Here is a 65087-nt window from a genome sequence, read left to right on the forward strand (position 1 = left end):
GCACAGGCTGGCAAGGCCTCTATCTGGGCGGGTGAGGCCAGGGCTTCCCCAGCTCCCCGTCTACCTTGGGGGTTCCTCACTGGACCCCTGGGGCAGCCAGGGACAAGCCCAAGGAAGGCTGGATTGGTCACAGGTGGGAGACTGAGGCACAGATGGAGCCCTGCTCTGTGGCGCACCCACCGCCTGTGGGTTGGCGCACCGGGTGGGGCCTGCGCGGAGTCGAGGTCCAGCTACCGAGCCACTGCTGCCTTTATTGTCGCCAGCACAGCGGGACAGCTCCCAGACAGGTCCCAGACAGGTCCCTCAGCCCGCCCCGTCCCCCGCAGAAGTGGAGTGACCCAGGCCACAGTCCCCCAGTCTCTGAGGCCCGCGTGAGGCTTCCGGCGCCTCTGATTTGCACGCAGCATCCTGCACGGCGGCATCCGGGTGAAGGGTAGGGCCGAAGCGGTGCTCTGGGAGTCTGCAGCGAAGCCAGCAGGAGGATCAGCGGGGTGCCGCGCGCCCCCGGAGCCCGTTCCGCCTCTTGTCCTCTCCCTGGGGCTTCTGGAAAGGCCGCCTCCTGGACCGGAGCATCTGGGGGTGAAGGGGGGGTGAGACCCCGCGGTGCCTGGGGCTCCCCCTGCCAGTGACCAGCAGAGACCTCCGCTGTCCAGCGTCCCCCGGAGTCCGCCAGGCCCCCCTCCCCAGCCCGCGGGCCGCGGGGCCCCACCAGACCGCCGCCAGGCAGGGGGTTCCCGGATGGCACCAGCGCCGCCCCCGCGGGCCCGGCAGCTCAGAGCAGCGCCCTGCCCGCTGTCCCGGCCTCCCGGCCTCCGAGCCTGCGCCCTGTCCCGGAGGGCGGCTCGCGACTGCTCGGGCCGCTGCTGCCCCGAGCCTCCTCCCCGCCGGGGCACAGGGCCCGAGCCTGAGCCAGCCCCTCGGCGGCCCCACGACACTGTCCCCGACACTCATCCTGGCCTCCGGGTCGGCCGGGGCAGGCCTCGGGGCTGGCGGCCCCCTCCCCCCGACAAGCCCGGTTCCCGGGAGCCTGAAGCGAGGGCCGCGCTACCATCTCAGATTCCGGGTCTCGAAGACGATCTCCTCGTCGCTGTCCAGCGACGCCATGTCCGTGGGGTCGTCGGTGTTGGCCAGGAGGCCGTACCTCCTCCGCTGCGGCTTCTTCAACCTGCAGGCGGGCCGAGGCGAGCTCAGGGCCGGCGTCGGGGTCCGGCCAGCCCGCGGGCCGTCCCAGCCCGCCCGCGCCCTCCGCGCCCTCCGCGCCCTCCGCGCCCGCGACCCCGGCGCCGCTCCGGCCCCTCCCCGAGCGGCGGGACCCCGGGGCCCTGGCGGCCGGCGGGGAGTCCCGGGCCCCGCAGAACCGAGGCGGCGCGCGGCCAGGCGGGGTGACGCGGGGCCGCCGACCCGGAGGGAGGGGCCGCGCCCGGGTCCCCCCCCCCCCCCCCCGGCCACGGCGCTCCGGGGGCGGGGCCCGGCGCCGACACGTGAGGCGGGAGGCGCGCGAGGACTGGCCGCCGCCGGCCGCACCTGAACGCCCGGATGAGGAAGTAGAGCGCGGCCAGGCCGCTGAGGCCCGTGAGCACGTAGAAGAAGCGCAGCAGCGACGAGCCCGGCGAGGCCGGCGGCCGCGCGTGCGTGCTGTTGTGCGGCGAGCCCGGCTGGCTCCCGTTCGTCACGGCGGGCGATGGCGACAGCCTGGCCTGCACGGGGCGCGGCGACGGGGGCGCGGCCTCCTGGGCCCCGCACAGCAGCGCCGACAGCAGCAGCAGCAGCGGCAGCAGCGGCGGCGGCGGCAGCACGCGCGGCCCCATGGCCCGGCGGAAGCGGAGCCTGCGCCCCGCCCCCCGCGCCCGTCACTCAGCGGCGCGGGGGCGGCCCCGGCCAATGGCCCGCGGGGGCGGGGCCTAGCGCTCGCGGAGCCCCGCCCCCCTGCCGAGCGGATCCTCGGGCGCTTCCGGGCGGGGCCCACAGGCGCTGCGGCCGCCGACTGCGCGCGCACCCCGGGCTTCCCCCGCCCGCGGACCGGGGCCGCCGGGCGCCCTCCGCTCCTCCCTGTGGCTAGCACGGTGGGGTCCGAGGCCCGCGGCCTGGAGCCCCCACCCCGCGCGGAGTGCTCCCCGGCTCTCCTCCCCCTGGGAGAGGGGCTGTCCAGCTAGTGGGGGGCATCTGGCTCTCCGCAGGGGCCGCCCCCACCTGTGGGAGGACTCGGGGCTCCCTGCCGCCGCCGCCCTCCCAGTCCTACTGAGAGTGGAGGGGAGTGGCCCAGGACTAAGGCATCCCAACCAAGGGTCAGCCCCAATGCTCTGCACCCCAGAACCGGGCAGGAGGCAACCAACCCAGAACGCAAGCTCAGTCAACACAAGATGGGAGATTGGGGACCACTCTGCCAAGACCCTGGAAGACAGGTGCCCACCTGACATGAGGCGGCCTGGGGTCCACCACCATCTCTCGGCCTCACTGCCCGTCAAAACCTACAACCACTGCCCAAGGAGACAACAAAGTGACCGGGTCCTGGCTTGGGTCCAGCTTGTGCCCTGAACAGAGGCCAGAGAGAGACTTTCTCTAGCAGACAACTCCCCACCCCAAACACCCCACGGTCGCACCCCAAGCCAAACTCAGACTTCTGTGCGGACACACCAGCCCTTTATTCAAATCCAACTTCCAGGTCCTGCTACCGACGAGGGGGAGAATCGGGGGGAGAACCAGATACGTGTGGTGCCAACTGCCACACACCTGTCCTCACGGAGCATCATGAATCCGTGCACCTCAGCCTCCCCAGTGAAGTACCTGCTGGAAGACAAGAAGCAGGGGGGGCGTAAAGGAGAGCTGGTACCGGCAGGGGGCCCCAGAACGCAGCCTCCAGCTGGCGTCACAGTAGAGCAGGAGACCAGGAAAGGAGAACCCACCAGGTGGGCCAGGCATTGTCAGGGCCAAAGGGCCTCAAAGCACCCACCTCATGATAGCACTTACAGGTAACATGGTGAGGACAGATAGCCGTGCCTCTGGCTCTTGCTTCCAGGTGAAGTTCCTCCTGGGACAGGGACCCCAGGTCATCGCTGCACTCTGGCCACCCTTCCAAGTCACAATGGCTTCCCTTCAACCTGCCAAAGCAAAGAAGCGTTACGCCCAGTGTCCCAGCCACAGCTCGTGTCTGCCCCTCCCCACCTCCCCTGAAACCATCCACAGCTCCTAGGAGGGTCTCAAGCTAGTCATCGGGGCCATCCTGGCAGAGGCCCCGTCCCAGGCTGGCGTGCCCAGGGTGGGCCTGCGCCTTTCAGATGGGCCAGGCCACGTTCCACCCTTAAGCAGAGCCAGCTACCCAATTGGGATGGAGCTGCTTAGAGAAGAGTGTGGGCTCTGGGAAAAACTCATGGCGGCAACAGACATCAGAGAAAGCTAGTGAGGAGCCTGAGGTAAGGAGGTCTGGAAAAGACGGTCAATTGATGAACAAAAATTCCAAAAGGCAGGGCGTTCGGTGGTCTCCAATCCTGCTTATGGATCGAAACTACTCTTGAGGCGTGACTGCCCAGGCCGCTCGCCTGGCTGCAGGCGGGGAAAGGCCAACGGCCGAGGTCTGACTTTAGTGCTAGCTTGATTTAAAAAACAAAAAACAAAAAAACAAAAAAGGAAAAAGAAAAGAAAAATGGAAAAGGAAAAACAGTCAAAGGAACATTCCCCAGGTACATAACTTTACTTTCAAATGAGCTCTTGACAAGAGGAGGGATGCGGACACGAGCAAAAGGAGTTACCTCGAATTACAGGGCTATTTCCACATATGAGCTAGCCAAGGGAGCAGCTTGCGTCTCAGAGGTTTCTGTTGGGCGCACAACACTTCTGTCCTCCGAGGGGCTGCAGCTTCCATAGGCTAGCGGTGAAAGCTCAGAACTTGTAAAGCAACAGCAGAGCTAGCTAACGAGCCGGTCATCCTGTGGTCGCCCAGGGACACTGCCTGCTGTCCACTCTCTGGCTGACTCCTTAACTAAGGCGGTCCGGGTCAGCGTCACATGCCCGAGTGTCCACCGCCCCTGCTAAGCTGCCCACCCCGTCACCCACCTTCTCACCTGACCGGGACCAATGGCAGTCGGCTGTCACAAGGGGCCCGGCAAGCGTCCGTCTATCCTGCCTTCCCTGTCTAGCTCTCCAAGGGCCTCAGGCAGGACCGGCAGACCGCCTTCTCAAACTGCTCTCTGCTCAGTTCCAACTGCCTCGAACCCGTAGCAGGGAGTGTGTTGTGCAATGAAAGGGAAATTGTCAGAGCAAGGTTCATTTCAGACGGTCTTTTAATCGGCTTCGTAAAGCCAAAGAAAACTGCGTACAAGAATTCCTTAACCACTTCAAATACAACATCAATGGGATATGCATACGTCTTCCAGTAAAAAAGGACAATATAAATAAACATTTTCAAGAACCTCTTGAGGGGACGTCTGCAAGTCTACTGTGGGTCATACACAGCACAGAAGGGCCGCACAGGCCAGGCCCAGGGCAGCCAGGGCACCTCTGCTACTACTGCCCCAGGATGGGTCCTACCACGCTACACTCAGAAACGTTACACAGAGTTGGAAAAAAGCCACAGCTTGCTCAGCTTCCGACAAAAAGCGGATTCAGAGTCCGTTCAATCTTAAGAGAAGTGAATTGGGGCACCCAACTTCACGGGCCTGACCCCACTAAAAAGAGAAACAAAAAAGGCAACACAACCAAAACCAAAACCCACGCAACCCCCAATGATTTCCTAAAAAACTTATGGCTCATAGTAAAAACAAAAAAGGAAAATCTGAAGTGCTCTTCAAAACGTTTTTAAAACCCTTAAAAACAGCGCTTCTTTAAAAAGAAAAGTCTAGTAATGAGGCCATCTGGGGGTCAGAAGCAGTCAGGCTGTGTTTGACAAGATCAGAACCGATAAGACTACAAAAGTGGGGTACAAGGAGGTGTGTTCACTACACATTAACGATTCAGCGAAGCTCCCAAAATCTTTAAATATACAGCCATTGGAAGGACGATCTTGAGCAGGAAGGATTTTTACTCGTTGTGTGTAGCTGAGAACAAGAAGCAGGTACAGTGTAAAGGCACTGAAGCACGCGACAAGATGCAGCATTCCACGCCCGGGTCCAGACCTAGAGGGCTTGGCCCCGCAGCCTGGGGAGTAACCAACCCCCCCCAACAGCGGAGGGCAGGGCGGCGGGCCGGCGGCCGCACATGCACTGATGCTGGCTGCTCAGGGGGGCCCTCACTCTCCCTTTCCTTCTTTGTCAGTCTGCTTTTGCCTTTACGTTTGGTGGTAGAAACCGCTGCTGGCACAGAGACCGAGAGGGCAGTCTTGTCCCTTACGGGCCAGCACAATGACAAAGTCTGAGCGTCGCTCGCGGAGGGCGCCAAGGCTTACTGAGCTCCCACCGCAAGCCCCGGCAGCACGGTGCCCTTGGAGCGTGACTTACCGTAACTGTCGTAGCTGTCTCTGTAGGACCCGCCCGAGCTCCGGTCACCATAGCCACCGCCTTGACTCCGGCTGCAAGAAAGACACTTCAAGCTACTCACACCAGCTGCGACAACAGAGCCGCCTTGCCCTGCGCCGGCATCCAGCGAGAAGCCTCCCGCACACCCTGGGCAGGACCTTGGCCGTCACCTGCTGTAGTAGTCTCTGGAGCCTCCATAGCCCCCACTCCTGGACTCAAACCGGCTCCCCCCATAGCCTCGGTCCCCTCCTCCTGCAGAGAGGGACAAGGAGTGAGCACTGTGGCTACCAGCCATGTCCCCACCATGTCCCTAAGGGCCACAGGCCCTGAGCACAGCACTCACCTCTGGAGAATCCACGGCCCCGGCCCCGGCCCCCTCGGAAGAAGCCACGGCCCCCAGCAGAGCCGCCTCGATACCCACGGGATCGGTTGTCAGACGACTTCCCAGCCTGGTCTACCCGGATCTGTCGCCCGTCCACAGACTGGAAACCAGAGATTTGCACGGGTTGGGATTTGCACGCCCTCCCTCAGGGATGTGGGGTTCCCGCACTGCAAACCGGGACCTCCTGCACCTCACAGCAGCAGCCCCTCACCTTCCCGTTCATGGCCATCATGGCATCCTTGGCGTCGTCGATGTTCTCAAAGGTGACGAACCCGAAGCCCCGTGATCGCTGGGTCTCCCTGTCTTTCACGACCACCACTGTACAGGAGAGATCTGCAGTCTGCACTCGGTCCTCCCCACGGGCAGCCTGCGCCGCCCCCAGCCCAGCACCAGCCTCACCTTCAGAGATCTGTCCGTATTTTGAGAAAACCTGCTCCAACGACTGCTCATTGGTATCAAAACTGAGCCCTCCAACGAAGAGCTTGCCTTCATCTGATGCCATGGTGGCCTGCGGCAAACACTGTTGAAATCCTCACTGAGATCCTCCGGGGGCTTCACCGCCCGGTCCCCATCCCCGTCCCCGTCCCCGCAGCCCCTCACAGAAAGGACGCAGGCTTGCTGGGGGAAGGCTGGCACGACCTCTCTGCCCTCTCTGCCCCCCCCCACCTCTTGCCCCTACTCTGCACGGCCCCACACTGGGGGCTCCCCGAGGGCGGGGGCCGCAGCCCGGCTCTGCAGCGCTCCTCATGCTGCCCTGGCCGTGGGGCCCCGCAGCTTCAGCCGGGCCGACGGCCGCAGGGACGTGTACGGCAGGCGTCGGCCTCGGTCACCGGCTGGGCACACATCGGGTGTCCCCCTTCGTGAGCAGGGGCCTAGATCCCAACCTGACCACCGGGGCGGGGAGGGGCAAGTGCTTGGTCCACAGTGTAGGGCGCCTGTGAGGGCTGGGTGGCTGGGTGGCTGGGCACTGGGCGCGGGGCGGGGGGCAGCCCGGGGCCTCGACCTGGAGCCCGGCACGTGGGGCGGGTGCCAACTCGGGCCGACTCTTTGCGGGCTGGGGGAGGCCCCGCCGGAGAGCTCCGGAAACGGGCCAGAGCGCACTGCGGACTGCGCCACTCGGATCCTAGCTCGGGGGACTCGGAGGGCGCCGGAACTGCGCTGCCCTCGCGCGACTGCAGCGGGGAACCGGGAGCGGCGGCCCAGGCCACGCAATGTGGCCCCGCCCACCGCCGCGCGCATGCGCCCCGCGCACGCCCTGCGCCACTCCATCCGGGCACCCGGCACTCCCGCCATTTCGCTGGGCGCAGCCTCGCGCTCGCAGCCGCCATTTTGCGGTGGCGTCCCGCTCGCGGAGGGCCAGACCCGAGAGAAAGACGCCCTCCGGACACAGCTTGGCCCGGTGTCCCGCTGCCCATCCGCCGCCGGCGGGGCGGACTCCACCCCGGGCCCGCCCCGGCACCGCCCCCTCCCAGGGGCGTGCCGCCGCCGTCCCGCCTCCTCCGGCCGGCCGCAGGCCGCTCGCCGCCCCGGGCCCGCGGAACCGGCGCCGCCAGGGCCCTCACCACTGAGTCGGGAAGGTCCCTGACGCAGGCGGGAACAAGGCGCAGCACAACGAGCCAAGCCTCCTAACGCGCGAGTGAGGGGGGGCCGCCGAGCGCCCGGCCTTATGTACGCCGCCGCGGGTCCCCGCCCCCTGCCCCGCGCCAGCCAATCCGTGGGCTCGGCAGCCGCAGCCACACTTCATATTCATGAGTCGGGGGCTGGGCCTGTCCTGGCTCCGCCCCCCTCGCGCGCTCGCGGCCGCCGGGAGCGCTAATTGGCGGGCACGCGCCCTGCCCGCGAGTAGGGGGCGGGGCCGGCGCGCGGCGGGGCGGGGCTGACCCACTTCCGCACGCCCGCCCCCAGCTCCCCTCCAGGCCCGCGGCGGGGAACAAAGGGGCCTCTGGCTGCTGCGGGCCCAAACCTGATGGAGATTCCCCTGGTGCTGCTCCAACTCCGACCTGTGCTGTGCCCCGGCAGTCGCCGCCAACCCCCGCCGGAGCCCCGCTGTCAGTCCCCCGGACCCCAACAGCAATCTGATAGACTTGCGCACGTCACCGACCTTCAGGCTCCTGAACACACCACTTCGTGTCGTCGGCCTCGAGGCCCACGCAAACCCCATGATGAGACAACCCCACGTGCATGGACCCCAGTATTCGCCAACTCCGGGGCACCCCAATTTGATGCAGCCTGCTTTGCCTACAAGCCTCCACCAGCACCTACACCTCATTTCCACCCCGACCCTGACTTCTCCCGGCTTGGTGTGGTGCTCACACCCCACACTCACCTAGACACACACTTCTGTACATTCCAGCTCTAGACAGCAGGCGGGCCCCACTCTGGGCACCCAACCTCACCCCTGGGGCCAGCACTGCGCCCCAACATTCGTCTCACCCCTGGCCTCCCCTTCAGCAGGTGCTCCTGCCTGCTGCCCGCGCACAGCTGTGCTCGCTAACAGACTCAGTACCCACGGTGGGGCGAGCCATGCTCTCTCCTTCCCCTGTGGCTTTTTCCTGTTTGGGGTTTCCAAGATCTCTGGTATCAGGAGAACCAGCTTTGTGGGGACCCTGACTCCCACGATTGCTCCCGGGGAGTCCCAAGGCCACCATCTGCCCCCGCTGTGCAGGCTTTGGTTTACGTCGCCTCCCGTGGCCCTGGAACCCCTCTGTGGGGTGGAAAAAACGAGTGCAGAAGGGTTCTGCACGCCGGAGCCCTGCTCTAGAAAGTGTGCAGAGGGCAGACCCTATGCAGAAGACTTGGGGGTGTTTGGGAATAGAGACCTCCAGGCCCACCAGAGACCTCAGACTTACTCCCACCCCAGGGGGGTCTGGCTGACAAAGCAAGGGGCACAGGCACAGACACGGTCTCCAGTGACGGGATCAGTGGGATGGCCTGAGCTCAGGAGCCCCCTCCCCCAGAGCAGCTCATGACTCACGGCCACCCCCTCTGCACCTCACCACCCCGTGCCACCCCTCCCTTACGACTCCCTGTCACAGGCGGCCTGCTGCTGCGTCAGCCTCTCACGCAGGGTGGTTATTAAAAGGAGCCGAAAGAGACCTCAGCTCCCAGCTCCCTGTGCCTCCCGAAGCCGCGGGGGCGTGGGGGGTGGGCGGTGCTGCCGGAGGTGAGCTGGGGCCAGGTAAGCGCCCCGGAGCGCCTCCCCGCCACCCTCCCGTGTGCTCGGGCAGAGTCCGCCCGCCCGTGGCTCCGAGCTCCGGCCCGGCCCGCCCTCCCTGCAGCCGGTGGCCCAGCAGCAGCCCGCCCGCCGCCGCGGCTCGCACTTCCCAGGCGGCTTCCCCTGGTTTTGTGAAGCGCTCGCTCTGCTCCTTCATTCATTCCCTCATCCCGCCAGCACACGCTTATTAAACGTTTACTACGATCCCGGGGCCCGGTGCTGGGTACCGGCCTCCGAGCGTACCCACGGCTGTCCCGGGGTCCCCTCACAGAAAGGACCCCGACCTGGGGGCACCTGTCGCCAGGTGCGCCTGCTCTGGGCATTGTGTGCAAACCTGTGCTCGCCTGTCTGGCGCCTTGCCTGTCTCCCTACCTGCGGTCCCTGTGGTCCCCTGCACCTGTGGGTGCGCGTGGGGCGCTCTCAGGGGTCTGGGACCACCTCCCCTCCATCGCGGCCGCGACCGCGGCGCCCCGCTCTCCCCGCGGACACGAGGGGGCGCTGCGGCCTCGCTGTCACCAGCCGGGGGCTCCGGTCCCGCCGCGCGCTCCAGCGTGGGACCCGGTCCTGTCCCGCCCCCAGGCCCGACCCTGCGCCGCAGCCCAGCGCGCCGGGACGGGTGGGAGGCGGGGGTGCTTGGGGAGGATGGGCTCAAAATAGCCGCGGGCCCGGCAGAGGCTGCTATTCGCGGCCTGGACGCGCTGCGCTCGCCGCCTGCCCGGCGGGACGGGGATTAGGCCGGGACGTCCCGGCCGGCGCGCTCCGGGTCGAGCCACGTCTCGCAGGGCGGCCCCACCCCTCCCGCCCCTCCCGCCCGGCGCCCCCCGCGCCCTCCCGCCGGCCGGGCCCCTGGACGCCGGGTCCTCCCCCGACCCTGGCTAATGACCGGGCGGGAGGCGGTAATGAGCGTCTGGGCCCCGGACGGGCGTTGGCCGGGATGAAAGGCGCGTGTGTGGGGGGGAACCCTCAGGCCGCGTAATTATCGCCCCCTCCCGGTGGCGGGGCGGGGGCCGGGCCGGTGCACCTGGCGGCCTCCCGGCGGGGGCGCGCACTGGGGCCGTCCTGGCAGCGACGCCGGCCCGCCCGGTCCAAAGCCGGAGGGCCCAGAGCCAGGGTGGGGGAAGCGGAGCCCGGATGAGTGTGCGCGTTGCCAGGTGTGGTGCACATGTGTGCGGGCGAGCTGGGGAGTCGTGGGTAAACAGACACAAGGACTGCTGGGGACTGTGCTTGTGTGGACGCCAAAGTGGGGCCGTGTGCGCGCCGGGATATGGAAGTGTGTGCGTGGCAGGCACACGTACGCGTGCATGTGTGCGCCCTCGAAAGCATGTCTGCGTGGCGCTCCAAGTGCAAGGACGCAAGGGGCTTGTACACAGACCCCAAAGCGTGTGCACGAGGGATGTGGATGTGGGATCAGTCACAGACAGGCTGGGTGTGTGTGACCTGCGACAGAGCCTCTGTGCCTGTGGTTGGTGGCGTGACTCATGCCTCCTGGGGTGGGCACAAGTGCTACGTGTCGGCAGTGGCCGGGGTCTCCCAGGGCACAGGACAGCTGCAGGAGGCCAGAACCCCGCAGGAGAGTTACACCGCCCCCCACCCTATTCCTTCCTGCAGGAGGAGGTGGGGGCCTCCGAGGTCTTCAGGAGGCCCCAGGTGGCCACCAACTGTGAACCCAGGAAACTCAGCTGTTTGCCACCCCGTGAGCTAATGGGAGCTGCACCTGGTGCCAGCGGCCCTCCTGTTCCTAGGACAGGGGCTCCACAGCCCAGGACACTGTGCAGGACCGGGGGTGGGGGGCCCTGGTGGGGCCCCCGTGGGTGGAGGCCTGGGAATGTGGAGGCCGCCGCTCCTCTGCCCCTGCCCAGGCTCCCATCCCGGGACTGCCAAGGCCAGGCAGCGCCCAGTTGGTGCTGGTGACCGCATGTGGTGGGCTGGGAGTGGGGCCCGGGACACACACACAGACACGCACTGTGTGCTTGCGGCCCACCTGGGTTAGGTCAGATGCCTGTGGGAATCCGGGCCTGCGTCGGGTTGCACGTTTGCTTTGCGGTACTCGGGGTGCTCCAGGGACCCCCACGGTGACCCCTTCACTTCTACCAAGGGACACGGAGGCACGTGTGGCGGTAAGTGTGGGGGTAAGCACACACCCGGTGCATGGTACAACATAGAGCAGATGCCCGTGGACTGCCAGAGCGGGGCACAAAGCCTGTGTGCTGACAACCCCGCGGCTTGCCTTGGCTGGGGCTGGGGACACAACCCCTAGGGTTTTGAGACTGGGCAAGGGCTGAGGCTCACTGCCCCCCACCCCCAGGGGGAGGAGGAGCTGTCTCCCACAAGTGTCCTATCCGCTCACTTGACCTTGGCCCCACTCTTGAGATGTCACCGGTACAAAGGCTCCTTGCAGGCAGCAGGAGGGACAGAGGGACCCCTTCCTGGGGGTCGTGGTGTCTCCACGGCAACACTGGAGTGGCCCAAATGGAGACCACCCCCCTCCCCTCCGGCAGTTGCGGGGGCTGGGAGAGGACAGCCTGCTGGAGGCGGCTGCCGGCGGCCCGCACGGGCACCCACAGTACAAGCGTGGGTGCCCCCGGCTGCCGGGCTCGGAACATCTCTCCCCTGGGTCAGTGCCGGCCAAGCGCCCTGCTGCGCTGCCAGACCCCTCTCTGGGGTCAGGCGCTTATCTGAGAAGTGGGCGCACAGCAGCACTTCCTGGGGTCAAGACACCCTGACGCAGGGGTGTCAGCCAGGGACAGGGCACCCCGAAGAGGTACTTGGGGTTCTTTGCTCTTTCTTGTGAAAATGGTCTGATGCTCCCGTCCCTTTCTTCAGGGTCTCAGCGGGGATGGAGCAGTGGAGGCACAGCCCGCCTGTCCCCGCCCCAGACCAGCAGGTCTCTGCCCCTCGGGTGGGCCTGGGGCCCCCGAGGGTACGTGGGCAGCCTGTGGCCTGAGCAGTGGGCTGTGTTTGGGGGAGGGTGCTGCCTTGGGTGAGAAGTCTCTGAGGATCTGAGCGCCTGCCCCTGCCGGGTGCGACTTTCAATTTTGCGGTTTTCTTGAGGGAGGTCTCCATCCAGGGTGAGAATGGGGGTGCCATTGTTTTGAGAGTCACACTGTTGACTGAGGTTGTGGTGGCATCCAGGTGTGAGCTGGAGCCAGTGTGGGTGTCCGCGGGTGTTTGCATATGGGGGGCCGTGTATGGCAGAGCCAGGAACCTGGCCTTGCGGGGGGGGGAGCCGCATCTACCCCTTCACTGTTGAGGGGTGCACTTCTGAGCGTGGGCGGGAGGGCGGGCTGGTGGCTGCAAGGGGCCCGTGTGGGAGTCGGGCTTGCGCTCCTTCTCTCACAGGCCTGTGGGCAGTGTCTGGGGGGTGGGGCGTGTGCGGCTCGGCTGTAGCCAGCTGCCCAGAGCCGAGGCTCCCCAGGCCTGCGGGCGGCCCCGCCCACATTCCAGAGCAGTTAGGGGGTGCCCCCTACAGCCCCTGCCCGCTCGCCGACCTCTGACCCAGCCTGAGCCCACTCCCTGCATCCTGGGCACCCGACGCAGCAGCAGCTGGCTCCAGGGAGGGACGGCCAGGCGGGGGTGGAGGCTGGAATGTGTGCCGGGGGTGAGGGAGGGGGCCCCCAGAGAGGGGGCGGAGTCGGGGGGATAGAGACCCAGATAGAGAGAGCCCGAGAAAGTGAGTAAGCCCAGAGGAAAAGAGAACAGGCCAGAGGCAGGAGGCGCAGACACAGGGGAGAGAAGTCGAGGCAGCAAGCCAGGGTCAGAGACCCAGGAGGGCAGTCACTGGCACAGGGCCCCAGGTGACAGCAGCCCCACCCCCACACCGGGGCCGGGCTGCTCACCTGTCCCAGGTCACACCAGAGGCTGCCAGTCCCCTGCCCTCCCAGGGCTGGGCAGCCGTGGGTGGGGCTGGAGTCAAGACTCCTGGGCTGGGCCCCAGCACCCTTGGCTGTGGCTTGGTAACTCCCATTCCCAAGGTGCCCGGAGAGGGAGAGGTAGGCGGGTCCCATGGGGCCCGGTGGGGGCGGCTGTGCCTCAGGCACCCGCCGGGTGCTGGGGGTGCGGGAGCTGGCCCCGACGGCACCGCGCACGGCCGTGTCCCCAGCGCCCCTCGCCGGAGGCCCTGATCCTGGCCTTTGGCATCCCAAAACCGTGGGGCCAGCCCCAGTTACCCATTTGGCCGCCTCCGGGGACTCTGGCCTCAAGCAGAAAACAGTGACCCCGGTGACCTTGTCCTGCTGGCCCACGGCTGTGTCGTCCTCCAGGAGCACTGCCCACCTGGCCTCAGGCCTCCAGACCAGCCTCCCCGCCTTGGCAGCCAGCCCGACCCTGCACTGGGGGGGCGCCCTTCAGGCCTGCGCGCTCCCCACCCAGGAGCCTGCTCCTGTTCCCCCTGACAGCTGCCTGCCCTCAGTGGACTCCTGGTCACAGCAAAACTCGCTCCCCCCCTCCGAACCCCCAGCTTCTTGCAGCCTCCTTGACACCCCCCCTCCCCGCTAGGAACGGGAGGCCCCCCTCGGACAACGCCCCGGCTTCCCGTCCTCGGGCCTCGCGTCCACGCCCAGGCTGAAGGCCCAGCCGCCGGCCCCCTGGCTGTCGGGGCCTCCGCTGGCCCCTCCTGCCCCCCTCCTCGGGGGCCACTGTCCATCGCAGCCGCACCCTTGGGGCATCGTCCCTTTCGGGTCCTCGCCTCCGCCCTGCCCTCCCCCAGCTGAGCTCGCAGCCCCCATGCACCTGCTCGCCGTCTCCAGGCCGGCGTGCACGCTCCCCCCCTAGGGGCACCCCTTCCCTCTTGCAACGCTCGGCAGACTCCTATTCCTGGGGCCACGGCTCGGCCGAGCGCTGTCCCCCCGCCCGGGTGCAGGGCTCCCCCAGCCCGGAGGTCGCGTCACCGAGCCCAGGAGGCGGGGGCAGCAGACAATGCCTGGACGGGGAAGGAGGGGTGCGAACGGAGGCGCCGGGCGGGGGTCCACGTGCGGCGCCCCCCGCTACGCCCCCTCTTCCGTCCGGGCGCTGCCGAGCCGTCAGACCCTCGGCGCGCCTCCCGCCCCCAAATTTGCAGACGCGCGACCGCAGGGAGGGGGCCGCCCGCCTCCGCGCCGCGCCTGCGCACTCGGCCGCCCCGGCGCAGCCCCGCCCCCGGCGCCCAGGCCGCGCTGTGATTGGTGCGCGCGCAGGAGCGACGGGCGCGGCCACCAGTGAGGCGCCCCCCGCTGGGCGGGGCCTGGGCCCCCCGACGCGCGGCCGGGGGCGAGCGGGGCGCCCTCCCCACGGTGACGTCAGGCCCGTTTCGCGGCGCGTTGCCGTGGAAACCGCGATTCCATTCCTGCGGGTTTCCGGGGGCCACCCCCTCCCATTCAGCTTTTTCCTCAATGGGAGGAGGGGGCGGCGCAGGGCAGACACCGCCCCCTGCGATCTCCGCAGCCTCTGCCCTCGCCGGGCCTCAGTTTACCTTTATTTCTCGTGGCCTGGCCTGCGGGCCCTCCTGGCCGCGGCTCGCTCGGGCCGGGCACCCTGCCCTGGCTACGTGTGTGCGTTGCACACACTCCGTGGGGGAGGAGGCCGCGGACCGCAGCCCCCAGCGGGTGTCGTCCCCTCCTGGGACCCCAGGGCAGGGCCGCGACCCTTGGACTCCGGGCCGGGCGCCAGGCAGCGCCCAGAGGGTGGGTTCCCGGCAGCAGGGCACTTGCCCCCCGCCCTGCAGCGCGCACAGCCCCGATTGAGCCTGTGATTCAGCGGCTGCCTCAGTTGACACCTGCTGCCACATCCCCCACCCAGCCCTGTGGAATCACCTGGGCGCAGCCCTCCGCCCTGACCGACCCCAGGGGCAGCTGCGTGGGCGGAAGTTTCCACCTGAGCTGTCCCGCCCACACCTCCAACCTGTGGCCGTTGACTTTGAGGTCTGGAGGGATCGGCCTGATGGCGTGTGGGGGTGGGGGGGACATCCTACCTTCCCGTGGTGCGCCTGCGATGATTCCGGAGTGACTGGGCCTCCGGGAGACGCTCCCCGGACACTCCTGGGACAGGCCCCGTGTCCCTTACCCCTGGGGTCCAGCGGGGCTGGGCGGGCAAGGGCTTGGGCCATCAGTGGTCCGCCGGGAGGGGTGTTCACCGATTTAACAAACACCCCGATCCTCTAGGGCAAGTGAAGTTTCTCCCTGGGCTTGGGGTTTCCTCATCCATTACGTGAGACCTTAACTAGTTCTCTCAGGTGGCAGGACATGGGAAATGATGCTGTTATTGTCCTGTCCCTGCCCAGCCCTGACGTGGATGAGGGTGGGACCCCAGAGGATGTGCCTCCGGCCCGACCCTTGGGAAGATGCCGATTGAGGAAGTACCCAGACAGAGCAAGGGCAGCCAGGACACGGGTGTTCCTGCACAGGGCATGGCCCGGACAAAGGCCTGGAGGCTTGATGCATGACCGTCAGGGCTGGGCAGTGCTGGAATGCAAGGCCAGGGTGAGGCCAGAGAGGGGTGAGAGTTCACCCGAGGCTGGGACGGTGAGGCCAGAGAGGCCTTGAGCGCAAGCCCCAGGCCCTGGGGAATCACTGATTTCTGCTAGAGCTTCTGGAGGCCCAGCAGCCAGGAGGGGGCTCAGGTCAACAGGTCAGGGGCCCACCCAGGCCATACCATCTGCCTGGCCCAGCCTTTGGAGCAGCCTCCCTGTCAGTGGCTGGGGAAACTGAGTCCCGGAGTGTGCGGCCAGGTATCCCTGGTGACGGTTCCAGGGGCAGGTACCCAGCCCACTTCCCAGAGCCAGGAACGGAGGCCCCACCCAGGGCACATGTAAGCAGGCAGCCCTGTGCCCACACCCTGCAGGACTTCCGGCCTTGGGTACCGGGAAGTGGCTGGCCCCTCCCTCCCCTGCCGGGGCGACTTCCTGCCCACCCTCACCTCCAGCCGGGGAGGGGAAGGAACGTGGGAACAGTTCTGGGATGCAACCCTAGTCCACCTTCCAGCTCCCACCGCCTTAGGCAGCGGGAGGACCCAGCATCTCGCTTGGCCACTTGATCACCCCAGGCCCCCTTCTCAGGGAGACTCCCCCACCGTGCCACTCCCAGTTATGTAAGGCCACCCATGGCGCTCTGGAGGACCCCTCTGGGATGGCCCAGACCCCCCCACCCCCACAAGTGGGCAGCACATTCACTTGTTTCATTTTCTGTTTATTACTTGAAATCACGGTGTTGGTATAGGTTTATCTTTCCCAATTTTGTTTTCATACAGGAAACTCACGCAAGGTGCCGGGACACCCCACAGCCCGAACCCCGAGGGTGGGTAATGCTTTCTTGGGGGAGCCCTGGTGAGGGCAGAGGGGGGCGGGCTGGTTCCTGCCTGGGGCCTCCACCCTCAGACCCGCGGAGGCACAGGTGTTATTTAAAAATCGTTAAAAAAAAAACAAAACAGAACACATTTAAATAGGTATCCAAGACAGTTCTTCAAAAACAAACCCACTCCTTTTTTCTCCTTTTTCTTTTTTTTTTTGGAAAATGAAAACAAACAAAAAACAAATCCTTGACCCCTACCCTCTGATCCCTCCCTCCCCACCCCACCCCACAAAAAAGTTTACAGAGCTACAGTTAACACATGATGTTCACATCCGAAACCATTAACTTTAAACACATAATGGGGGGGGATTCACCTACAATAGGATGAAGGAACAGGTGGGGGGTGGGGGTGTCTGGAGGACAGAAAGTTGGGGCAAGGACAAGACTGGGGGTGGGGGCAGGGCCCGATCATCTCCATTATCAGTAAAAAATACGTGAATGAAAAAAAAAAACTCCACCCCCATTGAAATGGCCCCAGTAGGGGGCTTGTCCCTCTGCCCCAGGGGAATCTGGGGTTAAGGGCATGAGTGGGGAGGGTCCAATTTAAACCAGCAGCGACCCCCCCCAAGGGGGTTAATGCTACACAGCGTCACCCCTACCGGGGGCTTCACAGCTCAGCACCCCCTCCCCTCCTGGCTGCCAGAGGGCCTGCAGACACAGCCACAGGCCCAGATCCCTCAGGTTGGGCCAGGAAGGAGGGCTGGGGGTCATTTCCCCTGTGCCCCCAACCATTTCTCTCCCGAGTTTTCAAGAGACTCCCAACCACTATTGGCTCAGAAAATTAATAGTCTATAAATACCCCAAGCTCAGAACAAAAAGGGGGTGGGGCAGGAGGAAATGGCACAGTGCGTGGACGCGAAGGCTGGCGGCTGGTCTGTCCCCCTCCCTCTCTCTTCCCTACTAGGAGAGGGCCCCACGCCCCCACCTGAACCCCAAGGCAGGCTGGGGCCAGCCTACTGAAGCGCCTTTTCTTTTTTTTTTTCCTGGAAAAAGAGACCAAGAGAAAAAAGCACAGATGTGGAGGAGAAGCGGCCGAGCAGCGTGCAGGCCGGCTCCGTCGCCGGGCCGCGGGCCGCCAGCTGCAGCGGGACTTCCCTCCCAGGCCCTGCCCGTCTGTAAAGTGCATCATGAGGCATCTACGTTTTTGACTTCAACCTGAAGGGGTGGGGGCGGCTTCCTCGTCTCGTCCCACTCTCAACCATCTGGAGTGACTGCTACATATTGGAGCTTGGGAAGTGGGCGGGGAAGGACCCAGCTCAGGCCGAGGACGGGAGCCGCGACGACGGGAGGAAGAGGCGGGGAACAGGGAGGCAGGAGCCAAGTCCACGGAGAGTTTGGAAAACCATGGTAAGAATGGAAATTAAAAAAAATACAAACAAAAAACAAAACAAAAAAACCAACAAAACGAGAAAACAAAAAAACCAGAAGGAAGCTGGCGGGGAGGGAGGGGCCTCCCGCTGCCCGGCCGCCTGCCCTCCGCGCGCAGGCCTCGCCGGGGACCGTGGGCCCAGGCTGCTGGGGCGAGGGACGCGGTTCCTAGGCCACCACAAACTCGGACTTCATGTCGGGGTTCACTTCCGGCTTCCAGACGGACTCCTCGAAGTCGAGGCCCAGGCCGGAGGCCTCGCTGGGGCCGCCGCCTCCCCCGCCGCCGCTGGTGTCGCTGCGGCCGGCCTTGCGGCTGGGCGGCCAGTGGTAGGGACCCCGGGCGTCGCGCCGGGCCTTCCTGCGGAGCCGCTTCTGCTGGAGCAGCAGCTGCAGGCGCTCCACCTTGCAGCGCGTGGCGCGGTTCTCCGTCTGCCGCAGCCGGTCCCCTGAAAGGAGGCAGGGACGTGACCCCTGAGCCCCTCGGGATGCGGAGACCACGCCCCGCCCCCCCAAACAGGAGGCCCAAGCCCGCCTTCCCGAGCCACGGTGGGGGGCCCCTGCACGATCTCCACGCAGGCCAGGCCAGGCCAGGCCAGCGCCCGGAGGGGGTGGAGCGCGAGCCCTCGGGCTACTTGTCCCTGAAGGGAGGCACCCGGCCTGCTGCCTTGGTTTCCCCTCCGTGACTTGGGCCCGGGGCCCACCAGGCGGACACTGTTCCGCAGGACTCGGGATTTATTGGGGATAAGCGGGTCTCTGGGGGACACAGGCTACCCCCGGAGCGGCTCTGATCCCCTCCTTCATCAGACTCGACCATTCACAGAGGCTCCACCTGCCATCTGGACAAGGTGGGGGGGGGAGGAAGTACCCCCTCCAGGCAGGACAAGGACACTTTGTGCCCCCAACACACATGCTCCCTTCTCTCCAGTCTCGTGCAGCGCATGGTGAGCAGCAGCTGCTGCCCCCCCGCCCCCCCGGCGGGTCAGCTGCTCTGAGCGGCGCACAGAGAGGCCTTGAGCAGCCCAAGGACGGGTGGGGCGCGCTGGACACTTACCCAGGGGCTTGCACATGCGGGCCTGGCTCAGGGAGGCCGGGGCTGTGGCCGCCAGCTTGTCACAGGAGGTAGTTTTGGGGGTGAGGTCCGGGGCAGGCGAGGCGGGTGTGCACTGAGCATGGCAGCGCAGCTGGGTCAGGGACGGGGGCATGCCCTGGTAGTGCCGTGTGGCACTCAGAAGGTCATTGAGGATCTGTAGGATGGTGCCGATGTCACGCCGTGGCCGCCCGCTGCTGTCCTGGCAGTTGGGGTGCAGTGTGCCTGCAGGAGGCGTTGGGGGGGAGTGAGTGCTTGAGAGATTGACACATGGCCCCCAAAGTACAGGGGGCCCACATTCAAATATAGGTGGGACCCCAGGGTGGAAGGTGAGGCACACAGCGGGGAATGGTAGGGACGCTGCCCACCCCCAGCACGTGATCTCCGGTGGGGTCACACGTGGGCACCGAGACACCTACCAGAGAAGGTCCCTGAGAAGACCCCCGGGGCGTGGTTCACGAAGCTCTCAATGACAGCGCCGGGTTTGCGGGAGCGGGAGGTAGGGCTCCCCCCGGGGGTGGAAGTGGGGCTGGCACCAGAACTGGCAGGCGGGGAGCAGTCCATCTGCTGGTCAGGGGGAGGGAGGCCCGTAAGCTGCAGGGTGCAAGGACAGCCCCTGGAATCCAAAGTCTGGGGGGTGGGGGCAGCTTTCGTATACAAAGCATGTATCTGGGACTCGGAGCCCCCCGCCCGTCCCCCGAAGTCCAGGGACAGCCCTGCCTTCCCGGCTGCAAGAATAAGCCCTCCCCGGACTCACCTCGGGGCAGGTAGTAGAAGCTGAGTGGGATCGGAAAGAGCCAGCTGTGACAGGTGAGGGGGACGCAGGGGCAGGGCTGCTGGACATCGGGGGGACTCGGGCAGCACTGGACACGGGCCGGCAGGGAGAGGACACGGGGGCGGTCATGCTGGGGTCCCCCCGGGCCGCGGCGGCTGCGGCAGCGGCTGCGGCTAACACGTGGCGGTGTTGCAGTGGGGCGTGCTGGGCGGCAAGCTGCAGCTGGACGAACATCATGTGGTCACCCACGCGCAGCGCCAGGGTCAGCGGCGAGCGGCCGGACAAGAAGTCACTGACCTGTAGAGAGGGGCCCGTCAGCGCCAGGGCCCCAGCCTGCTGCGCCCCCAGCCCGGCCCAGCCCCGGCCCCCCGCGCTGCGTGACCTGGGGCCTCTCGCCGCCCCTCTCTGGGCTCTGGGGTCCCTGTCGGTGCCACGGATGCTTAAATAAAATGAATCGGTATTTCCGGAAGACGCCTCCGCCAGCCCGGCCCGGCCCGGGCGCCACTGGGGGCTGTGGGGGACAGAGGCGGGTCAGATGGGGGGGCCTGGCCCTCCCTGGCCAGCTTGGTTCTTTCAAGGGGAAACTGAGGCCAGAGGGGGCAAGGCCCAGTCAGCAGTCACTGCCCTCGAATAACCCCACCCTCCCGGCCCCCAATCCTCTGCCTGTGAATATGGGAGGGGAGCCAATCTCAGACCCCCTCCCAGTTAAGCCACCCAGGCAGCAAGTGGGCGGGAATTCCTGGACAAATTCTTCTTCCTAACCTTTGCTTTCTCAAGATAAATATTTATCTGTCCTGGGTGGGGCTGAGGCTGAGGGGGAGGCTTAGCTAGTGCAGGAGGGGCCCTGATGGTTCTGAGGCCTGCGTCCCCCGAGACCTCAACACAGCTAGCCCCAACACAAACCCTCAAATATGGCGGGGGTGGGGGTGCATCCGAGCCCAGTCTGCATCGGGCTCCTCCTCTGGAGCCTGGCCAGAGCTGAGCTTTCCCCAGGGGCCAGGATGGTGGTGGTGGTGGGGGGGGTGGAGGTTTCTGAGAAGTGACATAGGCCGGGATGACTCAGAACCACCGCCTCCCAGCCCTCCGCTGGCAGCGGCTGGCGTAACCTTCTCTGCTTGGGGGCCGTGGGGAGGAGGCGAGGGAGGCGGGCAGTGCGCAGCCCCCACCCTGAAGCCTGGTCTGCATGGCACCCCCCGCAGCCCCAGAGACTCCCCTTGCAGGAAGGGCCTGGGGTGGCTTCCCAAGAGCAGCTGGGGAGTCCCCCCCCACCCCTCCGCCCTGCAACTTCCTCCCTGGGGAGGGCGAACAGGAGGGCATGACTCGGTGCCAGGCGGGGAAACAGCCCTGGGAGCCCAGTCACTCCGCCCAGTGCCCCCCCCACTCTTGACGCAGGCACCCTGGGGCGGATGTGAACCAAAGACACCCCTGGCCCCCCTGCCAACCGCAGGCCCCCTGTGAGCAGAGAGCTCCGTTCACATCTTCACCAGGAAGTCAAGCGCAGCCCCCACCCGGGGCCCGGGACCCCGGCTCTGCCTCCATCCCAGCAGCCCTTCTGATGGCAGACCACCCAGCTCCAGTGCCCCTCTTCCTCCTCGCTAGTGAGCTGGTGAGGACAGGATGCTACATGTCGGGGAGGGGGCGAGGGCCTCAGGGCAGGAGGAAGGGAAGCCGCTGAGCAGGTTTCCTGCGGCCAGCCCAGCCCAGCCCACCCCCTAGCCGGGGCGGGCAGCAGCCTGCTTCCCCCACCCTGGCAGCAGGCGGATAGCTGAGGCCTGTGTCACCCTCCAGGGAGGAGGGCCCCGCCGCCAGAAAAATGAGGAAAGGAGGAGGTAAAAAAAAAAAAAAAGAAAAAAAAAAAAAAAGCCTGCAACAAAACCGGGAACCCGGCTGTGGGCCAGTCCCTGCCTTCCTCCTCAGCTCCTGGCCAGTTGCTAAATATTTTCCTAACATCCTGTCTAGGCTATGGCCCTGGGGCTGGGTGCCCCCCTCCCCCTTTTGGGGCAGAGAACAAAGGCCAAAGGGAGAAGGGGGAGGGGTGACTCCCCACTCCTTACAATGGGGTCAAACTAGGCGGAAGGAGTGTCACCCAGGCTGGCCCCTCCAGCCCCCTCCACCCGCAGAAACTAAAAAACAAACAAACAAAAAAGCAAAAACAAAAAAAACCAACAAAAGGTCGCCGTGGGGAAACCGCAGCGGCTGCGGAGGGGGTGCTCCTCACTATGGGGCTGGGGGCCTGGCCCCGGTGTGGGTGTGGGAGCGCGGGGCCAAGGTCACCCCCACAGGCCGGCTTGTGAAAGCCCAGCCCCCTCCCCCATGGCAGCCACCGTGGGAGAGAAGGCCCTCAAGGTCAGGTGGTGAGTGCGAGGGGGGAGGAGGAAGAGGAAGCTGGGTGACCAGGCCAAACTGGCAGGAAGGCTGGGCGGCGCGTCTCCTCCCTCCCCGCGGTCTCCCGGTAGCACGAACACCCCCGGGCCCTCCCCCTGGGCTGGGAGGGACCGGCGCGGGGCTTACCTGCGTCTCGGTCAGGCTCTCCAGGGCCTGCATCACCGACTGCTCCGGCCTCGAGGCTTGCGACTGAAACAGAGAAGCTGCTCTGAGCGTGCGCTCCGGTCGGAGGGCCCGGGCCCGGGGCAGGGGACCTGCGTGCTGGAGGGGCTGCCCTGGCAGGGAGGGTGCTAGGGACCGAGCTCTCGGGTGGGGGCTGCCCGCCTGCGCCAGAGCCTCCGGGGCACTCTGCCCCAGCCGTTTACCATGAGGCCCGCCTCCACGGTGGGCACCAGCGTCAGCTTGCTGCCATCCCCCACGCCGAACTCCTGCAGCTTCCCCGAACTGAGCCGGCTGGGGGGGAGGAAGGAAGAGGGTGAGGCCAAGGAGACAAGGCAGCGACGCGGAAGCCCAGGCACAGGGGGAGATACGGGCGACCCACCCCATCCCTTCCTGGCCTCCAGACCAGAGGGGTGGGGGTGTGTGTGTGTAGGGGGGGGGACGGGAAGTGTCAAACATCTGGCCCTGAGAGCCCCCCCGTGCCAGCAGCTCAAACCTCCTTCCCGTGGGCCCCAACTCTGTACTGGGGCACCACCTCTGCACCCCGACAAAGCACTTTCTCATCCCCCCCAGCGCTAGTACACCCGCGCCGCCCTCTGCCACCCTCCCCTCACCCCAGGGCCGCCCCGGCCTCTAATTCAGTAACTCCGGCCCGGGGCTCCTCTTTGTGGGCGCCACAGGGCTTAGCCTTTAGGGTCTTTTGCGGGGCCGGGCTCCCCCTCCTCCCTCCCTCCCCGGCGCAGGCCGCCGCGGCTCAGACAAAGGAGACCCTCCCCCACCCGCCCCTCCCCCACCGGGGCCCCTCCGCTGGGGATCGACACTGCATGTCCCTGGAGGCCCGCGGGGGGAGTGCTCCCCGGCCCGGAGGCGATTTAAATACCAGGGGGGAGGGGGAGACTGCGGGAGTGCTCGGTGGTTAGAACAAAGGGGGGTAGAAGGACGCAAGTAGGGGAAGAAAACAGCCAGACGTAGAGGGGGGCACCGAGCAGATGCGGAAGCCAGCGGGAACGCAGGCAGAGAAGGCGGCGGCCGCGCCCCCCCCCCCCCCCCCGCGGCCGGGACCCCCACGCTGACCCGGGACTCCTGCCTTCCCGGGAGGGGAGGGGGCCGCCCTCGCAGCCGCCTTTGTGCAGCGACCCTGGGCGGGGGAGGGGGCCGAGGCAGGCAAGGCCGAGCAGAGGGCGCCCGAGAGCGCGCGGCGCGCCCCCGCCCCCCGTCTGGCCGCCCCCTTCCTTCCCCGAGCGGCGCGCTCTTTGTTCCCGCCCGGGGGCCGAGGCCCGAGGGGGCGGCGGGGCTGGGGGCGGCGCGCGGTACCTACGTGTCTTTGTGGAGCAGCGCCAGGCGCTCCTTGGGCACTTTGAGCCGCTGGGACAGCCGCTTGCGCAGCCCCTCCACCGTCTCGTCCGGGGGCACGGACAGCTCGTAGCGGGTGCCCGTCGTGCTGTGGATGGCCAGGCTCATGGGCGCCGCCTCGGCCGCCGGGCCCACCTCGCAGGCGCCGCCGGGGGCCCCGCGCCGGCAGCTCCGAGCGCCGCCGGGCTGCGGCTCCATCCCCGGCCCGCGCAGGAGGGCTGGGGTCCGCGGGGCGCCGCCAATCCTCGCCGCGCCTCCGGGCCGTGCGGGGAGGGGGGCTCCCCTGGGGGGGCGGTCCGCGCGCGTCCCCTCCGACAAAGTCCTCGGGGCGGAGCGGAAGGAGGCCAGCAGTCACGGATCCGAGCAGCGCTCCGGGGTCGCGTGGGCTCGTCGGGGCGCCTTCCGGGGGCGGGGGCGGCACTCGCCGCTGCTCTCACGGGCGCCGGGCGTGGGGGAGGGTCCGCAGGAGGGGGCGCCGCTCAGGAGGCCGCGCTCGGTGCCGTCCGCCGCTCGGGCCGTGCTGCCCCGCGCGTCCCCTCCTTAGCAACAGCCGCGCCGCCGCCGCCGCCGCCGCCGCTTGGAAGATCTGGGGGTGAAAGTAACAAGAAAAAAAAGTTATAATGTATCAACGTTCCAAGGGGCGGGGCCGCCGCCCCCTCCCATTCACTACTTACTCCGCCGGCCCCGCGTCGGCCAATCGGCGCGCGCCGAACGCCCAGTCGGCCGCGCGGGCCGGCCAATGGGAGCCGCCGCCGAGCTGCCCCACGTGGCCGCGCGGGCCCGCCCCTCGCCCCGCCCCCAGCCCGCCGGCCAAGGGGAGCTCGGCGGGGGCGGGGCTGGCGCCGCTCCGGCCCGCCCCCGCGCTCCACCCGCCCGCGCCGGGGGCCATTCATACGGCCCGCAACAAAGGGCAGGCGGCCCGCGGCCCGCGGCGGGCGGGGGGCGGGGGCGCGGGGTCCCGGCCGGGGCGGCGCGGCGTGGGGGCGGGCACGGTCTCCGCGCCGGGAGGGGCAGGAAGCCGGGGACCTGCCCCCCCGCGTCTGTCCGGGAAGCCGCCGCGAGCGGAAGCGGGAGGCGATCCCCGCGCTTCGCGGCCGGGCCGCGCTCAGGAGCCTCGGCCGGCGGGCGTCCCCCACCCGTGGGGCGTGAGGGCCCGGCGAGGAGCGGCGTGGCGGGCGGTCCTGCGCCCCGGTGACGTGGGCCGGGGCCCGAGGGCCTCTCCCGCGCCTGCACCTCCCGCGTCCCACCCCTGTCCCGCGGGCCGGGCCCGCTTCCCGAGTCGCGCCCGCCCGAGCCGTGACGTGACGCGGCGTCCCCGGCTGCGCCCGCGCGCGCCGCTTGGGGCTGCGGTGAGTCAGCAGCGCCGGCGCGCCCCCTGCCGGCCCCGCCCGGGAGCGCTGCCGGAGCCGTGGGGAGGGGGCGAGGAGGCTGCCCCGGGGCGGGGGGCGGGGGGCGGGCTGCGGCACGGCTGGCGCGGGGGGACCTCCGCCAGGGGCCCGAGCCTCCGACGCAGGAGGCGGGGGCCGCACAACCGGGCACCCCGAGCCCCGACAGCAAGTTGCTCAAGGTCACTCGCGGGGTAGCAAGAGTGCCTGGGAGGCGGGGCGGGGGCTGAGGTCTCGCCGGGGCGGTGCTGGCCGCGCCGAGCCCCTCCCATCCCGCGACCCGAGGGGCTTGCCAGGCCCGGAGACACCCCGAGCCCCGCCTGCCTCCCCGAACAAAGAAAAGTGGGGCGCCCCTCCGAGCCCAGAGGGGGACACCGTGCTCGTCCCGCCGCGTCCCGCCCGCACTCACCGGACGCGGCTAGTCCGAGGTCTCAGCAGTCGCGAGTGGACCCACGTCCGGGCACGGCGCGCGGTGGCGGGGCAGGTCTGGGGCCGAGCGGGCGGCCCCCAAGCCTTTATCCGCACCGCCTTCCCTCGGGGTGGAGTTTGGGCGGGCAGGGGGCGGAGGGCCGGGCGGCCGGTGACGCAGGCGGGCCCCCGCCCCTGCCTGCAGGCCGGGCCCTGGGGCGCCCGGGGATCGGGCCACCCGCCCCTCGAGCCTCGCCGGGACACTGGGGGCCGCTCCATCGATGCCACGGAGGCCTGGGCCACGAACGCCGTGCCGAGGGGCCGGATCCCCAGGACGGGCTCGGGGTGCACAGGTTGGCTCCCACCCCGCCCCCTTTCCTGCCGCCCTAGGCCGGGTGCTTCCGCCTGGGGGCGCCCGCGCGGGGGAGCGCAGGGAGGGGGTGCCTGAGTCAGCGGCCGCGGTCCAAGAAAACAGGCCGGAGTCACCTGCCTGCCGTGGGGGTGTCCCAGCCAGCTGCCCCGGCGGCCTGGCCGCCTGCATCCCTTAACGGTGACCTCAGAAGGCGTTTATGGAGCGATTAACCTGCGCCAGGCCTGCCTAGTGCAGCGGGGGACCAGCCGCCCAGCCGTGACCTTTCCGGGCCTGTTCCTGCGGCTCTGGGCGCTCCCCGTGGCTGCAGAGACCGGGCCTCCCGCGCGCTCACCCTGGAGCGCCCAGGGGGGCTGGGGGTGGGCAGGATTGCCCTACCCATTCCACAGACCACCCACTGAGGCCTCGCAGCAGCAGGTGAAGACGGGACACGTGCGGTGTCTCCCACCACATTGCTGTCTGGGTAGAGAACGTTTTGAGGATGACCCTGATGGGCACGGGGCCTCTCAGTTCTCCTGCTCCCTCTGCCCAAAGGAAGGGGACCCCAGGACCTACTCCCCTACCCCAGGTCCGTTTATCTGGTTTCTCACTTTATCTGGCCTGGCCACCTCCCCGGGGCGGTGTTGCTTTCCAGGTCTCCCTCCAGCTCCCACCCAGTGCTCCTGCAGCGTCTGACAGGCCCCCCACCCAGTCACACCCACACCCTCCCAGCCCCACAGGGTCAGGGCTGGGCTGCAAGCAGAGGCTGAGACAACCGTCATCCCTTGCCGGGGACTGTGGCTGAGGCATGGAGGTGGCGGGACAGAGGACAGGGATCCAGAAAGTAAGACAGCAGGCGCAAAGCCAGGCTTGAGGGAGTGCCGGACACTGGAGAGGAGGCCGGGGCGCCGTGAGGGCCTCCCTTGGAGGCCGGGCGGGGGGACTGTGGGCTCGGAAGCCGGAGCATCTCCAGGCTGGGGGAGCTCCACATGCGGCAGGTGGTGTTGGCGAGGGCACACAGGGGTGTGTGGCCTCGGGAGGGTCTGAGACCTTGCCCTTCAGGCCACCAGGGGAGTGGGTGGTCCTCCTGGAATCGGGGCCCCAAGGGTTCCCGCACATTTAGGGGCGGGACGCTGCTCTCAGGAAGGGACCCAGCCAGGGCCAACTCCTCAGACGCACTAACTCCATCCACTTCCTGCTCCTTCCGTGTTCAGAGCATCCCTGTGCTCCAGCTGGTCCTGGGTGGGAGCACACACGCAGTCCGAGGGGAACCCCTTCCTCAACAAGGAACAAACCCTTCTGGGAGCCTGCCCTCGAGGAAAAGGTTGTGGTCGCCGGTTCCTGGTCATAGGACCTGCTCCAGCCTTGGGGCCTCCACCCCAGGACCAGGCTGAGGAATCCTGGCTGTATCCGGAGCCGTACCCCCACCTGGAGGCTGAGATCTCCCAGGAAACAGGCGTCTGGGAGAAGGACCGGGGCGTGGGTGGTGCTGGCCCAGCCAGCTGGATGGAAGTGCTGCTGTCCTGGCCACACTGCTGTGCCCCTCGACCACCCCTTGGGCCCCACACTGCGTCCCTGGTCTTACTGGTCCCAAGGCCTGAGCAGGAGCTCTAGGACCCAGCCTCCCAAAACGAGGGAACAGGGACAAGCGGGCCTGCACCTGGGATCCCGTGGCTCTCGTGGCATCCTCTGGCCTGGGGGCCCCTGGGGGAGTGGGCGCCAGCCGCCTGGGCCTACCAGCCTGAGTGGGGGGGCCCAGACAGAAAGGCCCCCTAGCTGTGAGCTGGCCCGCAGACCCCCACAAGCACAGCTCCCGCCACCTTTATCCTCTGATGAAGCCACGGGACAGTCACTCACACGGGACCGTGACACACAAGTACACAGCCCATCTCTGCTGACAACATGCCCAGGGGTGGCCTCCCTATCACCTCCAGGCTGCTGATGACACATAGGAAGACCCGGACTCCCCTGCACACTCACCCCCCTGGAATCTCCTGCCAGCCTGGCTCAAGCTCAGGGCTTAGAAAAGGGGGTGAGAGAACCCCTCCCCCGAAATCTGCTGCTGGCCACCCAGAGTCAGCTTCTGGGCCACCCCTGCGGTTGCAAAAGGGAAGAAATGGAGCAGCACAGAAGCTGCCCAGTGCCAGGGCTGCCCCCGCCCAGCTGCTCCACCCCATCTGGGGCCAGCCCAGGGGCCGGGACCGCACAGAGGTGCCAACACCACTGGTGAGGAGGCGCGCGGCCAGCCAGGGCCACCCACAGGCCGGGGGAGCAGAGGGCCGGGCCTCTGTGGGGCAGGCAGGATCCGCCTCTTCCCAGCGTGGCTGGGGCGGGCCCGGGAGCCACAGGGCAGACGGCACAGCCTGAAACCTGGCAGAGGCCCAGGTGGCTGTCCAGCAGCCCAGGCCTGGCCCGGGCCCAGCGCCCCGCCCCCGCCTGCTGTCTCCCCATGCCGCCCGGCAACCTGTGCCAATCCCCGCCCTCTTGGGATGATGGCAAACGCCCTGCCCACCACCGCCCCTGGCTTCGCTGGGTATGCTCCCCACACATCCCCACTCCCCGGTTTATTACAGACGCCCCAGGACCTCTTGGGCCGCGGCCTCCAGACTCTGGAGACCTGGAGACTGAAGCTGGTATCTAATGCCTCATCCCACCGCAGGGACGCACACGGCTGGAGAAAAGGCCAGGTGAGGTCGTGAAGACACCGTCCCAGGCAGGAGACAAAAGCAGCGTACACGAGTCAGGTCCCCGGTTTTTAATGGAAAGCTCGAGTTGGGGACAGGCTGTCCCATGAAAGTGGCTGGGAATGGGTCTCCACGCCAGGGTCTACGGGGCCAGAAGGATGGCAGGGGCGCATCAGGTGGGTAGCGACAGGCTGGAAGGTGGACAGTGAGCCCACGGTGGGGGTAACCCCCCCCCAAAAAAAAAAAGCAGAGCAAGGTCTCTGAGCTCAGCCCCAGTCAGCAGCCCCAACCCCCCCATGGAGCCTCAGCTTCCCGGGTTTGACGAGGCTGCTCCCGGCAGGAAGCTTAACGGGGCTGCCCCCTGGAGGCCAGCTTCGGCAAGACCGCGCCCTGCACGGGGCGCATCCCTCTAGAGGCTTTCTCACCTTCCGCCCATCCCGCCTCCCGCCATCACTCTGGACCCATGGGAGCTGGCCCAGCCTGCCAGGGACATGGGCCTCAGTTTCCCTGCTGGCAAGGGCCACGCACCGCCTACTCGAGAGCTTTCACCAGGGCCTCGTTGGCCTCGATGCGGATTTGGATCTCAGCCCTGGAAGCCTCATCCGCTGCCCCTGACAGCTCCGACTGCGCCTTCTCCAGATTCATCTTGGCTGCCTGCAGAAAGTGGGGAGTGGGTGAGGACCAAGCAGGGCCCCCCCAGCCTGCTGCCTGCCACCCCCACCCCAAACTCGGGATCCCTTCCCCGAAGCCAGTGACCTCCAGCACAACGCTGGCCTCCGCGGTACGTGATTCCTGTGAGACACTCACCCCCACGTCCAGCATGTCTAGTGTCACAGCCTCTTCAGCCAGCAACTGCACTGAGGAATCAGCGTTCACCGTGACTGAGCCACTGCTCACTACAGGAAGAAGATGATGTCAGGCCTCCACACCCACCTGCATGGACACGTTCAGCCCCCAAACTATAGAAGTGACTCCACAGACTGCCCCTAGGCTCTAGTGTGGAAAATAGACAGCTGCAGGGCAGGGAAAGTGCCCACGGGGCCCAGACGCACCTCCTGGGGCTAGACAGAGATAGCAGAGCCTGCACTTCACCCACCAGCCCAGCAGCTCAGCTAGGCTCAAGATGGCCAGGAGCTGGATGGGAATCCTGGCTGCACGTGGGAGTTGTGCTGGTGGAAGCACGTCTTGAGATCCAGTGTCCCACCCCTCCTAACCGGCTCCTGCTAGACAGATTTGGTTTCTGTCTCTGACACCTGTCTCCTCTCCGCTCCCACCCTGATCTGCCACCAGCTTTTTTTTTTTTTTTTTTAAATTTTGCTTATACATTCGTTAGAAACGCACAAAGAGAATCAAAGACACAGACAGAGGAGCAGGCTCCCTACGGGGAGCCCGATGCGGGGCTCGATCCCGGGACTCTGGGATCACGCCCAGAGCCAAAGGCAGGTTGAGCCCCCCAGGCGACCCTCCCTGGCAGCTTCTTAGCCGCAAGTTTGCTCTGTGAACCCAGCCCGGACCCACTGGACTCACCGAAGTATTTGGAGATGGTGCCGTCCTCGGCGTGGACAACCACCAGCCCGGGCCGCAGGACCTGCAAGGTGGGCACGTGCGCCGCCAGGATGCCAAAGGCTCCCGTCTGCGTGGGGACATCCACCTGCCGGACGTTCGCACCGTTGAAAAACACCTGGAAGACACACCGAGAGCAGGCGTGACTGCAGGCCGGCCTCCCAGCGCGGGCCAGGACCCGGAGCTGTAGCCCCGACAGGGGACAGGGCGCTCGCGCTGCCCTCCGGATGCCCCCCGCGCCGGCACCGAGCCCCCCAGCCCGTCCGCAGACACCTGCGGCGAGAGCCCCGGACCGCGCGGGACCGGGCGGGGGGCGGGGCGCCAGGGCCGGCGAGGGGGGGCGTGGGCCCGGGGTCCGCACCGCGCAGGGGAGGGGCACGGCGAGGGGCACGGGCAGGGCAACACCGGGTCTCCGCCGCGCCCGGGCCAGACCCGCCTCCGAACCTGCGTGGGTGACGCGAAAGTGAAGGACATCTGTCCCGGGGCCGCGGCCGGGGCCGGAGCCGCGGCGGCCTCGGCGTAGGCGCGGGCCTGGCGGACGAGGCAGCGCAGGCCGGGACGGCGGAGGACCGCGGCGGGCAGCATGGCGACGGCGGCGAGCGGACTCCGGCCGAACGCGGGCAGCCTGGAGGACGCGGAGGACGGCGCGCGGGGACCTCTGGGAAGAGAAGTCCGGGCAACGGCGCACGCGCGGACTACGACTCCCGGCGAGCCGCGCGCGACACTGGCAACGACGCAGTGCGCCCCGCGCGCGGCATGCTGGGGATCGTAGTTTTCTTCCAGCCCCAGCGGCCCTCCGGGTGGCAAGGTGGGATGGATGTCAATGGGAAGGACCAGAAACCTCCGCGGAGCAGCGGTCACTTGAATTCATGATTTTGGGGGCGCTCGCTGGACAACGGGCGCTCGAGCCATCAAGGTGAATACTAAGATTGCGGCTCCGGTGTGCGGACGTTTACCAAACATTTAGTGTACCGAGTAGTACCCCAATCGTATGGCACGTTAGAAGCCCCCAAAAATACTTGAGATAAAAGGAAAGCAGCGTCGGGGTCCGGGATGGGGTCGGCTGCGACTGTCGGAGACGCAGCCGTGTCGGGAGGGCAGCGCAGGCGGAGCGAGCAGCGAGGATGCGACTCCCGACGGCGCCGGCAGAGGGCGCTCCGCGACCGGAGATGCTCTCGCCGCGGCCCCGCCCGGCCCCCGCCCGGCCCCCGCCCCCGCGCGCCGCTGACGCACGGACGCGTGCGCGGGCGGCCCAGGGCTCCGCTGACGTCACCTCGGCTCGCGCAGCCTCGCTCGCAGCGTTGACGTCACCGCCTCGCCCCCGCGTCCACGCAGGTGGCGCCCGGGGCCAACCCCCGGGGGCCCACATGTAGGGTCTCCGGCAAAACGCGGAGTGTGGGTCGGACGGGCTTGGGGCCCACACGAGGGGAGGGGTGCAGGCCGCCGCGGAGGCAGGGTCGCGCCCGGGTCGGGGTCAGGGGCAGGTGTCGCCCCGTTCCCTGCCTCCCAGCAGGAAGGGCCGGGCCTGCCTGGACCCCGGCTCCTGGGCCGCGTGTGCAGCGGGAGCCCTGTGCGCATTTCTGGGGAAGCGTCCTGGGCGCAGCCCCGTCTTCCCAGGCCCGGGCCCCCATGGCGGGAAGCCCACGCCACCTCCCCGGTCCGCCTCTCGGTCCCAGCCGCTAGGCAGGCTCTCCCCACTTCCTACTGCAGGCGGGCCAGGGGGTAAACTGAGGCCGCAAGCCTCAGGCCGGCCTGGAAATCTCCAGGTGTGCTCAGTGGGGCCCCTACAGCCACTCCCGCCTTGGGATGCGCAGCCCCCGCCCCTGTCCTTGCTGCAGTCGGGTTCGCACTCGGCCAGGGCACCGTGTCACTGCTGCGGGGACCCAGCCGTCGGCTCTCCTCGCTCCCCGCCACGCAGCCCGCCCGTCTACAGACTTACTCTCACCTCAGACAAGGGCCTTTGCACATTCTGTTCTGCTCCCTCAAGCCCGCTTCTCCCGGGTCTTTACTCGCTTAAGCACAATTTTGTCTCCAACGTGCCAGCCTTGTGCGACGCCCTGGGCCAACTCACCTGACTGCGGGAGAGGAAGGGGTGAGGAGGGACACAGCCCACCGGAGCGAGTAACGGGCGACAGGGCCCTGGGAAGGAGCAGGGGACCGGAGCGTGGGATGGGAATTGTCGTTGCCCAAGACGGCTGAGGGGACGCGCTCTGGGACTTGGCCACTTAGGAAAGGGTCAAAGGAGGCCGGGGGGTGAATGCTGGAGAGAGTGGGGAACGGGCCAGCCGGGCCCAGCGAGTGCAAAGGCCCTGGGGTTGCAGCGGCAGCGAGTTTTCACTGGAGGAGCAGGGGTGACCCGTAGGGCGGTGAGCGGGGGCCAGGCTGGGGCAGGGGGTCCAAAGCGTCCAGGAGGACGAGGCACGACGCCCTGAGGGCGGAGGAGCGGGCTGGGCGCGGGTCGGAGCCCCTGAGCTTCGCGGCCGCTGGTCCCCACCAGGCCGACAGCACCCCTGCCCCCGGCTGCGGACAGGGGGGAGGCCAGCGGGCGCTCCCGGCTCCTCGCCGCCTCCCGCGTCCCCCGGGACCCCGCGCAGGGTCGGCGGCGGCGGCGCGGGGGGCGGGGACTCGGGCCCGGCGTGGGGAGGGGGCGTCCGGCGGCGCAGGCTCCGCCCCCCGCTCCCGCCGGAAGGGAAGGGGCGGCGGCGAGCAGACGCGGCGGCGAGCGCGGCGGGGGCGGCGGGCCGGGCTCGGTGGCACCGGCGGTCGGGGCGGGCGGGCCGCCAGCGCGGTCACGTGCGCCGCGCCTCCTCCCGCGCCGCCGCCCCCGCGCGCCGCGCTCCCCATTCATAAATTCTCCGCCTGCTCCGCGGCCACCGGGCACCGGAGCCGCCGGGAGCGCCGCGCAGCCGCCCGCCCGCCCGCCCGCCCCGCGTGGGCCGCGCGCCCCGGCGCTCAGGTAGGCGCGGCGGGCCCGGAGACGGCGGGGCGGGCGGGCGGGGGCGGCGCGGGCCCTGCATCCCCGGGAGCGGCCTGGGCGCGGGCCCGGCCTCAGTTTCCCCCGTGCGGCCCGGCGCGGGCGATGGCGTCTCCGAGTCGGGGGGCCGGCGGGCGCGGGGCCGGCGGCGGCTCAGGGGCGGGCCCGCGGGGAGCATCCGCCTGCGGGTCGGTCCCCGCCTACCTCGGAGTCCGCCTGTCGCCGCGCTGGCCCCGGCCCCGTCCCCGTCCCCGTCCCCGTTCCGATCCCCGTCCCCGTCCGCGTCTCCATCCCCGTTCCCGTTTCCATCCCCGTCCCCATCCCCGTCCCGATCCCCGTCCCCGTCCCCGCGGCCCTGCCCCTCCGCGGCCCGCGCTCGCCGACCTACATACGCGCCCCCTCCCCGAGGATGCGGAGGACGCGCGGCTCCGCCCGGGGCCTGCTCCCCCCGCCGCGTCCTCTCCCGGCCTCAGTGTCCCCGAGGGGCCGCGGCCGCCGCAGCCATCTTGCCGCCCGGCCCCGCGCGCCCCGCCGGCGGCCGCCCTCCCCCGCGCCCCCTCCCCCCGCGCGGCCGCCCGCCGTCGCCATGGGAACCGGGTGCTTCGGGGCCGGGAGCAGATGCGCCTTCTTTGGCCTCTCGGCCCCCCCGGCCCTGGAGGAGGACGAGGACGCCCCGCAGTCGTGACTCGCGGCCGCCGAGCTCCCCACTGGCCCCCGCGCGCGGCCCCCTCGTCCCTCCGCGCGGGGCTCCCCGCGCCCCCGGGTCGGCGGGGCGGGGCGGGGCGGCGCGGAGCGGGAGGCCGCCGCTGAGCAGCCCTGCCCCCCCAGGCCCGTCCCGCGCCCAGATGCAGCCCACGCCCTCCATGGCCACCGCCGCCAGCGCCGCGGCCACGGCCGCGCTGACCTCGAGGTGGGACAACGCCACCGGCAGCCCCACCGTGAGTGCGGGGTGCGGCGGGGGGGAGGGGCCGGCCCGGCCCGGCCGCCGCGGTCCTGACCCCCGCTGGCCCACAGGCGGAGCCCGACCCGGTGGGGGACAACTACGTGCTGCTGGTGGTGGTCCTGTCGCTGTTCGTGGGCGGCACGCTGGTGGTGCTGTCGGGGGTGCTGCTCCTGTGCAAGCGCTGCTGGGAGGTCCACCGGCGCTTCGACAGGTGGGCAGCCCGCCGCCTTCCTGGGCGCGTGAGCCGGCGGGAGGGACACGTGCGCACGTGCGTGTGCTCGCAGCATGCGGGGGCGAGCCCGCGCGGGGCGGCCGGGCGCGGTGTGTGCGCGACGGTCCTGCGGCCTGGCCGCCGTCCCACCTCGCTGCCCTGCGGTCCCTCCCCAGGGCCACCGAGGAAGCCGAGAAGACCACCACCACCTACCTGGACAACGGCGCCCACCCAGCCCAAGGTGCGGCGCCCCGCCAGGCCCGCCCCCACCCACCTGCCCGCCCCCCGCCCGCCCCCTCGGGCCGCCTGACCGGCTGTGTCTGTCTGTCTCCCCCACCAGACTGGGCGCAGCTCGATTCCGACTCATCTCTGTTTCCTTAGAGCCCACGCGTAGGTGCTCACAGGCGCGTGCTGAGCGAGTGAGTGTGTGAGCGGGAGTGTGAGTGCCCACCCGGCCCCCGCCCCGCCCCAGCCCTCAGTCGCCCCGGCCCCCGCCCGCCCGCCCAGCAGCAGGCACGGCCCGCCCGGGGCCCACCCTCTGGCTCTCCTCGCAGACCCCGACTTCAGGGGGGAGGACCCGGAGGGCCAGGACGCGGAGACGGAGCGCTTCCTGTCCACGAGCTCCACGGGCCGCCGGGTGTCCTTCAACGAGGCGGCCCTGTTCGAGCAGAGCCGGAAGTCGCAGGACAAGGGCCGCCGGTAAGGGGCGGTGCAGCAGGGGGGCCCGGCCCCGGGGGCAGGGAGTGGGTGCTGGCCTGGCCCTCCCCGAGCGGGGGCGGGGGCCCTGGCGGTCAGGCTGAGCGGGGCCGGCTGGCGTGGTGACAGGCAGCCGTGCGGGCGCAGGTACACCCTGACGGAGGGGGACTTCCACCACCTGAAGAACGCCCGCCTCACCCACCTGCACCTGCCACCCCTCAAGATCATCACGATCCACGAGTGCGACTTGGGTGAAGCCAGCGCAACGCCCCCCCCCCACGCCGTCGCGGCCCCCAAGGCCAACCTCGCCATATTCCAGGTGACTACGAGGGCGGCCCCCCCTTCCCCACTCTCTGGGCTGGGCCCCTCTCGGGACAGGGGCAGGGGGCCTGGCCGGGGTGCGCCGTGGGCTACGGGTGCAGCGCCCCCCTCACCCGCCCGTGCTCTTTGACCTGTTGCTGCTTCCTCCCCAGCCCCCGGGGAAGGCCCTCACCGGCCGCTCCGTGGGCCCCAGCTCCGCCCTGCCAGGTGACCCCTACAGCTCAGCCGTGGGCCCTGCCGACTTCGAGATCAGCCCCTTGGCATCCAGCGACTGCGGGGAAGGCACCCGGGTGAGGGCCCCCGAGCGGCCCCCGCCCTCCCTGCCCCCTTCCAGGACAGAGGTCAGCCCGTGGCCTCCCCCACCGAGCTCCCCTTGCTCCTCCTGGTTCCCCTGCACGGGCAGAGGGGGGTTAGGCGGCCCGCGGGGTACAGTCATGACCCCCCGCCCCCACACTCAGAGCATTGCGGCAGCGGGACAGCGTGCGGTGAGGACCCGGCCCAAACCAGGCACGAGTGCTCTTGGACGCTCACCCTTGGGAGCTGCTCGGCCTGGGGCTGGGGGAACAGCGCGGCCGCGGCTCATGTAGCTTCCACCCCCCCAGAGCTGTCTGCCCCCTGCACCCTGGGTGGGGCGCGTTGGGACAGTGCAGGGCTACAGCCGCCACGGGCGTGCAGAGCCGGGGCCCAGGCTGCGGCCAGCTCGGGGGGCAGCGAGGGGAGGGGCTGCGCCTGAGAGCGCTCCGCTTTCCTTCTAGTCCGACGCAGGTACGAGGAGCGCCATGGCCGTGGGGCCGGGGGCCACGAGCGGGCCCGGGGAGGCCGGCCCAGGCTCCGGGGCAGGACCTGTCCTGCAGTTCTTCACTCGCCTGCGGCGCCACGCCAGCCTGGACGGGGCGAGCCCCTACTTCAAGGTCAAGAAATGGAAGCTGGACCCCAGCCAGCGGGCATCCAGCCTGGATACCAGAGGTGAGCGGTGATCCTTGGGAGAAACCAGAGCCCCGGCCGTCAGGCAGGTGCCGCCCCACGCAGCCTCAGGGAAGGAGGTTCTGCACCCATGCAGGGGTCCGTGCCGCTGAGGGGCACCTCGCCCACGGGCTCCCCGCCGGCTGGCCGCATACCGTGGCCCCAGGAAAGCCGGGGGGTTGTCACAGCGTAGCTGAGGTTGGTGGACTTCTATAGGGCACGAGACGGGGGTGCGCTCGGAGGGGCCGTCAGCCTGTCTGGCCCGGTGCTGCGAATCAGCCGGGGTCTGCGTGTGAGCGTAGGCGTGCGCCCATAAAACTAGCTACCCCAGGTTGCAGGCCCATTTGGCGCGTGGGCCACAGCGTCCCCACCAGTCCTGCAGACCCCTGGTCACGTGGGTCACGTGGGCCCTGTGCTCGGGGCTTCCTTATCCTCAGCCCAAAGCTGTAGTGAGTGTCGGGGCAAGGAGGCGGCCGTCCTGGGCGGTGGCCCCCCCGGGCGTCTAACTCTCCGTGCCCAGGGATCTGCGCCAGGACGGGACAGGCCGTGGGGCACCTGCTGCCCGGGGAGGTGGGGGGCCCAGCGCCAGGGGAGGGGAGGGGAGGGGGCACTGGCTGCTGCGAGCCCTCCTGCTGGAGCCTGGCTCCAGGCCGGGAGGGGAGGGCCCGTGCCTTTGGGAGCCGAGATGGCGCTCGTGATTCCTGCGGGTAATTAGGGTCGAGTGCAGGTGCGCAGGTGCCCAGAACCTGTTTGCTGGGTGACTATCCTGCCTACCCCTGAGGCTTTCCCACCAGAGCTTCTCCCAGGCCCTTCAGGGGCCCACGGGGGAGGCGGAGCTGGCACAGGAAGCCCCCCCACTGGCCCCCCGCCAGCCTGTCCCTGGTTCTCCCACGCGGTCGGGCTCCTGCACTGAGCTCAGCAGGGCCCGCCATCAGGTGTCCGGTACGAGTCTGCCGCGGCCAGGGCCGCTCCGGGGTACCGCTACCACCTTGACAGCCCAGCTCACACCTGCTCTGGCTCTTCCCTGCGCCTGCATGCCGGGTGTACGCTCACCTGGCCCAGGCTGGTGCCTGCTGGTCTAGGGTGGGAGTGGGGCCCCGGGCAGCTGGGACTTAAGCCGGCTGACGGCTGACGTGTGTTCCCTGTACAGGCTCCCCCAAGCGGCACCACTTCCAGCGGCAGCGGGCAGCCAGTGAGAGCACGGAGCAGGAGGAGGGCGACGCCCCCCACATGGACTTCATCCAATACATCGCCAGCGCAGGCGACACTGTGGCCTTCCCGCCCCCCCACCCCTTTCTGGCCAGCCCCACCAGCCCATCCCCCACTCTCGGCAGGTATTTTTCAGTAGATAGAAGTGCTAGGGGTGGACCTGTGGGCCCCAGCCGCACCCAGTGCCCCCCACATTACCCTGGGGGGGGCTCTCCCCACCTTGCAGACATGTCACGTTCCCCCCTTCCACTATCCCCCCTGGAAGCTGCCTTGCTGGGGCCACCTCTCCAGCATGCGTCAGAAGAGGGGAACAGGGGGGGACAGGGTAAGGATAGAGGGGCAGGTGGGGCCCAGGATGATGGCCACAGGGTCCCCAGGACGGGATGCCCGCCCAGTTAGGGCTGCCGGGGGCGTGCACCTGCTTGGATGTTACTGCTTCTTGGTGGAATCCACGGCCCAATGCGCTCTGCGGTGGCCCTGCGCTCCTTCCCGCCTGCCTGTGCGCCCGAGGCATTGAAACGCCCCTTCTCAGAACCTGTGACCCCTTCTACCAGCAGCACCCCCCTACTCCCAGTGGCTGGGGGTAGCAGGGTGCTGGAGCCCAGGAGTAGAGGCTGAGCAGGACTACACCTGGTCCGGTCTGCCCGCGGCCAATCCCTTCTACGCTGAGATGTTAGGGAGAGAGCTTCACGGGAGAATGTTCGGTGTGTCTAGGGCAGGAGCTGCCGTCTGCAAGGCCAGCAGGTGCTCTGGTCAGACGCTGTCAAAACGACCTGGTCAAAAAGCAGGTGCCAGGAAGGCTCAGGTTTACCCAGAACGCATACCCCGCAGCAGGGACTGGCAGCGTTTATTTTAAAAGAACTCCTTTTCCGCAGAGCCTGGCCAAACCTAGGGGGTCCCCACCCGTGCCCCCCCTTCCAGACCCAGAGTCAGGGCGGCTGGGGAGAAAACGCAGGGGCGCGCACAGCCTTGACTGCTGCGGCCTGGCTTGCAGGCTAGAGGCAGCCGAGGAGGCGGGCGCCGCGGGAGGAGCGAGCCCCGAGTCCCCCCAAGAGCGCAGCGGCGCGGGCGAGCAGCAGGAATCTGATGGTGAGCGGGACTCGGGCCCAGAGCAGGCCCAGACCATCTACCGGGACATCTGGAGCCTGCGCGCCTCGCTCGAGCTGCACGCGGCTGCCGCCTCGGACCACAGCAGCAGCGGCAACGACCGCGACTCGGTGCGCAGCGGCGACAGCTCGGGCTCGGGCTCGGGCTCCGGGACCGCCGCGCCCACGTTCCCGCCGCCGTCGCCGTCGCCGCCGCCCCCGCCACGGCCCGCGGACAGCGAGGCGGGAGGGCCGCGGAAGCTGCTGCAGATGGACAGCGGCTACGCCAGCATCGAGGGCCGCGGCGCGGGCGAGGACGGGCTCCCCAGCGCGTCCGAGAAGCGCTCGTCCTTCACCAGCGCCGGCCGCACGACCACCCTGGGCAGCAGCTTCGAGGCGGCGCCGGCGTCCACCGAGGCGCCCGCCCGGCCCCGCAGCCCGCGCGCCTGGCCCCGCCGCGCCCCGCGCCGCGACTACAGCATCGACGAGAAGACGGACGCGCTCTTCCACGAGTTCCTGCGCCACGACCCGCACTTCGACGACGCGCTGCCCTGCGCCGCCCGCCACCGCGCCCGCGCGCACCCGCACCCGCACCCGCACGCGCGCAAGCAGTGGCAGCGCGGCCGGCAGCACAGCGACCCCGGGGCGCGCGCCGTCCCCGCCGCGCCCGCGGCCCCCTTCGGCCCCGACCCGCGCCCCCCACGCGCGCCCCTGCGCCGCGGCGACAGCGTCGACTGCCCGCCCGAGGGCCGCGCGGGCGAGGACCCCGCCGTGCCCGCCATCCCGGTCATCGAGGAGGAGCCCGGCGGCGGCGGGCCCCCGGGGACGCTGCTGGACAAGCTGGCGGCCGGCCTCGAGGACAGACTGTTCCCGCCGCGCGGCGCCCAGCCCCTCGCCGCGGCCCCCGCGCTGGCCGTCGCCGCCGCGCCCACGTCTCCCGACCACGGCCCGGCCTAAGCCGCGGGCCCGCCCCGCTCGCGCTCGCCTCGGGCCCCAGGCGCTCGGCCGCGGCCTCTCCTGGGGGGCGGACCGGAGGGGGCGGGCAGGCCGCGCGGGGGCACCGGACAGCCCCGGCCCGGCCCACGGAGCCCGCGGGCGGGGGCGCCGACCCCCGAAGCTGTTTACCTCACCGCGGCATGTGCTCGCGGCAGTCCGCGCCCCCCGCGCCCCCTCCGAGCAATAAGCCGCCCCCGCCCGCGCCCGCGCCGCCCCGAGCATGAGTGGGCCGCCCGCCCGCCGCGGTCGCACCGTCCAAAGAGCTGCCAGGACTCGTTAGCGTCTGGAGACACACAACACCCCAACGGCCAAGGTTTCAAGTTTCCCAAGCTTTATTTATTGCCAAAAGATGGGGCAGCCCGCGCCCACGGCCGAGCCGCCCCGCCCGCCGCCCCCGGAGCTTCGTGCCGTCTGTGTACCATCCAGTGATGGAGTTTCTCGTGTTTTCTGGTGGATTATAAATATTGACTGCACACTCCTGCTTAGTCCGGGTTTTCTCTGGGGACCCAGGCGCATAGAGACCTTAGCAAGAGGGTCGGGGCCCGCAGTCAGGTCCTAGCGGCTGCGCTGCGGCCTGGGGGGCCCTGGGGCTGCGAGAGGGACACTGGCCGCCACCGAGGGGACTGATGTCCAGCACGGCCCGGGTCCCGCCACCCGCCAGACCTGCAGACCCCAGTCTGCTCCTGAGCTGGGAGGGCCAAACAAGGGGCCCAGGCTTGAACTCAGATCCCCAGCCCGCAGGACATCTTGCCACCCAACAACTCCCAAACACCCTTCACAACCACAGCTCAAATCCACCTGCTTTATTTTTTTCTTAAAAAAAGAAAAAACCAACCAAACAACAAAAACAAGGCAGCCGCCTGGCTCCCCTGGGCTCTGGGCATGCATCTTGGCTGGCAGGCCTGTTCTCCATACCGGCTCCTGCTGTGGCTGTGGTTTGAACACATCACTAGGTGTGGGAGGCGCTAACGTGGAGCAGAGTAAAAAGAAGTCAGGGGTGGGGCGAGAACCAGTAGTCTGAACATAAAGTGCATGGCAAGGGCTTCCCACAGGGCCCACTCGCCGGCTCTCTCCCTCCTCCCCGGGCCCGGGGAAGGGGCTCGGCCCAGGGCTGCAAAGTCAACAGGAGGTCGTGTCCACTGGCCATGAGGAGGCGGCCAGACCTCAGTCCCTGCTGTCCCCCAGCCACGGCCCTCCAGGGCCCCCGGCTTCCCGAGGGGCGGTCGGCAAGGAGGGTGCGGTGGTGGCCTTCTTGGGCAGCAGGCCTGGGCCAGCGGTCGGCGGGAAGGCTGAGAACCTGGGCCGTGGCACCTGGCTGGGGGTCCATGAGACGGGCTGCAGACGGAACAGACCGGTCACTCCCGCACCAGCACGCATGCTCTGCATCCCAGGAGGCACACCCCACCCTGGGGCCCGCTGTAGGCTAGGGAAACTGAGGCCTGCTCATATGGGGCTGTGAGATGTCCAGAGAGGCCAGGCGCCTGCCACCCCATAGTTCCCTCCCTGCCGGGTCGAGTCAAGCACCACCCTCCACAGAGGAAGCCGGGCCTGGGGGCCTCCCAAACCACCTGGCTGGTTGTGATGCTGGCAGGTAAGCACTGCAGGGCTGGAAGGGGGGGGGGGGGCAGCTCCCTGGGAGAAGGTACCCCGCCTGCACCCTGAGCAGATGATGGGTCTCCAGCACCCATGGGCCTGATGCCCCACCACACACGCCTTCTTGGACTGGGGCAGGCAGGGGCAACCCAGGGGGGGCAGTCACCGGGGTGACAGCCTGGGCCAAACCGAAGACCCACGCATCCATGCGGTGCCTCCTATGCCTCTGGGCTGAGTCCAGCATCGCCTACGGCTGGCTGGACAGGCCGAGTGGGGGGGCCCCCGCCTGCATGTGGGAGCTGCTGCCCAACCCCCACCCGAATGGCCAGTGTCCTGGGGAAAGTGACCTCTTCTCCCTCCGACCCAGATCCCAGGTGCCCCCCTCAACGGGTGCCCACAGCAGCCTACCTGTGGGCAGCCACCCTCACTGCTGCTTGCAGGCCGACAGCCGGCGGATCTTGCTGCTGGCTGAGCAGGCCTTGCGGGCGGGGTTGGAGGCGGCGCTGGCCCGGCGCTCCACCTTCGATTTGGTGCTCAGCTGGGCTGACTCTGTGCCGTTCATGCACACCACCTTGGGGGGGCCCCGGCTCTGCCCGTTCTGACCAGCCTCCTCCTCTGGGACCTGTCCTAGGAGGGAAAGGGCGAGTGTGGGCTGGTAGGGGCCCAACACCAACACCCTGCCCCCACCCCCACCCCGCCCGGCCCCTCCACCGCCCGCCCTGCCCGCCCCGCCCAGGGCCTGCCTGCAGGGCCCCTCATCCAGCTGGAGGGAGCAAGGGCCTCAGAGCTGGCCAGCCAAGGCGGGGGCGCAGCCCATGCTCACCTGCCTGCTCACGTGTGAGCCGTGTTTCTGCACTCAGGTGGGCGTGGGCTGCCCCACTCACCCTCCACCCCAGCACATGGTGAGGGACCAGGGTCCTGGGGCACAGGGCTCTGGGCTGGGCCCGCTCACCTGTGTGGAGGCCAGGCCTCAGTGGGCCCCCGTGGGGCTTGGGAGGGGCTGGGCTCCGGCCAGGTGCGCAATACTCAGCTTTCCCCTTTAGGCCAGCCTCACCTCCCCGTACTGGGCACAGGATGCAGAGATCAGAGCCCAGGGCCTGCCGTGCCCCTACCTGCTACCAGGCAGCAGCAGCCCCTGCTGGCATCCGGGGGCCACGGGCCTGGCTGCGTTCCTATGCTCCGAGGTACGGAGGCAGGAAGGCGTGCAGGGGTCAGCCAACCGCCCAGGCCCATGGGGCTCATTCAGTTCACAAAGAAAATCGGCCTGCTGCCCAGAGCCCGCCCTCCCGGGACACGAGTGGGAAGCTGCCCCCAGCCGCCTGCAGTCCACCTCTTCTCCAGCAGAGCCCCCTCTAGGCCATCGGTCCCCGGTATCTGACTCAGCAGCCTCTAGGCTCTTGCCCTAAGCCACCCCAATGCACACAGGCAGCATCCTAGGTCAGAGCGCCTCACTGATGACAGGTTCCTGCCAGGGAGAGCTCTTGGAGCCCAGCCACTGGCACAGCAACTATGGCTGGTGGGGGGCTGGGCTGGGGATCTGGCCTCTTTATCCTCAAAGGGCCGGGGCATCGTCCACAACCACCCACCAAGGTCCAATGCCCAGCACCCAGCTTTCAGGGTGGGTGGCAGCTCTGCACAGTGGGGATAGTCCCAGGAGTCCAAGGCTAAGCAGTGAGAGCCTCTGAGGGTGACCACACCACCGGGACTGGAGCGAAGAGGGGACGTGGGCCCAGCACAGCTCACGGAGGACCCACGAGAGGTCAGAGTAGGTGGCCCCGGTCCCGGAGCACAACTGTGTCGGGCCAGGCATCTGCCTCCAGCCTGGAGAGCTGTCCGCAGCCACGGAAGGCCGCCCTGGCCTCTCACACCGGCTGAGCCAGTATCTGCAGTCAGCAGTCTGGCGAGGCTCTGGGGATCTGTCCGGGTCCTCACTCCACCTTGCTGGGACAGCGGACGGCCCGCCGGCAGGGGTCACTCCCGAGGACCTGACGCAACACCTCATTCCTGTTCTAGATGGGGGACAGGCCTCTAAAAGGCCAGGGCTTCCAGGGCCAGGACTCGGGGCCCCAGGACCCTGTAGGGAAACGGCTGAGCCAAAGCTGCAGCACCCTGGGGTCCAGCAGGTGCCAGCTTCACCATGGCCCTGCAGCTGGCTGGGACGGGCACCACGGACCCCCCAGCATATCCCCTGCAGGCGTGGATGCATGAACCCTGCCTGGCACTGCCAGGAAAAGAGCCCTGGGCGCCCAGCACTACTGCCGAGTGGGGTGTTCCCAGGGGCCCCACCCACCACAGGCCACCCTCACACCCGTTTTCCTACAATAAAAACCTAACGCTTGGCAAACAAGCCAGGGAAAGGGAAGCAAGTATCACCCACACACACGCAGTGGGGCAAAAATTTATGATGGGAACCTGCCAAACGGGCCCCAGAACAGAACAGCGAACACTGGGAGTGGGGGGTATGCTCGGGCAGCAGGGGCAGTGGCCCTGGCCTCCCTCAGATACCTGGCAGGGTCAGTGAGGGTCGGTGGGGGGGTGCTGAGGCCTGGCCTCTGAGGCACCGGGCAGCACTGGGGGGTCAAGGGGCAGGGCAGCACTACACTAAGGCCTTGAGCTCCTCTGCGTCCCCGGCCTCAGCTTCCTCTCCAGAAAGTTCTGAGCACTGGCTCTTCTGCGTGCCTCTCTCCTCTCTAAGCCCTGCCTCAGACGCCTCCTCGCCACCTGGGGAAGCAAGGCGACATGCGTCAGGGTGGGCAGCCAGGCACCAGGAGGGCCACTGGACCCTCTCAGGGCCATCAGAGGGCTTCCCCCATCTCTCGCCACCTGGCAGGACATGGTGTGCACCCCCCAGGGCATAGGAGGGCGCCCCGGTGGCCTCTGCCCTCCAGGATCCCCACCTGCCTCTGAGGTGGAGGGGAGAGCCGGCCACAACCCCCAGGGCTATGCATGCCGGCGGCAGGCCCTCCGGGGCTGAGGTCAGGTCAGGGCCGGCGGGGACGTGACCTCTGCCATGGGGCAGGTGGACGCCGAGGCCAAGCTACAAGGCACCTGCGGCTGCCGGACTCACCGGGCACCGTGAAGTCCTGAGTGTAGATGATGTCGTCCTCGATATCGAACAGGTCCTCCTCCCCGTTGTCGTCGGCACAGCCGTGCAGGTCCTCCAGGTAGGGCACCACCGTCATGCCGCGCCAGCGGTCCTTGCAGTCTGTGCTAGGCGGGATGGGCACCAGCTCCTCAGCCGGCGGGTGCTTCTTCCGGAACCAGCTGTGGAAGTCGGCCAGTCAGGTGGCCTGTGGGCCCGCCCAGCCCCCTGCACAGCTCTTGTCCTCAGGACGCAGGAGACCGAGTGCCAGAAAGGGCCCCCATCCCCGTCCCCCCAGGAGGACCCCACGGGGACGCTCACCTGTGTTGTCTGATCTGCTGGATAGAGAACCTCCTGGCTGGCTCGTACTCCAGCATCCCTGACGGAAGAGCAGCGGGCCGCGGGGAGTGAGCGCTGGGCACGCAGCCCCTGCCCCACCCTGCCCCAGCCCGTGTGCAGAGGGCACCCCCAGGAGGCGGCGCCGCTGCCAAGTGTGAGTGGAGCCCCTCCAGCCCCACCCCTCCACGACCCTGCCCAGTCCTGGCCTCCACCAACAGGCTGACCCGGCGTGGGGCACACGGGTGGAGTCCAGCCCCAGGCCCTGCCACACCACGAGGGGCTGTCTGGGCCCTGCGCCCCACGGGCCCGCCCAGCAGAAAGCAGCAAAGCCGCAGGCCGTGGGGATGGCGGGAAGATGGCCAAAGGACGGGGAATGCTGTTCACGCAGCACAGTCCCATCCCAGGATGCACAACCTGCCCACGGGCCGGAGGCCGACGAAGCACGCGGGCAGGCCTGCTGTCTGCTGGCACGGGCCAGCAGGCCGGTGATGCTGGTGACCAACATTCCTAGCCAGGACCCCACGGGCCCTGAGACAGCAGGAGAGAACGGGAGGCCATGAGGCAACACGCGGCGGATGTTCATGCAAGCGCGGCGCCAGGGGCAGGTCCTACCCTGGAGCCCGCAGCTTCTGCTTCCCCCTTCCACGGGGGAGGGTGGAGCTTCCCAAGCATGATGGGGGGGTGAGGGGTACAGCTCCGAGAGCTCTGCACCTCACCCACATGGAGGGCAGCTTTGATCTCAGGACATGCGTGGCGATTTGGAGAGCCAGGGGCTCAAAAACCTGAAGGTCTGAGTGGGGCAGAAGAGGAGGTAAGATCGTGGGTCGTGGCCTCAGTGCTCAGCGCGCAGGCAGGAGGACCGACATCAGGCCTGAGGGCCAGGGTGGTGCTCTAGGAGCCACAGGGAGCCAGCCCGCCCAGCCCGGGCTCTGGGAAGAGCCTCGGGAGCGAGCACCCCAACACTAAGGCCCTGGCGCAGGCTTGGCAGCAGCACAGGCACAGGTGCAGACCGCGGGCCGGCGCCCTCAGCCTCAGGGCAAAGGCCTCTGTGCAGGAAAGGATGGAGCTGCGCTGCCTGCCCTGGGGACTGGGACGCGGACTGGGGGTGTGTCATCAGCCCGACGGGGGTTTCTAGCCCCGACAAGACTTAGTGCAGTAACGAACCGAGCAAACGAAGCTTCATTTAGAGAAAACCCCAGTCAGCTGGCGCCCACTGAGAAAGAGCCCGACTGCCCCGGGCCGGTCTCCACGGTCCCCCCCCCCCCCCCCCCCCCCCCGCCCACAGAGCGGGCCTCAGGGCCGAGGGCTGTGCTGGGGGTGCACTCGAGGACGGACGCGACAACAGCTGGGGGACAGAAGGGAGGCCAGGGCCGAGCTGCAGGCAGGCTGGGGCACGGCCCGGGGGACGGGGGCAGGGCCGCACCTGCCGGGCCAGCTCCCGGGGCCCAGCCGACCAGCTCCTGCTCTGCTTCACTCTCACCAAAACGTAACCAGCACCTTGACTCCGTTATCAGAAACTCTCAAGGACTTGTGGGGTCACAGGATCTACGGTTTCTGCTACACACGGTCTGGGGGAGGACTGAGGGCTCCCCGTGAGCTCCTCCCTACATGCCCGAGCGGAACCCGAGGCAGCCTGTCAGGTACCAGGGACACTTGGGGGTTAGGGGCGTGCACGTGTGCCATCACCACACACCGGCTCAGCGGAACAGGTTCGAGCCCCACGTCAGGAGGCCAGCTGTGCCCCGCCATCTGGTGGGCCCAACTGGACGGCCTCGCCGCTGTGGACGGACGGCGCCCCCTGCTGCACAGCGAGGGATATGCAGCAGGAAGAGGCCCAGGGCCTCCGGAGGAGGGGGCTGGGGTACTGCGGCTACTTCCCTCCTGGGGGTGGGAGTGTCAGCAGAGGGTGGAACAAAGGCCTAAAGCTGCCAGCAAGCCCCTCCCAGCCTCAGAGGCAAGGGTCAGCCCGCCCGGCCGCTCTCCACTAACTGGGGCCCGTAGCCAGGGCGGGGCCGGGCTGCAAGAGGAGGTGCAGCTCTCCAGAGGCCAGCGGTCTGCAGAACACCCCCAAGGCCCCCATCAGCCCCTTCCCGACACCTCCGGCCCCACAGGGGCCGTCTCAAGGGCCTCACCTCTCAGCAAGTCCGAGAGCGGGGGCCCGCAGTCACCCGGGATCGTGTAGTCTCCCTTCCCGATGTTCTCAAACAACTTGTAGATGTTGTCCCCCTCGAACGGGTACAGGCCTGTCGTGATGTTATAGCTTCGCCCCCGAGGGCAAGGAGAGAGGCCCGGTCAGTTGGGGCTTCTCCCGCGGCCCTGGCCTGGAACCAGCCTGGCACAGGAGCCTTAAACCCCCCGCACCTGTGGGGCCTCATACTGGGTGACTGGAATGTTCTGGAATAGATGGTGGAGGTAGCTGCACCGCTCTGAAAATACCAAAACCCACTGCATTGTAGCTCTTAAAAAGGTGGCTCTTGTACTACGTGAATTATCCCTCAGTAAAATAACACGGGGGTGCCTGGGTAGCTCAGTCGAGTAAGTGTCTGACTTGTTCTTACCCTCAGCTCTCAATCTCAGGGTTGTGAGTTCAAGCCCTGCACTGGGCTACTCAATGCCCTGTGTGGAAGCTACAACCAATCAATCAAATAACAATAACACATAACATAAAATGCCTTTCAAAAAATTAAAAAAGTAGAATGGATCACCACACCGGCCAGCAGCTGCCCTGCAGCAGGGGCGGAGGAGAGGGGAGGGGAGGGCCCACTGGGGCCTGCCCGACACGGCGAGCATTTGTCGGCGCTTGGGCGAGGCCCGTGCATCTCTGCAGTGGAGAGGGTCCCACAGAACCCTGGTGCCCACTCAGCGCTGCTCAGGAGGGGCCCCTGAGAGGGGGGAGGGCGGGGGGACTGAGGCCCATTAGCACTTACAGAGTGACCCCAGCCGACCAGATGTCCACCTTAAAGCCAGAGAAGGTGTCCAGGCCATTGGCAATCTCAGGGGGCTGGAATGCTGGGGAGCCCTGGCTCGTCCGGCACGTGTCGTCCTCGGCAAAGGGGTGCAGGGCCTGCAGCGATGCCAGGCAGCCCTTGAGGAGCGGCCCTCAGAGAGCGGCCCTTGGGGAGCAGCCCCCGGGTCCCCCCCAACCCCAGGTCTTAAAGAACGGGCACCCACCTCAGCCACACCCAGGTCGGAGATCTTGAGCGTGCCGCTAGTGGTGAGCAGCAGGTTGCCCGGCTTAATGTCCTTGTGCACGATGCCCTGGCTGTGCAGGTACTCCAGGCCATCTACCAGCTGGCAGAAGTACCTGCAGGGACACGACCTCCATAACGTGCCCCCACCGATGCTGCGGTCTCGTTCATCGGGTCTCCCTCAGTGCAACAGCCACCCGGGATAACCCAGCAGGAGCAAAGACAGAAGACCACGGCGTGGGGGTCCTTGGGGCCGGGCAAACAGGAATGACAGGACGGGTGGCCCAACAGGGAACCAGAGGGATGCTGGCCAAGCCAAGCAATTCCTGCCCCACAAGGGCAATGGACAACCACTCCAACCCGAGCCTCCTGGGGAAGGCAGAGAGGGGCTCCCTGGACCCCAGCTGCTTCCCCCACCAGGCGGCCCTTCCTTATGCCCCCCGTCAGCCCAAGGCCTGGCCTGTGTCCTCCGATCAGTCAGGCACATGACCATGCAGCCTCCCCGGAAGCGCACCCTGGGGCCAGGGACCCAGGCTCACCCTACCAGCTCCCCATTTCTTCGTACCACAGGCCAGCAACAGGGGGCAGGGTGGCAGGACTCCCCATGAGGCCCAGCTGCCCGGTGGCAGTTCAGGGCACTCTCAGGGAGCTCTCAAGGACCAAGAGGTCTCTACACCTGAGCAGTGAGCACAGCAGGGCAGGGAGGTATGCAGAGGGGTTGCTCTCCACAGCAGCCAGGCTCACTGTGCTACAGGCTGAACCGCCAAAGCTGAGTCTTAAAAAACACATCTGAGCTTCCATTTCACTGGCGATCAGAACAGCCCATTTGAAGGGTGCCTAGGGGGTGCTATCGGTTTACCACCTGACTCTTGGTTTCGGCTCAGGTTGTGATCTCAGGGTCCTGAGACTGAGCCCCATGTAAGGCTCCGAACTCAGCAGGGAATCTGCTGGAGACTGTCTCTCCCTCTGCCCCCCCACCTCTCTCATTAAAATTAAAAAAAAAAAAAAAGAAAAGAAAAAAAAACTTGTTTGAACATAGGACTTGGCTCTTGAAGCCCACAGGAGGGAGGGGCAACCACAGGGCCCCAGCAGCAAGCACTTACCCGTGGGCCTGGCACACAGGGAACCGCTTCTCCGGCACACTGTCCAGCATCTCCTGCATGCCACACACGCAGTACTCCATCACCATATACGTGCGGTGCTAAGGAAACCATGGATTGGCAGAGACCCCCACCCCAGGCAGGGTACATTCCCAGGAAACAGAGGACTATGCTCGTGGGGAGGGCCTGGGGGAGAAGACCTCGATTGCATCTGACGGCTGCATTAACAAAGATAAGCAGGAGCACCCAAAGACAACAGGAAAGACGGAGGGATTGCAGCGCCTCCACTGACCCTCCCAGAGTCAACCTGTAGAGGTCTGTGGCCGCCTGGTCTGGGCTCAATGCCCCAGACCCACAAGCAGCCCTCCCCAGGTGATGAACACCCCAAGGAGCTCCAGCTCCACCCCCAGCCCCAGAGGAGGCAAGGGGACCAAGCCTGCGAGACACGAGGCGGGGGGGCAGGTAGGACAAGGGCATGCTAACTGATGGGAAACACAGAAGGACGAGGGGCTCTGAGTGGGAGGAAGACGGGGCCTTGGAGCGAGGGGGATGGAGGCCGAGGGGTGGCTGAGCCACCCTGGAAGCAGCTTAGTGTCTCAGGCCAGCAGGAGAGGACAAAGCCCTCACCCCGTCTCCGGCAGAGGTGGCCCTGAAAGCAAGGGCAGAGGAGACATGTGCTGGAAAGGCCATCACCCTGAGCCCAGCACTCTGTGGGAAGACAGCAGCTCGCTGAGACCTCGGGGCCCCACAGGCCTGCGTGCTAGACCTGGAGCGGGCCAGAGCCACACCGCCCTGAAGAGATGGAGCCCATCCCCAGAGAGTAAAGGGCAAAAGGCAAGGACAAAGGACACTCCCAGGGAACATTCCTGCACAATGACACACTCCCCAGCCCGCGTTGTACCCCAAACAGAGCAGCCCTGAAGGGCAAAACGAGGAGAGCACTCACCATGAGGCCCCATGAACCCAGGGCCACCTAGACCTAGCACTCCCACTCCGGGGCAGGGGGTGGAGGGAGGGCCTCAGCACCCACACAAGTAGAGGAGGCCTAAAGACACTCTACGGACCCAGCAGCTGACCCGAGTGTCCTCAGGTCCATGCCCTGGGGCACCAGCCGGACAAGGCCGACTGCTGGCCCATCCACGCCGAGAGGAAGTGGCCCAAAGGGCCCTCCGACCCGGGCGGTGCTGCCTCAGGAGCTCCTGGGTTTGCCAGCCTCCCACGGGGTCACGGGGGGGCAGGTCCCAGCCCCACCCAGCCCCCCGCAGCGGGCCCTGACCTGGCGCTCCAGCGGATCAGCTGCCAGAAGGATATATTTTCTGCTTCTCCTCATTGTATAACACGTCCACCAGCTGGATGACGTTTTTGTGCCGTAATCTCCTCAGAAGTTGGATTTCCCTAAATACAAAACACAGAGGCGTCAGCCGACCCTCTGGTGAGAACAGCACAGTCGGCTCCCGGCTCAGGAGGAAGGGGAAGCTCGCCCTCTGGGTGCCGCGCAGGGGACACTGCAGGCTCTGAGGCGGGCTTTTCTGCTGCCCCTCCCGAGCCGGCAGTGCGCAGTGACAGCACCAGGGTCTCTCCCTGAGACGGGGGGCTTCGATGGGACAACGCAATCAGGATGCTTTCTAAACATTTTAACGGAACAGTTTTTCTTTGTAAGAGACCAGAGCGATGGGGTATATAGGGCAGCAGGTCAAGTGTGGGGTGAGCACCTACCGTGTGCAGGAGCCGGGGCTCCGTTACCCAGCAAGGCCAGGCTATCCCGGTCTGCCCAACAAACCTTCCGTGCCTCTCCGGAGGAACAAAGCCCCAGGCACCGTGCCACAGCCGCACGGGCTCCATGAGGACTCCCTTCCTCTCCCTGGACCCCCACAGCTCTGCAGGAGGGACAGAGAGCCCTTTCCAGAAGAGCCCCGAAGACCTCAGCTGCTCCAGCCCAGTGTGGGGAGAGAGCAGTCCCACCAGAATGGCCCCACGGCCTGCACCTAGGGCTGCCCACTCTGCAGATGGCCCTCTGACGCTCCACCTGTCCAGGGTCTGAGCAGGCCACACCGCTAGCAGGGGTTGGGGGGCGGGTACGGTCGGCACCTCCTCACACAGTTGAGTCACCAGCTGAACCCGCAGCTCCACTGCAGACACCCCCCCGGGACAACAGCAAGGACAACCACATGGAAACCGTGTGTGCGTGTCCACAGCAGCACTAGCACAGAAGCCCCATGGGGGGAACAACCCAAGAGTCCATCCAGAGACGAACGGACAAACTCGATGTATCCCCTGAGCACGGGCACACGATCAGGAGCGAGGCCCCCCCACGCCGCCCCGGGGACTGACCCCAGCCCAAAGCGCTCAGGGAGGGAACCAGACACAGGAGGCCCCACGGGGTGGGAGTCCACGTGTGTTACACGTCTAGGATGGGCTCGTCCACTCACGGGGAGGCGGCTCCGGGGCTGGGAGAGCAAGAGGTGATGGCTGATGGGGATGGGGTTGCTTTTGGGGAGACGAAATGTTCCGGCGTAAGATAACGGGGAACCCTAGGAATGCACTAAATGCCATCAAATCGTAGGGCTATGAATAATATCTTAACCAAGATTTTTTTTAAAGCCCTCCCCAGGAAGCCCAAATATGGGACATGGGAACAGCGGGGCTGGGGAGGCCCCATCCCCCTCAGAGGCTCAGGTCACACGTGTCCCGCTGTCCAGGCTGTGAGAAGGCGGCCTCTTCCAGGAGGCCCTTCCTGACAGCCACCCCTTCCAAGTGCATGAATCCTCCTGGGTGCAGGCCCTTTAGGGCTGCGATGCCTGGAACCATCAGTGGCTACTGCGACACAGATTCCAGGGCCCCAGAAATGGCATCTGTGCACGGCCCCGCACCGCAGGCTGGAGACCCCAGACCCAGAGCCCAGGAGGCCATCAACTCACCGGACAAAGCACAGCCTTATGGTTGCTTCCCCACAAACTCATCGACCAAACCTGTTCCCATCCCCCACCAGACGGTTCGGGACACAAGAATCTACCCTGGTCTTCCGCACTGTTCAGATGGTATCCCTACCCGTCTGACCCCTGAGGTCCTGGGATGCTGCACACACCTAACTACACACCCTGAGTGGCGGTGACTCACAGACGCTGCAGTCACCTGGTTGGCACCCTCTGACCCCTGAGGGTTTACTCTGGTGTCCAGTGTCAGGGTGAGCAGGGATCAGACTCCATTCTTCTCCAAATAATTAGCCCAGGATTTCACCCATACAGCACTGCTAACATCGGGGCAGGTCACTCTCTGTGGGGGGTCAGCAGCATCCTTGCCCCCCATGCACTTGGTGCCAGGAGCACCCCCAGTCCTGACAGCCACAGACATAGCCCACCGTCCTCTAAAGGCGGGACAATGTCAGTGGGAGCCCTGCTGTAAGGGATCAGAAGGTCCCTGATGGGTTGGAGCAGACCGTCGAGCCCCTCTGGACCAGGGCAGGTCCTCCTGGAACCCAGGCCCATCATCCTCCCTCGCTCCTTCCTCCACCCCCTCCCACCCAAACCATCCCACTGCCTTGCCTCTCCCACCCCAGCCTCTGTCCCCAGGGCTCACTGTGACCCAGAGACTCTCCACCCACTGGCTCGCCACACTCTACTTCCACCCGACAGATGCATGGTGTGGCCCGCCGGCAGCCCCCAGCCAGCAGCCTTTGGTGGCACTGCCATGTGCTGCCTGGTGTGAGTGCAGAGCAGCTCTTCTCAGAGACCACTGTCTGGCACCTGCTGTCCATCCATCAGACAAACACCCACTGAGCCACCCGGTCAGCAGCCAGAGCTAGGAGGCAGCTGCGTGGGCACCTGTCAAGGAGTCGCAGCCGGGGTGGATCCAGCAGAGGCACAGGAGTGAGACAGCATCCATGCAGGATGAGAGCTGGGTTAGTAAGCCCTGCGTAGCCATCAGGGACAGAGGGGTCAGCCACAGGGACAGACCGCTCGCCCTCCAAGCTCTAGCTTTCTGGGAACGCACACAGGACTAGAAATCATCAGCACTGACCCCAGTGTTGGACTGAGGTTCCCGACACACCGCAACAGCTCGGGTCAGCTGGCCGCTCCTTTGAGCTGTCCATGCCAACCTCCCCGCCCCAGAAACTTCCTCAGGGCACGCTTCCTCTTCATCCAAAGAGATCACTTCAGGTACTTGCAACACAACTAAAACACATGTGTCAACGGGGCGCCTGGCGTGCTCAGTCGATAGAGCACCCGACTCTTGATCTCAGGGTTGTGAGTTCAGGCCTCACACTGAGCATGGAGCCTACTTAAAAAAGTAAGATAAGATAAAATAAAAATTAAGAAAATAGAAATAAAACACGTGAGTTGAGACAAGGAGGCCTTTCCTTCATCCAACCGAATGGCAACCACCTGTGGGGGCAGGTGCCAAGGAAGCAGGGCTGGGGAGTTTGGAGCTGAGCTCCACGCAGCCCCTGGTGGGCGGCGCCTGTGACCACGCTTCTAACTCCCCATGCAGGGGCGCCCGGGAGGCTCAGGGGTTGGGCATCTGACTGGGCTCAGGCCATGACCCCGGAGTCCTGGATCGAGTCCCACGTCGGGCTCCCCGCATGGAGCCTGCTTCTCCGCCTCTCGCTCTCTGTGAGTCTCTCATGAATGAATAAATAAAATCTTTAAAAATACATACATACATACGTACGTACATAAAGTCCCCACACAGATGGCCAATACAACTGCACTCCCTCTGGGAGCAGGGACCCCCCACTGCGAGTCCAGGGGGCCCCCAGAAAGCTCACTCCACGTCCTTATGGGTAAGAGGGGGAGCCCACGGCTCTGCACTCCCTTCTCCCCTTCTCGTGTCTTCAGACAACCTGGGCCGAGGCTCCCCGTCCGCTTGCTGCCGTCAGGATGAAACCACCTCCCGGGTCCATCCTCCTGGAGCAGCTCACTGCAGAGCAGAGGGCAGCACCCTTTCCTCCGCAACAAAACAGCCCAACGCTCCTATTCCCATGCCCGTAAAGTACGTTCTGAAAGAACAAAAGGCGCCCCTCTCATGTACTGGGCTGACCCACGCGGTGTGCGGGACCGCTCGCGTTTGCTCGGTTAACTGCGACCGACGCATCGTGTGCAAACACGTCACCTCATGTGCACTGGGAAGAAGGGACACAGCCCAGAGCCTGACGGAGGGCCAGTGGGAGCCCCGCGCCGAGGCTGGAACCGGGGGCGCACGGCCAGAGCCTCACCGGCGAGAAGGCAGGAGGGCGGCCCGCCACGCCGCCTGCCCAGCGGCCTCTGGGGTGGGCGGAGGGGTTTCTATCACCTCTGTATTTCCAACGTGTCCTACAAGTCACTCTCGGATCCAAAACCAAGGAAAAACAACGTTTAAAGAAAAAGGAAAAGCAAGCTCAGCCAGGATGCAGGAAGTGAAGGCAGAGGAAGCCGAGCTTCCGGCCCGCCTCCCCGCCAGGGCTCAGGGCTGTGGTCACCAGCCTCCCCCCAGCGCCGCCTGGGACCCGCCGGCGTTGCTGCCTCACCAAAGTGGCCTGCTTCGTTCACTTGTTGATTAACCAGAAGAAAAACTGAATGAGGGTCGTAAAGCCACTCAAGCTTACAGTGAAATACAAAGTAGCTGCCTCCACGGTCAGGTCAGCCCCGAACAAAACACACGGGCACAGGGACAGGCCCAGGGCCACTGCTGAGAAGCACGGGCTCCACACACCCCAGAGGGACACTGAGCCGGCCCAGGGAACTCCCCACATGTCACTCCCCTCCAGACAAGGACAGGTCCCCTGGGCACCTAAGGGGCAGGCGAGGGGCAACCGCGGCCCAGGTGGAAGGACATCAGGCCAGATCCCCGTAGCCGTACGACCAGCGCGGGGAGGGAGACTAAAACAAGAGAAGTTGCTAGAAGTGCAACTCACAGATATTTACACCCGTCCCCCACAGCATGGGTCAGGAAAGGCATCAAGCGGAGGCAGCCCGAGACCCCTCGGCGGGTGAATGGACACACGGAACGCAGGAGTGTCCCCCGGCCGCGAGCAGGAGCGAGGTGCCCACGCCGCCCTGGCCCACGACGCTCAGGGAGGGAACCGGACGCAGGAGGCCCCACAGGGTGGAGTCCGCGTGTGTGACACGTGCAGGACGGGGAGGGGACTTGTGGGGGGGGACGGAGGGGGGGCTGGGCAGGGCTGGGAGCTGACGGGGGCGGGGCTTCCTTTTGGGGAGATGGAATGTTCTGCAGTCAGGTGGTGCTGAGTTCCACAACCTGGTTAAGCACTAAAAGCCACTGAATTACACCTTAACGCTCTGAATTCTGTGAGTTACGTATCAATAGAGCCGTTAAAGAACACAGTCCAGCCACACGGCGGATCCAGGAAAAGGGCAGCTTCGGCAGCCTTCCATACACCCAGGCCTGGCACACGTCCCGACGGTCCCCAGAGCCCAGGGTGGCCCTGAGCTCCCACGGTTCAGAATCAACTCCCCCTCCCCCCACAGGGACCGACCAGACATTCAGGGAGGCCCCGGGCCCTTGGCCGTGGGTGTGCGCGCGGACAAACCTCGCCCTCCTGCTGCCGCCTCTGGCGGCCGGCCAGCCTGGGCTCCCCGTGGAACCCTTCCCAGGACGGGGCGGGGGTGGGGAGGGACAGATGCTGGGACCTTGCAGAGGCCACTTGGGACAAGAACAAGAGCCGAGAGTCCTGGGCTCTGACTGTGGACTGAAAGCCCAATCACTCACTGTCCAGATCCAACTATGTGCCCATCACCACAAGGCGGTCCCCGGCCTCACTGACGCCCCAGCCTGGAAACCCACACCTGCTTACAGGCCACCGCCGCCCGCGAGGACCCGTGCTCCTGGCCACTCAGGACCGAGAATCTGGTTGGAGGAGACCGGCTGGGGACGCTAGGGGGACCGGCACTCTGGACATAGCTTATCAAACGCACACGTGCTCCCTTTGACCCAAAAACTCCACTTGAGCTGACATGCCCTTCAAATACCCTTGCACTTGCAATGGGACGGGAAAGCAAGGAATTCCCCAACGCAGCACAGGAGCCACCAGCAGGAGGCAGGTGAGGCCTGACGGTGGAGCGCTGCACCCCAACAAGGCCGCCATGGGGATGACCTAGAAGCCTGACATTAGAAAAGCAAACTGGCTGGGCCGGAAGGGCAGGGGTCCAAGAACCACGCCTGAGAGGCCACAGTGACTGCCCCGCGACTAGACGGCGGCAGCGAGCAGCAAGCGATTTCCACATTTCTCAACAGCCGACAGAAGAAAACCCCACAAAGGACAATGTTTTGTAACACACGAGACTGAAAAGTGAGTCGTGGCGTCTGCACACTGTCGTGGGTGCAGCCACTGGGTCACACACCTGCGGCCTGTGGCTGCCTTCCCGCTGCTCCAGCACGGACGTGCAGCAGTCCGAGGCCTGCAGGGCCCAGCCGGTTTACTACCTGCCCTGTGAAGTGCGCCAGCCCGGGGAAGCAACTGTGCAAAAGGGGAAGAACGTGCAGTTTTGCCTATACCCGCACAAAACCCCACGGGCAGGACACGCGGCAGCAGATCCCCCTAGTGCCCCGAGAGGGGAGGGAGTGAGGGAGACTCCACAAACGTTTGCCTTCTTCCCAACTCTTATGGGTTCAATCCATGTGATTCTGCTGCCTGTCAGAAAAACAAGTGAACATGACTTATCTTCTACAAATGATGCGGGATAAAAATACAACAATAAAAACGATGAGGGGTGACTGGGTGGCTCGACCAATGAAGCATCCCTCAGGTCACGATCCTGGGGTCCTGGGATGGAGCCCCACATCGGGCTCCCAGCTCAGCAGGGAGTCGGCCTCTCCCTCTGCCCAGCGCCCTGCTCATGTACGCGCTCAAATAAGTAAATAGGGATCCCTGGGTGGCGCAGCGGTTTGGCGCCTGCCTTTGGCCCAGGGCGTGATCCCGGAGACCCGGGATCGAATCCCACATCGGGCTCCCGGTGCATGGAGCCTGCTTCTCCCTCTGCCTGTGTCTCTGCCAATCTCTCTCTGTCTCTCTCTCTCTCTCTCTCTCTCTGTGTGACTATCATAAAAAAAAAAAAAGGTAAATAAATACAATTCTTTAAAATAAAATTGGTGAGTCTATAAAAAGTTTTATCTATAAAAAGATAAAAAAAAACTTGAACACATATGACAAGAGAACATGTTCTGAATTCATGACTGATATATATATTTTTCTTACTTGAAGCTTTCTGAAACTCTCTTGCTGTATAAAAACATGCTAGCTTCAAGGAGCATGAGGAAGAGGGGGGCAAGCACAGGCCCACAGCAGTTCTTGGGAGAAAACCACACAAAGTGGGCACGTCCTGAGCCTCCCCCCAAACTTGATCACAGACGTCATTTTTTTAAAAAAAGCTTCTAGTCCAAGCTGGGACTCCTGAGGCTTGTCTGGAAGGTTCCGGACACTTCACTTGGGAAAAAGCAATTGGAGTTTATTAAGCCTCTCGAAGACAAAGGAGCCTTTTTTTCCCTGCAGCCGGCTGGCAGCAAGGCTGACCCGGGAGCCCAGACCTCCTCTTGCAAGGACACCCCTTTCCTTCTCATGAAAGCCGGGTCCTGAGCTGATGAAACGGGCCAAGTGCCCTACCACTGTGACACCTTATGCCAACTGCCAAGCCAGCTGGGGACTCCCAACACTGCACCTGCCAGGCCTCAGTTTCCCCTCAGGTTCTTCTGATGGACACTGCAGGACCGAGCGCCCTGCAGCCCCAACACTGCACACCCAGATGTCTCCACCAGCTCTGGGGGCCTTGCTGACCATTCAGGAAAGCAGAGACTGGGACGCCAGCGCCCGTCAACCCCCCAGTCAGGTTCTGGTCATGTGTCTCCATGGAGCATCAGGGAACTCTTGTAGGTGGCAGTCTGACCCTGGGTGTGTGCCGTTTGTCAAGTCTCACACCGCGCGTCATGACCGAGTGCCCGCACAACAGGTACGTTGTGCCTCAGCATAGACAGGCATGTGTCCACCGCAACAGGGGTCCGCAGAGTCCTGGGGCCTGCTCCACTCTGCTGCCACCAGCCGCCCCAGAACCACTAGCAGGGTGGGCTTGGGTGCCCCAGCCACAGGTCAACTGGTGCTAGAACCCAGCCCTAGCCCTTGAACGGGACTCACGGATTCTGGGAACCTCGAGGCGCTGCTCCCAGAAGGCTGGGGTCTGGGGAAGCCCCAGCAGCACGGAGCAAAGGAGCCAGCACCCGAACATCTGCACGGACCCGGCTGCCTCCAACTAGCAGGGAAGGGACCGGCACCCTGCTGCCCACACATATCAGGGGATGAGACTGAAGAGGAGCCAGGAGGACCAAGGTGGACCTGGGACACTGGGGGAGGAGCTGTTTCCAGGGCAGGAGCTCACTGTCCCCCACCCCACAAGGGTGGCAAACAGGCAGCCCGAGGCCACATAACTCCCAGGTGCGTCTGGCTTAATGAGCCAACAGGACTTAGAAGCCAGGGGTTGAATGGGGATTTCTGACTGGAGGTGAGGGTCACCTGGACCTCAGGGGGTGCTGGCTTGCCACCTGCCTCAGTCTCCCCCACCCCACCTCACAGGTAAGAGGCTGGCCCCAGGGCACCCGGCCATCCCTTCTCGGCGCCCACAGGCTGGGCGACCAATGAAGCATCCCTCAGGTCACTAGGGATAAAAAGACCTCGCCACAACACCGCCAGGCTTGCCTTCGGACCGCACGGGAAGACGACCGCCCCGGCCAGCTGCGCATCAACAGCAGAGCCAGTCCGGTTTGGGTTCCCCGTTCCATCCACAGCTTCACCACGCCCAGACCCAAGCCAGCCCGGAGCGAGGGAACACAGCTCAGCTTCTGCGTGAGAGCCAACCCGGCCAGGAAGGGGGAGGTGCACGCGGATAGGGGAGCAGCACTTTCCAGGATGGGCCTGGAGGGACGTCCAAGGTCGTCAGTCCTGCTGCCTGGCCCGAGAGATAAACCCCTTCTGGGAAACTGGAGGCTGGGAGGAGCAGGAGCCCAGGCGGGGCGGGGACCCAGTGGGTGGCAGCCATGAGGAGGGACGCCCCCTCCTGAGATCAGCGAGAGGGATGGAGACGCACCCCCCCCCCCCGCCCCATCCTTGGGGGTTGGGGAGACTCCAGCACAGACTTCAACACCTCTGCGACGCCTAGGGGCTGACGCGCCTGAAGAAGTTTGGGTAAAAAGTTTGCCAGGACACAATCTGGTTCCTCTCCCAGGGAGTCACCTGGGCCTGCAGTCACGGATGTGTCTGGTGTCACATCCCAAGTGAGTAAGAAAAGGCTGAGTTACCCCCTGCTGACCGATAAGCCAGGGCAAACAATTATTTTTGGCAACCGCAGGGCTCCCCTCCAACAGGGTAAACAAATCGCATTTCGCCTGGCCCTAGTAACAGCTGCACGCTGCGCTGCGCAGAAAACCTGCTGGTGGTGGCCAGGGCCGTTTAGGAACACAAATTCTCAGAGCCAAATAAACATTGGCTGGTTACACTGGGCACCTAAATTCTTTCGACAGCTGGGAGGGTGAAGGGGGGGGATGGGACGCACCCTCATCTGGAAAAGGCTTGGACGCCAGCATCGGAAGGAAGGGGACACCCAGCTGCCGCAAGCTGGCCTGACTCGCCGCACGGTACCTGAGCAGGTTCCCAACAACACCTGCCCTGGGGAGGAGGACACGGGAGCTGCCCGGGCACCTCGACAGTTTAAGGAACGGGAACAAGCAAGAAGGAAAGGGGGGAGGATGACCGACCTTGCTGGCTGCCCGCGCAACGACCCAGGAAGTCCACACTTACTTCTTGACGTTCGCCTCGCCGTTGGGGATCCTCCGCAACTTCTTCTTCTTGAGAATTTTGACAGCCCTCCTGCACAGCGTCTCCGAGTCCAGCACCTCCTTCACCTTGCCGTAGGAGCCCTCCCCTAGCAGGTCTCCCATCAAGTACTTGCCGATGAGCTTGGCCCGCTTGCGGCGGGGCTGGTAGATGACTTCCGTGGAGTCGATGCGGTGGATGAACGTGTCCATCCCCACGGACATCAGCTCCCCCTCCGTAAACATGCCCAGCTGCTGCGGGTCGGCCACATCCATTCTGGACCCAGCGCCTCCGACTGTGGCCGGCGGTCCCTTATCTCCCTTATCTGCTGCCCCTGGTGCGCGGTTCTTCCTTTTGTCCCCCTAAAATTCCCTTCTCCAAAATAAAAGGCCCGAAAACAAACCCTCCCTCCCCCCCCCCAAAAAAAAAGTCAACAAAAATGCAAAAAAAGGAAAAATCGAAAAAAAAAAAAAACAGGAAAACCCCTGTCCGGAAAGAAACGATTGTACTAGTCGTGAGTTCAAGAGGCGCGCGTGGCCCGGAGCCCCGGCGGCCGCGGGCGCGGGGCGTCGCAAGTCTGGGTGCCTGCCCGCCTCGCGGCTGCGGGCCGGGCCGGCGCGTCCACGGGGGCCCTCCGGAGGCCGGTGGGGCTTCCGAGCGCTAGGTCATCCTCCAGGGACTTCAGACCCTCGGACGAGCGCCGCTGCGGCCGGGCCGAGTCCCCTCCGGGCCGGGCATCACCAGCGGGCCGGGGCGCGCGCCCAGACAGGGCCCCGCGGCGACCCGCCGGCCCCCGGGCCCCGGGCTGCGCAGCCGAGCGGTGCCGGCGGCCGGGCGCGCTGCTGGGGGCGGCTCCCGGCGGGGCCCGCCGTCCCGGGGGCCCGAGGCCGCGGCGGGCGCCTCTCCGGACGGCGCGGGGCGCAGCGGCGTCCGCCCCCGCCAGCCCCGGGCGCGCGTCGGGGGGCCGGGGGGCTGCCCGGGGCCCTCCCGCCGCGGGGAGCAACTTCCGTCGGAGCCGGCGCCCCCGCAGCGGCCGCCCCCCGCCCCAAACGGCAGCCCGCGCTCGCTCTCGGCCGCGAACGCCGCCGGCCGCGGGCCGCGGGGCGCGGGCACCCGGAGGGCTCCGAGCGGCCGCGGCGGCGCAGGCCGAAGGCCCGGGCCGGGGCTTCCCGAGGCCGCCGGGGCCCGGACGGCGAGCGCCCCCGCCGCAGCCGCCGCGCGCGTGGAGCAGGCGGGGCGGCGCGGGGGCCCAGCCCATGCAAGGCGCCGCGGAGCCGGCCGGCGCCCGCCGCCGCCGCCGCCGCCGCCTCCCGCGCCCCGCCTCAGTCGCGGACACCCCGGGCCGCCTCCCCCTTCCGCGCCCGACACGCCGCCGCCATCTTGTTTACCTCCCGCCCCCGCCCTGCGCCGCCGCGCCGCCGCACGCCCGCCCCTGCCGCCGCCGGCGTGCCCGCCCATTGGCTGAGGCGGCAGGCCCCGCCCCCGAGGCCCGCCCCGCCGCCGCCGCCGATTGGGCCGTTTGGACCCAGGCGGGCGCCCAAGTGGGGATTGGCTCACCCTCGGCCCCGCCCCGGGGGCGGCTACCGCTCGGCTCATTGGGCCGCCGAGGCGCCCGTCACGGGGAGGCGGGGCTGGCGGGAAGCGGGCGCGCGGGGAGTCGCTGCGGCGGCTCGGCCTCGGAGGGGCGCGGGGCGGCGGGCGGGGGTCGTGGGCGACAACGGCCGCCTGGGAACGGCTGTGCGGCGGGCAGCGCGCCCGCGGGCCGGGGGACTGGGCTCGGGGGCCCCGGGGCCACGCGGCCGGCCAGCGGGCGGAGCCTGCGGGGCTGGGCGGGGGGGGGGGGGGGGCGTGAGGTCGACCCCGCGCGGGGCGTGGAGATGACTCCGAGAGTGCCCGGAGCGGTCCGTTCGCGGCCGAGGGCCCGTGCCGAGCGTCCCCGGGAGCTGGGGCCGGGAGGGGGGGGCGGCAGCTCGGCAGGCTGGGCTACGCGGGCTGGAGGAAGCCCCCGCGCCTCCCTTGCGGCGGGCCGTCCTTCCCCGCCTTTGTGCCTTCACGTCCTCCGAGATTGTGTTCCCGGAACCGTCGGCCCGTCCCGCGTGAAGCTCGGACTCGCCCCAGCCCGGGCCTGGGGACTGGGGGCGCTGGCACTCCGGGGTGGGCTGCAGGCCGCGGTTCTGAGCCCAAGACCTGCCGGGTACCCACGGCCGCGTGCGTGAGGCACCAGGGGACAGCGTGCGAGGGACAACGTGCACCGAGGGACAGCGTGCACCGAGGGACAGCGTGCGAGGGACAGTGTGCAACAAGGGACAGCGTGCAACGAGAGACAGCGTGCGAGGGACAGCGTGCACCGGGGGACAGCGTGCAAGGGACAGCGTGCAACGGGGGACAGCGTGCAACGAGGGACAGCGTGCAAGGGACAGCGTGCAACGAGGGACAGCGTGCAAGGGACAGCGTGCACCAAGGGACAGCGTGCAACGAGAGACAGCGTGCAACGAGGGACAGCATCCACTGGGAGACAGCATGCACTGAGGGACAGCGTGCACCGGGGGACAGCGTGCGAGGGTCAGCGTGCACCGGGGGACAGCGTGCGAGAGACAGCATACACCGGGGGACAGCGTGCACCGGGGGACAGCGTGCACTGAGGGACAGCGTGCGAGGGACAGTATGCACCGGGGGACAGCATGCACTGAGGGACAGCATGCACCGGGGGACAGCATGCACCGGGGGACAGCGTGCTAGGGACAGCGTACACCAGGGTACAAGTGCAATGAGGGACAGCGTGCAAGGGACAGTGTGCACCAGGGGACAGCGTGCACCGAGGGACAGCGTGCACCGGGGGACAGCGTGCACTGGGGGACAGCGTGTGAGGGACAGCATGCACCGGGGGACAGCATGCAAGGGACAGCGTGCGAGGGACAGTGTGCACCAGGGGACAGCGTGCACTGAGGAACACCGTACACCGGGGGACAGTATGTGGGGGACAACGTGCATGGGCTTCACCCCATTCCCGGACCAAGGACATCTCAGAGATCAGGGCGGAAAACCATCGGGGAAAACCCATGAGACCAAGAAATTGTTCTCTGAAAGGATTTTGAAGAAAATGACGGACCTCAGACCAGATTGGCCAAGAAAGAGGAGCGACGTCAAGAATGACCGAAAGGATGTCCCTACAGACGCCGCAGATATGATAAAGGATCGTGTACTGGAAACAACTCTGTGCCAGTAAATCCAACATCCTCGTTGCGATGGGACAGCACCGTGGAGGACCCCAAGACGAGAGCTCCCTCAAGAGGAAATAATCACCGTAATCTCAGAATGAACGGAAACCTGCAGTGAAAATGTTTTCAACAAAGACAAGGAAGGCCTAGACCTTTCGTTGGTGAATTTCCACCAAACGCTTCAAGGAGAGGGGACACCACTTTTAGACGATGTCTTCCGTAGAACAGAATAGGACGGGGTGCAGCCCAGCTCGATCCCTTTGGTCTCGCCCACTGCTGTGGCTACTGGCTTACACCCCGCGTTCCGGAAATCTCGGCGTCGGTAGGCTTCCCGCGCCTTCCCGGGCCTTCCCGGAGCCCACCCCCCTCTCCTGATGGACAGGAGTCCCCACAGAAGGGACCCAGGACATGTTCAGTGACCACTGTAGAAAGTCCACGAAGGCACCAGGTCAGCTCAGATGCACCCCCCCCAGGAACCCGCCCCCCCGGGGCACTCCCTGCAGCACAGCCCCGTATGATTTCCTGTTCAAGACTTGTCACCATGAGAAGTTGTCCCATACCTTCCTTTACCTGGTTTTGTTCCGTCTCTGGCACTAGACTGGAGCTGTCTGGGACTAGGACTGGGTCTGTCGCTCTGTGTCCTCAGCTATGAGAGCTGTGCCATCCCTGACAGTAGCCACTGACCACGCGTGTCTATTAAGCTCTATAGAGTGGTTGTCCAAACATGTTCTTGTGACTACACACAATTTCCAAGGCTTTGCATGGAAAGGTAAGAACTTCTACGACGTCTTGTTGATAATTTACACCGATGCACAATCACATGAGGATTTCAGAGGTTGGATTAAAAGAAACACTTGGGACGCCTGGGGGCTCAGCGGCTGAGTGTCTGCCTTGGGCTCAGGGCAGGACCCTGGGGTCCCGGGATCGAGTCCCGCCTCAGGCTCCCCGCATGGAGCCTGCTTCTCCCTCTGCCTGGGTCTCTGCCTCTCTCTCTCTCGGGAATAAATAAAATCTTTAAAATAAAGTAAAACATGTTACTAAAATTAACCACACCCACGGGCATGGCTGTGACAAAAGCAATGGACAATCATAAGCGTTGACAAGGACATAGAGAACCTGGAAATTTGGTAGGAGTGGTGCAGCCACTTTGGAAAAATGCCAAAAGGTTAAATACAGTGTGTCCGTGCTTCCGTGTGGCCCGGCTGCTCTTCTCGTGGGCGCGGGCCCGCGTGTCCACACAGAAACTGGTACACTGCGTGTTCACAGCAGCACGATTCACGACGGCCAGGAGTGAGGAAAATACCCAACGTCCACCCGCAGATGAACGGGTACACACAGCGTGTCCCCCACCCACGGGCACGTCCCTGGGCCGCCAGCAGGAGCGAGGTGCCCACGTGCCACCCCAGGGACCGACCCCGAGCCCACGACACTCAGGAAGGGAACCAGACACAGGAGGCCCCACGGGTGTGAGTCCGCGTGTGTGACACATGCAGGACGGGCTCGTCCACACGCAGGGAGGGGAGTGGGGGTGCTGGGAGGAGGTCTGTTGGTGGGATGGGAAGGGAACGGGGGTGACTACTGATGGGGAAAGTGTTGCTTTCGGGGGTGATGGAATGTTCCATCACAGGTGCCCTGAGTGAGGCAGCCAGCCACCTGCCCGGGGCCACAGTGGAGCTGGGACTCCAGGTTCCAGGGGGTGGGGAGGCAGGTCATAGTGGGACACCCCAGGTTATAGTGGACGCTCTAGGTTATGGGGGGTCCCAGGCTACAGGCCCAGGCCCCAGGTCACAGGTGGGAGAGCCCTGGTATCGGTGGAGCCTGAGACTAAACCGTGAGGCCCCAGGGCTCTGGCCTTGCCGCCGCCCTCCTGTCCTCCCACGCTCCCCCTCACCCTCTCTTCTCCCCTGCCCGCCCGTGACCCCCACGCAGACGCCTGTGCCCAGCGGGGCCCTTGCCTCCGCTGCTGCCCCTCCCACTGCGCCAGCTCCGAGGCCCAGACTCCCTGTACCCCCTTCCCTAAACGAGGACAGGAAGCCAGCGTGCCTCCTGGCGGCCGACCTGGGGCTGCTGCACCTGGGTCCCCTTCTGCTCCGGGTGTCCTCAGGGCCAGGCTCTTGAGCCCAGGCCCAGCCGTCTCACGGACCGGCTCAGCCACAGAGTGGGGGCCCCAGGAGCCCCACAGGTGCTCCCAAGGGGACGTGAGCCTCCCCCGGGAATCCCGCGGGGTTCCAGGTTAGGGCGCGGCCGGGAGGGGCAGGGTGTGGGGGGCCCTGCGGCCGCCAGGGGGCGGGCGGGGACTGCAGCCGGCTGCGGGCTGGGGCGGTGCGGCTCCCTGTGCACGTCCACGTGTGTCTGCGTGTGTCTACACGTGAGGATGAAACGCTGCACACCACGGGGCTCGACACCCCCTTCTCACCCCTCAGGGCGGGGACTCTCTGGATTATCACCGTTGTCACCACTTTTGGGTCTTGTCGCACACACGGTCACGGGGCGGCGATG

General features: G+C 66.6%; 6 protein-coding genes and 2 long non-coding RNA genes across 23 annotated transcripts; 3 read left to right on the forward strand and 5 right to left on the reverse strand.

The window, feature by feature from the left end:
* Positions 1-225: 225 nt before the first annotated feature.
* FAM174C (family with sequence similarity 174 member C) lies at positions 226-1808 on the reverse strand. The gene is made up of 3 exons (XM_038568022.1): positions 1525-1808; positions 1049-1165; positions 226-573 (listed from the first exon to the last, which is right to left on the reverse strand). Coding segments are annotated over exons 1-3 (402 nt in total). The 3' UTR covers positions 226-572.
* Positions 1809-2623: 815 nt separating this feature from the next.
* CIRBP (cold inducible RNA binding protein) lies at positions 2624-15236 on the reverse strand. Of its 8 annotated transcripts, none has more exons than XM_038568015.1 (8): positions 14988-15235; positions 6229-6349; positions 6041-6147; positions 5791-5929; positions 5618-5699; positions 5430-5500; positions 2968-3098; positions 2624-2787 (listed from the first exon to the last, which is right to left on the reverse strand). In XM_038568015.1, the coding sequence occupies exons 1-7, from the start codon at positions 15120-15122 to the stop codon at positions 3094-3096; spliced, it is 660 nt and encodes a 219-aa protein (XP_038423943.1). In that variant the 5' UTR covers positions 15123-15235; the 3' UTR covers positions 2624-2787; positions 2968-3093. The 8 variants fall into 8 exon arrangements, with proteins under 8 accessions (XP_038423943.1, XP_038423942.1, XP_038423945.1 ...); XM_038568014.1 differs by having other exon boundaries at positions 2968-5030; positions 14988-15232; XM_038568017.1 differs by having other exon boundaries at positions 5606-5699; positions 14988-15232.
* Positions 14707-17741, forward strand: LOC106560130. Its single transcript, XR_005375269.1, has 3 exons — positions 14707-14937; positions 16262-16308; positions 17356-17741. It is a non-coding gene; the product is annotated as an uncharacterized LOC106560130 (long non-coding RNA).
* MIDN (midnolin) lies at positions 16180-25361 on the reverse strand. 7 transcript variants are annotated; one of them, XM_038568009.1, is made up of 9 exons: positions 25284-25361; positions 23455-24075; positions 22343-22430; positions 22104-22166; positions 19975-20103; positions 19575-19889; positions 19237-19381; positions 18782-19042; positions 16180-18176 (listed from the first exon to the last, which is right to left on the reverse strand). In XM_038568009.1, the coding sequence occupies exons 2-9, from the start codon at positions 23685-23687 to the stop codon at positions 17899-17901; spliced, it is 1512 nt and encodes a 503-aa protein (XP_038423937.1). In that variant the 5' UTR covers positions 23688-24075; positions 25284-25361; the 3' UTR covers positions 16180-17898. The 7 variants fall into 7 exon arrangements, with proteins under 7 accessions (XP_038423937.1, XP_038423936.1, XP_038423935.1 ...); XM_038568008.1 differs by having other exon boundaries at positions 19237-19384; XM_038568007.1 differs by having other exon boundaries at positions 19237-19411.
* A 313-nt stretch (positions 25362-25674) lies between these two features.
* LOC119864792 lies at positions 25675-28324 on the forward strand. The gene is made up of 3 exons (XR_005375270.1): positions 25675-26475; positions 26846-27663; positions 28291-28324. It is a non-coding gene; the product is annotated as an uncharacterized LOC119864792 (long non-coding RNA).
* Positions 28325-28371: 47 nt separating this feature from the next.
* ATP5F1D (ATP synthase F1 subunit delta) lies at positions 28372-30904 on the reverse strand. The gene is made up of 4 exons (XM_038568021.1): positions 30323-30904; positions 29843-29996; positions 29123-29211; positions 28372-28969 (listed from the first exon to the last, which is right to left on the reverse strand). The coding sequence occupies exons 1-4, from the start codon at positions 30461-30463 to the stop codon at positions 28847-28849; spliced, it is 507 nt and encodes a 168-aa protein (XP_038423949.1). The 5' UTR covers positions 30464-30904; the 3' UTR covers positions 28372-28846.
* On the forward strand, positions 30590-39500 carry CBARP (CACN subunit beta associated regulatory protein). Its single transcript, XM_038565394.1, has 11 exons — positions 30590-30794; positions 33681-33790; positions 33867-34006; positions 34183-34247; positions 34561-34705; positions 34850-35021; positions 35176-35364; positions 35779-35989; positions 37137-37320; positions 38190-39212; positions 39278-39500. Exons 2-11 carry the CDS (start codon positions 33698-33700, stop codon positions 39498-39500), a joined length of 2445 nt encoding a protein of 814 aa, XP_038421322.1. The 5' UTR covers positions 30590-30794; positions 33681-33697.
* Positions 39501-39590: 90 nt separating this feature from the next.
* STK11 (serine/threonine kinase 11) lies at positions 39591-59783 on the reverse strand. 3 transcript variants are annotated; one of them, XM_038568023.1, is made up of 10 exons: positions 59356-59783; positions 49890-49973; positions 48582-48671; positions 47462-47594; positions 47218-47354; positions 46423-46550; positions 44273-44330; positions 43937-44133; positions 41278-41491; positions 39591-40611 (listed from the first exon to the last, which is right to left on the reverse strand). In XM_038568023.1, the coding sequence occupies exons 1-10, from the start codon at positions 59643-59645 to the stop codon at positions 40242-40244; spliced, it is 1701 nt and encodes a 566-aa protein (XP_038423951.1). In that variant the 5' UTR covers positions 59646-59783; the 3' UTR covers positions 39591-40241. The 3 variants fall into 3 exon arrangements, with proteins under 3 accessions (XP_038423951.1, XP_038423952.1, XP_038423953.1); XM_038568024.1 differs by having other exon boundaries at positions 40065-40611; positions 41278-41496; positions 59356-59762; XM_038568025.1 differs by lacking the exons at positions 39591-40611; positions 41278-41491 and adding an exon at positions 43375-43590 and having other exon boundaries at positions 59356-59762.
* Positions 59784-65087: the final 5304 nt, after the last annotated feature.

The sequence above is a fragment of the Canis lupus genome, chromosome 20 (assembly GCF_011100685.1).
Source record: "Canis lupus familiaris isolate Mischka breed German Shepherd chromosome 20, alternate assembly UU_Cfam_GSD_1.0, whole genome shotgun sequence".
NCBI lineage: Eukaryota > Metazoa > Chordata > Mammalia > Carnivora > Canidae > Canis > Canis lupus.

Coding starts and splice junctions, on each gene's coding strand:
- FAM174C (XM_038568022.1), bottom strand. CDS start 1,808: ATGGGGCCGCGCGTGCTGCCGCCGCCGCCGCTGCTGCCGCTGCTGCTG. Junction 1,166..1,524: donor TTCCTCATCCGGGCGTTCAG/GTGCGGCCGGCG, acceptor GCCCGCCTGCAG/GTTGAAGAAGCCGCAGCGGA.
- CIRBP (XM_038568013.1), bottom strand. CDS start 15,122: ATGGCCCAAGCCCTTGCCCGCCCAGCCCCGCTGGACCCCAGGGGTAAG. Junction 6,350..14,987: donor CGCAGGCGCACCACGGGAAG/GTAGGATGTCCC, acceptor GGATTTCAACAG/TGTTTGCCGCAGGCCACCAT. Junction 5,501..5,617: donor TCCAGAGACTACTACAGCAG/GTGACGGCCAAG, acceptor TCTTTCTTGCAG/CCGGAGTCAAGGCGGTGGCT.
- MIDN (XM_038568006.1), bottom strand. CDS start 23,687: ATGGAGCCGCAGCCCGGCGGCGCTCGGAGCTGCCGGCGCGGGGCCCCC. Junction 20,104..22,103: donor AGAGCCTGACCGAGACGCAG/GTAAGCCCCGCG, acceptor TGTCCCCCACAG/CCCCCAGTGGCGCCCGGGCC. Junction 18,177..18,781: donor CCGCATGTGCAAGCCCCTGG/GTAAGTGTCCAG, acceptor GCCTCCTTTCAG/GGGACCGGCTGCGGCAGACG.
- ATP5F1D (XM_038568021.1), bottom strand. CDS start 30,463: ATGCTGCCCGCCGCGGTCCTCCGCCGTCCCGGCCTGCGCTGCCTCGTC. Junction 29,997..30,322: donor CTTTCGCGTCACCCACGCAG/GTTCGGAGGCGG, acceptor TGTGTCTTCCAG/GTGTTTTTCAACGGTGCGAA. Junction 29,212..29,842: donor CACCATCTCCAAATACTTCG/GTGAGTCCAGTG, acceptor TTCTTCCTGTAG/TGAGCAGTGGCTCAGTCACG.
- CBARP (XM_038565394.1), top strand. CDS start 33,698: ATGCAGCCCACGCCCTCCATGGCCACCGCCGCCAGCGCCGCGGCCACG. Junction 34,248..34,560: donor CGGCGCCCACCCAGCCCAAG/GTGCGGCGCCCC, acceptor CTCTCCTCGCAG/ACCCCGACTTCAGGGGGGAG. Junction 35,990..37,136: donor ATCCAGCCTGGATACCAGAG/GTGAGCGGTGAT, acceptor TTCCCTGTACAG/GCTCCCCCAAGCGGCACCAC.
- STK11 (XM_038568023.1), bottom strand. CDS start 59,645: ATGGATGTGGCCGACCCGCAGCAGCTGGGCATGTTTACGGAGGGGGAG. Junction 46,551..47,217: donor TGGTCGGCTGGGGTCACTCT/GTAAGTGCTAAT, acceptor TCGGGGGCGAAG/CTATAACATCACGACAGGCC. Junction 40,612..41,277: donor GTGAGGGTGGCTGCCCACAG/GTAGGCTGCTGT, acceptor TTCCGTCTGCAG/CCCGTCTCATGGACCCCCAG.